Here is a 72,089-nt window from a genome sequence, read left to right on the forward strand (position 1 = left end):
TGGTTAGTATCCTTGATATATGAGGGAAGCATTTCAACCAGAGGTCTCATAAGGTTGTCGAGTAAAGCAGAGATGACTGTGGTCGGAAAATTGCATGCTGAGACAATGGGGCGTCCAGGGGTGTCCGGTTTGTGGATTGGGGGAAGGAGATAGAATTGGAATACCTGGGGATGTTCGACGATGAGACGAATCACATCCTGGGGGAGCTCCTGGTTGCTGATAAGAAGAGAAATAGTAGATACCACTTCCTTCTGGTAGTCAGTAGTAGGATCCTGTTGGAGAGGACAGTAGGCAGAAGTATCGGTTAATTGTCTGGAGGCTTCCTTAATGTACAGGTCTTTTGAAGTAGTAGCAATGAAGTAGTCTAGTCTGGAGGAGTTTAAATAAATGTATTTCTCAGCATCAGTAAGATAAAAAAATTGCTTTAAATGAGATATGTAAATGGAATTAATGGAAGTTCATAAATGGAAGAAGTGTGTGCTACAGATGTGGATATGTGATTTTAATGATAGGGACATTTCTGTATCATCAATAGGGAGTTTTTTTACAGACTAATTTTGAGACTTGATGGGGTGATCCAATTAAAGTTAAAATTGAAAATAGTTTTTGATCCTGAAGAAAGATATAATATAATGAGATAATACTACTACTACTACTAATAATAATAATAATAATAATACCCCAGCTTGCTCAGGGGCCCAATAGAGTAGGATTCCTCTGCCGGATTTGAACCAGCAACCTTCCAGTCACAGGCAAAGATCCTTAGCCACAGAGACACCACTCCGCCCCCCTATGTGAAGAAAGGGTTAACCGATTCCTTTCTGCACAAGGACAGGATGTCTTAGGACACAAGACATTCCAGGATTTAGAGCTATGGCATGAAAGGGGGATAACTAATAAGGATTCCAGATGCCAGCTAGAGACCCCCCCCCCAACGAAGGAAACCTAAAACCGACCATTAAGAGTGGTCAAAGTCCGGGAACTGTCTGAACACCATGACCTCTCCCCATTACCATGGAAACGAACTACATCAGAAACAGCCAAAAAGTGCTATATAAACTGGATGTTTTGTACTTGTATTTCAAACAGTACTTCGGTCTTACTGTTCCTTGCATGCAATAAAACTCAGCTGTTTAAACTTAATCTTGAGACCCAGAACGTATTTGTCTGTTACAACAATCCTAACTACACTCACTTTCCAATGATTGAAGTCTTTTTTGTAAGACTACAGGAAGGTGGCACTCCTCCAGCTGCATTCTGGGAGCCTAATCTGTACTTTGCTGCAGCTGTGTTTTTTCCATTTCCCCACCTTTTCTACCTTTTAATTCTTACTCTCTCTCCTAATGTGTAATGTGTAAGAATAATTGTCCATTGAGATGTATCCAGTTATTTAATGCATTTATTTTATACTTCTAGACATTTCCTGTACAGTATATCCAGTAAGTTACAGTATATATGTAAAATTCTAGACTAATAATTGTACAAAATGCCTATAATCATTCTAAACTGAGTTCACAGTCGTTGCACAACACCTGGGAAAACAGATGATTTCACAGCTGATTTCCTACTGGTGGGGAAAGCATATGTCTTAAAGAATCATATGTCTTTGAAAATTAATAGGCTAAGCAATCTAAAAGGTCATTCTCACCTTAATACATTCGGAGCTCCCATCTGTGAAAAGCTATTAGATGTCTGAGTACCCTGAGTCAGAGATCTCTGGGCTTGAGACCCAGCATGCAGACCTTTGCAATTTAGTCAAGTTTGAAATTGTGAAAATCTTAGAGGGAGGTTTTTGTGTATGACAAGAGTGAGGGGGCAGAAATCTCCAGATCAAAAAACTAGATAACTGGGTGCATGTAGGGTTTGCACAAAGCACAATAGAAGCATCCCAGGAACTTGCTGTTCAGCTGATTCTAGGCCTTATTGGAGATGTATCTGGACACTGGCAGCCTTAAGATAAATGGAGAAGTGTCAGGTGACGAAAGGTAAAAGAAAAGGAGGAAGTGAAAAAGATCAAGCTCAATAACTAGAGTTATAGACAGCCTAGAGTGCACAAACTATAGGGAGTTTCATATGCTGTGATATCTGCCAGGTTGCAGATTCCCTGAGAGGGTAACAAATCTACTGACAAAGTCTGAGTTCCGACAAGTCTTTTAAGACTCAGGGGGTAGTGACTTATGTGACACTGACCATGAGCTATTAAATCTCCTCTGTCCATGGGGAGAACATACACTGCTATCTTGTCTTCCCCACTCTGCGAGATGCTAACAGCTCCTGTTAGTCCTGGTCCAGGAAGATATCCTTGTTCCTTAGCAGTGCATTTCTTCCTCATTGGGCCTGGCAAATGGGCTTTCCGTGTAACCCACTAGGGTTGTCTAGGACCTGTGACACTTCCCAGTACAATTTTTACTGTTTCCTCTTCAAGCCTTCCTAGCTAGCTGAGTCCCACAGGTCTGTTAGTTAGCCCAATAGCTCTATCAAGAAACCATATCTGAGGACCCTTCACTCTCCCTGTTTCCAGGCACTTAGACACAGACTGAATCTGTTTCTTTTCAACTGATCTTATTAATTTCCTGAATTGCCTTAAGAGGAGTTCCAAATACATCCAAGAGCCTATCCTGAAAGATGACTTACTTTACTGTGAATTTTACTCACTCCAAGTGCTAAGGCCTCAATCAAGCTGTGTTGAGTTCTGCTGCACCTCTCTATTATAAAGCCACAATCTTGCTGAAGGCCATACCATTGGTCCTGGGGTTTTAGCTAGGATGGTGGCTTCTTCACAGAGCAATCTCACATAACATCACAGAGTCTAATAAAAAAATAATTCTCAAATTGATGCCATAAGGTGAATCATGCTGATGAATTGGGGACTGGTTAAGAAAGAAGAAATAGAATACATAAGTAACTGCGCAGATATACAAAATGGGTTACTGTAGGGATAGGGATAGTAATTTCAGCCCTATTGCTCTTCCCTATCAATGTCAATGAGTTTGTTTCTGGTATACTTAGAAACCTACCTCAATTTGCATGTTTAAAAAATATTAGAAGAAAAATTATAAATAGCAGCAAGATAGCTGAGAAATGATTTTCAGATTTAAATTTAAAGTTAATGGCATAAAGATCCACACAGGAAGTAAAGGAGTACTAAACTCAGAATGGTTGATTACAAAGACAGTGTGGGGAATAAATAAAAAACAGAAGTAGAAAATATGTTGCATTTCAATTAAGGGAAATGCTTGAGCTTTTCAGTTTGCTAGTATGACCTTATTTTGAATGTTATGTTCAGTTTCGGTCAGCATACTACAGAAATCATGTTATAGCCTTAGAAGGAGCTCAAAGAAGAGCAATAAGAATAATTCCTTGTCCCAAGAGACAGCCATACAGCCAGATTAAGGGAGCTAAATGTCTTCAGTCTAGAATAAATTAGAGAGGAGATTTGATCCAGTCATATAAAATCATAAGGTGTTCAAATATGGTATCTGTCACACCCCACACTCTACCTCGGAAACGCCGTTCTGTCCCTGTCACACCCCACAGTCTCCCTCGCAAACGACGTTACATTCCCGGAACTTCTGCTTCACAATCTCATCCCTGATTGAACCCATCACATTCTCACATGCATCAGATTCCTCAAATTCTCACTCCCTAACCAATCATCCAATCACACCCCTTTCCTTTCAGTATTTAAACTCCCCTCACACACCTTCCCATGCTTGCTATTGAGAAGCCTCTTGCAGTATTCTCCAGTGTGTGTTTCCTAGCCTTTTGACTGATCTCCCGTTACGAATCTTCTGCTTCCACCTCTTGACCTCAGCTTCTGGATTTTGACTGTTGGATTGTTTTGGATATCTCTTATCGCCGGACCCTTAGCCTCCCTTATCGACCTTGCCTCCTGGATTTCATCTTTCGGATCATCCCTTTGCTACTCTGTGTTCTGTGGGATTCCGGTCACGCATAAGGATCCTCCTATTCTACCTATAGGTTCCCTGACAGTATCGAAACAAAGGAAATATATTTAGCAATGGAGAATACAGTAGGAAAGAATTCTTTGCAAAGTACATTGTGGGTATCTGTAACAGGTTTTCCAGCCAGGCTTATAAAATCCAGAATCTTGGCTCTTTCATGTAGTCAATGATAAAATATTCATATTAAAATACCAAATGAGGGAAATGTATATCTTCCATCAGTCTTTTTGTATTTTAACAGTGGATTTAGCAAACAAAAACATATTTTCAACATTGAAATGTGCCCTTTGTGTGATAGTAACATTTAATTCCAACTGAGTAGAAAGTAAGAGGTAAGGGATTATAGGAACAGTAGCAGCTCAGTTTTATATTACCACACAGTCAAAAATAAAAGATTTTATCATAATGGAGACATATCTAGAATAAAACATGACTTTTGGAACAACTTGAATTATCAGATCAAATATTTCATTCTTGAGCTTAAAGACAATACAGGTCATCCTGTTGAAGCTGAATTCTCATATTTTGCAAAATGATCAAAGGATGTAAGAGATTAAACATGTATTAAATATCTACCTTAAAATCACTCTTCCCACAGGGATAATGAAAATCAAAACCTGTGTACTGCATTGTAAAAGCTGAGTGTTTAAGCTCGAAGCTGATATACAGTATTATGGTGTCTCCATCATCCCCATCAAGGTAGTTCAGGGGTAGCTTAAACAAGATCTGCCCAAAGGGTATGCCCAAAGATTTGTTTATGGTGGGACAAAACCTCTTCTGGCAAGCAACAGCAGGCAAGTAGAAGAGAGAGGAGAGAGTGTGAACATATTAGGGTGCTATTTTCTGATTTTGCCTGAAAATCAAAACCTCTTCTTCTAAAACTTACAACAAACAAATCTGTAAGACAAAAAAAAGTATATTTGTTGGGTTTTGTGCCCTGTGATGGACTTGCATCCTGTCCAGGCTGTATCACAAATTGCACCCAATACTTTCTAGGACAGGCTCCAGGCTAACCTGACCCTGAATTGGAAAAGCACTAATTTAAAGTGAATAAGTGAGTCTAACTTATTAAGACTACAGGAAAGTGGCACTCTTCCTTGTTTGTTGCGTTAGTGTTTGTTACTATTGTACATTGACAGGCTTCTTTTGCGATCCCTTTAGGTGTGTAAAAAGCTTTATGTCAGTGTTACTCTGTCATAAATGATGGCATTTTCTATTGTTTTTTAATGTGATGTGTTTGTGATATTTTGTACAACACAAGGCCAAGGCAACAATTGTGAAGTATCCTTCACATGAGTCTGGAATGTAGCACAAGGTTTACTGTGATGAAAATATTTGCCATCAGCCCAGAAACTGAAACAGACAAACCTGACTGAATTCCTAAAAGAAAATGTTGAAAAAAAAAAGACATGGAATAAACACATTATCGAGAAAGTAGAAAAACAGTAGAATATTACATATCTGGTTACAAATCAGCATCTATTCTACATCAGGTGGGTAGCTGAAAAAACCTGACACCACTGGACGCCCCGCCCCTGCATGTCTCATCGTCTCAGCATGCAACAGTCCGAGTACTCACGTCGGCCTTTCTCGACAGCCTGATGAGACCACTGGTTTAAAGGCTTCCTTTATACTGCATATCAAGGACACTAACCATGCCCTCCAACTTTTTAACAATTTCCAGTTTCAGGGTCCAGAATGCTACATTTTTACAATGTACATTTTTACACCGTAATTCCCGACAATGACGGTCTTACAGCCCTCTAGCACATGCTGGACAAACGCACAGGGCTCCATCCACCCACGCACACGCCTGTACGTCTTGCAGAATTGGTACTCACACTCAATGCCTTCTCATTCAATAACGTTTTTTACCAGCAGGTTAGTGGAGTTGCCATGGGCACCAGAATGGGACCCAGCTATGCCAATATTTTTGTTGGCTGGGTAAAAGAACGCTTCTTCACTTCCTACACTGGCTTTGTCCCTGACCTCTATAAGCAATACATCGATGACTGCGTCAGTGCTCTAACGACCATTTAGAGCACTTCCTGCATCACTTCACCAACTTTTACCCGTCCCTCAAATATACAGTTAAAAAATCTTCCACTACTCTTCCATTTATAGACTTCAACTTCTCCCTTAATTACCTCCGACTCTCTGCTTCGGTCTATTAACAAATCCACTGATTCACAAAGCTTTCTCCTGTATAGCTCATTTAATCCCAAACACATTAAAAACTCTCTCCTTTTTTCACAGTTCCTTGGCTAAGACGACTCTGCAGCGACAACACCGATTTCAAGAACCAAGCCCTCAAAATGTATTCTCTTTTTTCAGAGGATACCCTAGCAGTATTATTGACAGGTCCCTTACTCGAGCCAAAAACACCCCTCGGACCATCAACTCCATAAGGAATTCCCGCCGTAAGAACCGCGTTCCTTTGGTGCTTCCCTACCACCCCAACACACTTTCTATCCCCAGGACTATTAACGACAACTTTTCCATCCTACAGGATGATCCCTCCATTGAGGCCCTCTTTTCTGACCACCCCATCATCTCATATCACCGACCACCTAATCTGCGTAACATTCTTGTTCATAGCTCCCTTGACCGCCCTCAACAACCATCCATGCCAGGCACTTTCCCTTGCAACAGAGCTTGCTGTATCACCTGCAAGTACATATCTAACATCACTCATCAAAGACCCTTCAGAACAACTCTGGATCACTCAGATGACATCTTGTATCTCCAGAAACCTTCTTTACCATATCTCTTGCAGTAAATGCCCAGACATCTACATAGGGGAAACAGGAAAGAGACTCGGAGACCGCTTCAGAGTAGATGTTAGGGCTTTGAAGATTAAAGATTTCTCCAAGCCTATTGTTTCTCATTTCACCTCTGACAGCCATGATCATACTAATCTCTTCATCTGTGATCTCAAAGATGCTTTTCCTAACTCCTACATCAGAAAGACTACAGAAACTAAAATTATCCTGCAGCTAGGATCACACCTTCCCTCTTCTCTCAGTGACAGACTAATGTTCTTCTAAATTCTCTGTATTCATTGTAGGTTTCATTTCACACCTCTCTTCACCTATCCTGACTGCACACTGCCTGATTGGCCACTCTGTCTGTCCCCTGCTCCCGCCTCCCGCTCCTCCTCTCTCCCAGCTTTTGTTCTCCTGCTACATTACTTTTTGCTTACTCCCTGTCTTTCTCACACCTGAAGAAGGCTCCATGGCTTTTTGTTCTCTTTTCAGCATGGAATAAACCTATTACTTATTAAATATACTAACATGTAATAAACCTGTACCTGTTACTTTGCCATTACCCACCCTGACCTACAGTACAAAAAGACTCAGAAAAAGTGTTAGAAAAACACAAAAGATAGTATTTTTTTAAAAAACAAAACAATCTTAAAAGTGAATGTTTTTTTTATTTCCTATAGGATATTTTAAATAAGTTGATACTTAATCAATGGGAAGACAAATGACAAAATCATAACCCTCAATATGTAAGTGATTTCTGCCAGAATATACCTGAGTGCTTGGTATAGTTAGAAGCAGCTTTTGTGAAAAGTGTAATAATCCAGGCACACTTGATTAAACAAATATTTATTGACAATGACAGTGACACTTACTTCGCTACACACAACATACACATGCAACACACAAGTTACTGTATTTACAAGTTTGCAGGTAACGTATTCCAGATGCCTACATTTTAATCATCCAGAAAACCTCAGGCTCCTTCCAACTATTTGAGACAGTATGCTGACTCTTTTTGTAGAGTCTTACTCAGATCCTACAACAAATTCCTAAATTCTTTAAGAATTTTATTTTGAATGTAGAAGGCATGCCTTCCGATGAGTCTAAGGTGCTTCTTTTGCAATTCATACTAAGTATGTCTTTATGTTACTAATTAGACTTGCATAGTGTAGCGGCGAGGCTTATTAATAAGGCAGAATTAAGTGTTTCTGAGCTTTCCCAAATTAGGCCCCATTTCTCTGTTCATCTCTGTGGTGCAGCCAATCAGGGACTGGTAGGGCCGAGTAACCCACGTGGGACTCTGATGCCCATGGAACTTTCAGCCAATCAACGAGCTGAAGTTCCTCCAGGTAAAAAAAGGCAACACAGAGAGCCTGTGAGATTCAGGGAGATTCAGTAAGATTCTGGAGAGGATTCTGTGGACTGTTCTAAAGGGAATTCAAAGGAGAATTCCAGGGCAGGACGGCCCAGGAGCAGAAGGCTCCCAAGGGCAGGACATTCTCGCAGCGCCTCCTGACCATCCTGAGACTCAGCCCGGACAACCACGGAACGGCCAGTGTGTCCGAGTGCCAGAACTTTCCTTTGTTCTAAGAGTCTAGAGCGGAGGTTGCCAGAGAATAACCAGAGGATCCACCCGAGGTTAGCACCAGCAGCAGGCCTCGTGAACAGGTCGGAACTGTGGACAGCTGAATCACTATTCAGAACTAGCTCTTCATCAGGTACGAACCGGTCCTCTTCCTGACTTGCTGGGACCCACAGTCATCTTTTCTCCTGTGCACAAACTTTGCTAGTTAAAGCCAACAGTGAACATCAGCAGCGCACCGTCGCAAGCCGCACAGCACAGCCTGGCACCGAGCCAGAGAGCGCGGATTGGACAGCAACAGCCTGCAACTGTTTCTTTGTGCCCGCAGGAGATCTGAATCCCCAGAAATTGGATGAGTATTCAACTTCACTGCATTACAGCTCGAGAATTCAATTGTTATCCCAACCAGTTGATATCAATTTAATTCCTAAGAGTTATGTACTTGTTTTGAGTATCTGATGTAGAAGTTATAACCAAGTGCATTTACGAAACGGTCTAAATGAATGATATACTGAACGTATGTCCTCTTGATATGTGTAACACTTTGTAACTGATTGAATATATACCTTTTGTATTCTGATAACCCTCTCGATAAGATCTGTTAGGTTTATATGCATATTCTATGCATTAATAAATGTATCCTTGTGTATTAGTACCTGTGTGTGCGCGTTGTTTGAGTTATGTCGCATGGTTGGATTCTAAAGCCATCAAAAGAATCAACTTTGTGATTTACTGCTACAATTAATAATTGTCTCAGTAAATGCCCAAACCCTACAGAACTGGTGCCTTCAGAGAGCCACTATGATTACATATTTGGCGTCCCTGAGCCGGTTTTCTTACGTATTTGGCGTCCCTGAACGGCTATGAATCACTACAATAGTTTATTTTACATTATAGTAAACCATTATTCCAAGCAAATTTAGTCAATATATGGGTCTAATGGCTGTGGTAATAAATACACTCCGTAAGGAGAAATGGTCAATGGAAGAAACACTGGCAACAGAACAGCAGGAATTTGCTCTCCTTTTTGTGTATTGGTCCTTAATTTGTCCACTGCAGACAAGCTACCTACTGTATCATAAATTAATTGTACACACAATTTTGTGCATCTCACAGCAAGATGCTCCTTCATTTCAATATTCTTTATATCACATACCAAAGATAGGACAATACATCAACTGGGTAATAATTATTTACACAACACAACTTCAAGTACTTTAAAGTTGTGTTCAGAAAAATAAAAAATAAAGTGGAATTTTAAACTACACATACATGAAAATAATATTGCTCTTGTACAATAAAATGAGCTAAAATAAAAAAAAACATTTCTTTGATCAACTTTGTAATGTTCAGTTTAAGAAAACAAGGTAAAACAAGTCTTTTTATTTATGTCCTTATTTTGAACTAAACACAATATTTTTTATATTTATTGCTTGCTTAACATAAACATCTACATTCTAAATCTAAATTAATCAAATTTCAAAACAATAACATTTTAAGTAATAAACAGGTGGTGAAAACTACCTGTTTTCACGACGTGGCTATGTAGCTCATTCCACTTATTCCACCATTGCTCATAGTATAAGCTATGCCCAACTGCACACTTGTGACTGAAGTATAAGAAACTAGTTTGTAGATTTATTTAGTTAAAAGGTGTATTTAAGTAATCATCCAGATCCTTGTGTTATATACAGCTTTAAAATTCCAATACATGGTTTTATTATATGGAAGTTATTAACTGGGTGGGAAAACAATGACAAGTCAATTTCACACAGCTCACTTACCATCATCACCAAACTAGCTAAATTAACCAATTAACCAAGAAAAATTAACCAAGCCTCTTTGTATTTATAGCCAGCAGCTACTGTATATCACCCTGCAACTCACAACTGAAACAATCCACTGAAGATAAGCAGGTGTGAGCCTGGTCAGTACCTGGATGGGAGAGCTTCTGGGAAAGCTAAGGTTGCCGCTTAAAGAGGTGTTAGTGGGACCAGTAGGTAGTGCTCACCCCACAGTCTGTGTTGGTCCTAATGCCCCAGTATAGTGACAGAGACACTATACAGTAAAAAGGTGCTGTCCGTTGGATGAGATGTAAAAGCGTTGTCTTGACTCTCTGTGATCATTAAAAATCGCAGGGTGTTTCTCGAAAAGAGTAGGGGTTTTACCCCAGCATCCTGGCAACATTTGCCATTGGCCTTAACCAATCATGGCCTCTTAATAATCCCTATCTATGAATTGGCTTCACTCTGTTTTCCTCCCCATTGATAGCTGATGGGTAGTAAGTGTACTGTGTGTACTATGGCTGCTGTTGCATCACCCAGGTGGGTGCTGCACATTGGTGGAGGTGGATGGAAGTCCCTATTACCTGTAAAGCACTTTGAGTGAAACAGCAGTCCTAATAACATTATCAACACATAACTCTAGGTCCTTAGTAAAGAAGAGAAGTATAGAAAACAGTAGTGATGATACAGTGCCTTGCGAAAGTATTCGGCCCCCTTGAACTTTTCAACCTTTTGCCACATTTCAGGCTTCAAACATAAAGATATAAATTTTTTATTTTATGTGAAGAATCACCAACAAGTGGGACACAATTGTGAAGTGGAACGAAATCTATTGGATTTTTGAAACTTTTTTAACTAATAAAAAAATGAAAAGTGGGGCGTGCAAAATTATTCGGCCCCTTTACTTTCAGTGCAGCAAACTCACTCCAGAAGTTCAGCGAGGATCTCTGAATGATCCAATGTTGTCCTAAATGACTGATGGTGATAAATAGAATCCACCTGTGTGTAATCAAGTCTCTGTATAAATGCACCTGCTCTGTGATAGTCTCAAGGTTCTGTTGAAAGCGCAGAGAGCATCATGAAGACCAAGGAACACACCAGGCAGGTCCGTAATACTGTTGTGGAGAAGTTTAAAGCCGGATTTGGATACAAAAAGATTTCCCAAGCTTCAAACATCCCAAGGAGCACTGTGCAAGCGATCATCTTGAAATGGAAGGAGTATCAGACCACTGCAAATCTACCAAGACCTGGCCGTCCCTCTAAACTTTCAGCTCAGACAAGGAGAAGACTGATCAGAGATGCAGCCAAGAGGCCCATGATCACTCTGGATGAACTGCAGAGAACTACAGCTGAGGTGGGAGAGTCTGTCCATAGGACAACAATCAGTCTTACACTGCACAAATCTGGCCTTTATGGAAGAGTGGCAAGAAGAAAGCCATTTCTCAAAGATATCCATAAAAAGTCTCATCTAAAGTTTGCCACAAGCCACCTGGGAGACACCCCAAACATGTGGAAGAAGGTGCTCTGGTCAGATGAAACCAAAATCGAACTTTTTGGCCACAATGCAAAACGATATGTTTGGCGTAAAAGCAACACAGCTCATCACCCTCAACACACCATCCCCACTGTCAAACATGGTGGTGGCAGCATCATGGTTTGGGCCTGCTTTTCTTCAGCAGGGACAGGGAAGATGGTTAAAATTGAGGGGAAGATGGATGCAGCCAAATACAGGACCATTCTGGATGAAAACCTGTTGGAGTCTGCAAAAGACCTGAAACTGGGACGGAGATTTATCTTCCAACAAGACAATGATCCCAAACATACAGCAAAATCTACAAAGGAATGGTTCACAAATAAACGTATCCAGGTGTTTGAATGGCCAAGTCAAAGCCCAGACCTGAATCCAATCGAGAATCTGTGGAAAGAGCTGAAAACTGCTGTTCACAAACGCTCTCCATCCAACCTCACTGAGCTCGAGCTGTTTTGCAAGGAAGAATGGGCAAGAATTTCAGTCTCTCAATGTGCAAAACTGATAGAGACATACCCAAGCGACTTGCAGCTGTAATCGCAGCAAAAGGTGGCTCTACAAAGTATTAACGCAAGGGGGCCGAATAATTTTGCACGCCCCACTTTTCATTTTTTTATTAGTTAAAAAAGTTTCAAAAATCCAATAGATTTCGTTCCACTTCACAATTGTGTCCCACTTGTTGGTGATTCTTCACATAAAATAAAAAAATTATATCTTTATGTTTGAAGCCTGAAATGTGGCAAAAGGTTGAAAAGTTCAAGGGGGCCGAATACTTTCGCAAGGCACTGTACATTTTTCTAAAGATGAATGGAAGAAAAAAATTAGAACCCAATCCCTTTGCCAATGTGAGTTGTCATGGTGTAGTGCAAATTTTCTAGCTGCTGCATATACAGATTGAGCATAGAATTTTCTGCAAAGATTTTTTTTTTCACAGATGTTTTAAATCACTAATCATAGTACCCGCTCACAAGGCAGCAGTTGTCATTACCCATACTTTCGAACAAAAATACCAGCAATAAATACGATGCATTCTTGTAAGTCACATGTCCATTCGTACATTGACAGGTACTGTGATTTTGTAAATAAAAAGGTTGTACATGTAAAAGTAAATGTAAATACTTACCTCCAATCTGGTCTTTCTTGATGATCTGGACAAGGAAATCTTGTCTCTCAGTGTATCTCTTGTCGTATCTTCCTGTCTCTTTCTGTTTTATACTACTAAACTGTTGATGACAAGGTAAATTTTAGAATTGCTTTGTTCACTTAATCTTGCACTTCTTACATCTCAGCAAACATTTCCTTGCTTCGAATCTCCCAAGAAATGGAAATATTGGTGTTACCCATTATATCTAGATTCTTAAACACACTTTAGTAGTCACAATAGCTGTAACAATACTGTATGTTTTACGCTATTGGAATCAATTCTGAACTTAAAATATAGAGCTAGTTCTGTGGATTTTCAATAACTAGCAAAGTGAATTTTAGTTCCATAAATATAAATACTTCCTGTTTTCCTCTGCATTAGTCTAAACACTGTAAGCGCATGACTAATATGGATGGTCAGCATTGGCATAGAATATCATAATCCATCAATGGATGTGAGCACCTGGAGCCTAGTTCGGCCAGCAATAGGTGCAAAGCAGGAGAAACCTTGGATGGGATGCCAGTTCATTGCAGGGCGCACACAAGCACAAACACGCATACAATCAGCTCACACATGAGCTTATTTTACAGAAGCCAATTAACTTACCAGCATGTGTTTGAACTAGTGGAGGAAACCCACATGAACACAGGGATTACATACAAATTCCAAGCAGGTAGCACACAAGGAACTGAACCCAGGGCCCCAGTGCAGGGAGATAGCAAAGTTAAAAATACAACAATATCAGTCCAGGGGCTGCCTGTAAAAGTCCATGTTTATAGAAAACACAGGGATTCATGTATAAATGAGGCTACCATCCAAGGGGGACAAGTCGCATCCCTATTAAAAGTAGAACAACACAAACAATGCAAAACAGAGATAACATAAAATGCCTTTTGAAGACACTTTATGAGATCCTTTGAAGATGTTTTAGCATTATTATCTTGCAAGTGATCCAAGTGGAGTAAATATGATTAATCTTCTTGACAGGTTTTATGAGTGACCAAAATGCAATCTATTTTGTTCCATCTGTAAACTGTACCTTTGCCGTTAATGATTATTTTTTTTAATGGAATGTGATTCACTTGTCTCCTGTAAATCTACCATGTCACCATACTACTTAAAAAGTATAAGTATTTAAATGATTATAACTACTATTTTGATTTTGGTATTTTGAGTGCCTAAAATCTATTTTAAATTTACCTGAAAGGTAATCATATAAGGTCATCCGACAGTACTGAATAACAAATGGCTTCAGCTATGACAGACAATGACCGGATAATCACTAGAACTGAGACTGCCACTTGCTCCTTGCCTTGTGGGCTTCCCCTATCGCCATCCAGGAGTTTACAAAATGCACTGCCTAGTCTCCTGTACTGGGAATATGCGTCTCATTGTGTGTAGCAGGCACCCAGACAAAGATGCCACTTTATATAATATGTTCACCCTGCGTCAGGAGATGTCCTGCCTGATAAGACAATCTGATGTTGCTTTCTGAGGCTTGTGGTTTGAGTTTTGTCATTGTCCCAAGGTAGCAATTCCTTAGAGGATAGTAATCTGTCCCGTCCTGCCTACAATCTCAGGGGGAGTAGATTTCAGAAGACAAATGTGTTCCTGGGGTACTCCCAAATGGTGAACATAATTAAAAATAGTGAATAGAAATGAGCCCATCACATTTCTGTCAAACCAACTCAGCAACTTTACCATTTGTTTTCAAGTCCAATTAAAATACTCTATGAGACCATCACTATAAGGTTGGTACAATTAGGTCCTCAGAAAAGTGATTCTAAGCAGGGTGGCAATATGTTGAACTAAAAGGAATAAAACGACTCCCAAATATGGTAGAGATGATTAAACTCCTTAGCAATAATTTGTGGAGAGGAATAGTTTCTGAATATAATGGTGGTATAATCTAGAATCACAAGGAAGTGCTTGTGTCCAAGTGGAGTTTTTAGTAGGAAACTGATGAGGTTAATTGCTTTCCTGAGATCTTTTTTATGGTGTAAGGGTGGGAAGGACCTGCAAATTGGTCTTCAGGTAGCATTTTACTACTATTGTATATTCTTATACCTTCCTATTCATTCTCAAGGTCTAGAAAGTCACATAATTTTGCTTATTTTTACCATAATGGAGCACAGAATCACCAATACAAGAACAAACAATCTTTATTGCTTGTACTAGTTCAGGTGGGAAGCTGCATCAGCATGTGTAGTCTGCAAAGGAACAAGTAAAGCCCTCACACCTGAAGAAAGCTTCACAGCTGAAACGTTGTGTTTTCTCTCTTTTCGTTTCAGCATGGAATAAACCTATTACTTGTTCCTTTATTGCTGGTATACTAATTACCCTTTTTTGCATAGTATGGTAGTTAAGTTAAATAGTAAGAAATAGGATATGTAAAGATTCAAAAACTGAAGAACAGCCTTGTGGGATGTCATACTAAGAGCATGGTGCCTTCTATTCGTCTATAAAGCATAAGCCTTTATAGTAGTATTGGAAATCATAGTGTATATCTTTTTGAAATTCAGCAACAATTCCTAAAACAGGTGTTTGAAAATTAAATGATGTGTTCATTCTCATTATCAACATTACTATATTATTATTTAAAAAGTGCAGTTCTTTGTGACTTCCAGGATGAACAACCAGTCCTATGAAGCATTACCGTGGTCTTGAATATTTTTGGAGCGCCAAATGTTTACAAATGGTTTTGCAATCCTCTCTAGACTCATAAGCATCAACCTTTTTTTTTCTGAGATCCACTGAAATCTGTTTTGATGTGTTTCCAATAACCTGTATGGGGAGGGCCAAACTGATCATGATTAGGCCGCCCAAATCAGTTTTATTTACTTGTTATCCAATTATTTAACCACTTAATTGAAATTACCATCTTAATAGTGTGATGATTAAACCTGGCTTTCATTTATTTCATGGACAGCACTATATGCTAATTCGGTTGATTATGCAGCACAATAGTGCTAATTCAGAAGTGTAGTGAGGAAGATGGCAAGAACCAAGCTATCCAACAGCCATATCATCCTCCAACTCACAACTGACAACCCACTGAAAGTAAGCAGGTATGAGCCTGGTCAGTACCTGGCTCACCCTGCAGTCTGTGTGAGTCCTAATGCTGTGGTATAGTGACGGGAATACTATACTGTAAAAATGCTCCATCCTTCGGGTGAAACATAAAGCCAAGGTCCTGAGCCTTTATGGTCTTTAAAAATCCTAGGGCACTTCTCAAAAAGAGAAGGGGTGTTACCCCAGCATCCTGGCCAAACTTCCCATTGACCTAATAATCCTCATCTATGAATTGGCTTTATCACTCCGTTCTCCTCCCCACTGATAGCTGATGTGTGGTGAGTGTACTGTGAGCGCACTATGGCTGCTGTCATATTATCCAGGTGAGGGCTACACATTGGTGGTGATGGAGGGCTGCCTCCATTACTTGTAAAACGGTTTGAATGGTAGTGTCTAGAAAAGCATTATGTACTATAGGTGTAAGCAATTATTATTATTATTCACACAACTTCATACAATATTGAATTGTCAATTATATATATATATCATTATATATAAAACTATATGTATATATATAATAATACATTTATATATATAAACCTTTTGGGTTATTTAAGGAAAGACTGATTTTGATTAAATAAGGGTATCATGGTAAAATAATTTAATCCCTGTAATTATATATATATAATTGGGGTTCTCAAACCTTTTGTCAGCATTATGTACTATGTAAATTGCATTATATAGAAAGTTTGTGTTCACTTGAATTCTTATTATACATTTCAAAATCACTAGAAAATTCATTAACAGTTCATGGGTATTTCAGGACAATTGTAGATATTCAATTAGCAGTTTATTTAAAGCTATTTAATTAACTGATTAAATTATAAATAATTTAATCATTCATTTTTTCATGAAAGCTATTTCAGAAATCACACTGCAATACATTAGCATCCTGTCCAGGATGTATCCTGCCTTGTGCCCGTTGCTTGCTGTTATAGGCTTTAGGTCCCCACAACCCTGTACAGGATAAAGAGAATAGAAAATGTATACAGCATATTTACTACACGTGAAATAAACATTATTGCCAGCAGCCAAATCACCCTGCAACTCACAACTGACAACCCACTGATGCTAAGCAGTTGTGAGCCTGATCAGTACCTGGATGGGAGACCTCCTAGGAAAAACTAAGGTTGTTGCTGGAAAAGGTGTTAGTGGGGCCAGCAGGGGCACTCACCCTTCAGTCTATGTGGGTCCTAATGCCCCAGAATAGTGATAGGGACACTATATGGTAAAAAGGCACCATCCTTCGGATGAGATGTAAAACAGAAGTCCTGACTCTCTGTGGTCATTAAAAATCCCAGGGCGTTTCTTGAAAAGAGTAGGGGTCTTACCATGGACACCCCTTCCCCCTATTAGTACATAAATCATTAAATATTCTCACAATGCATTGGTTATATACTATTTACTTCAATTTAGCAGAGTAGTAATTTATTTCTAAGACTCTTTAGATCTATATTATTTCTCTAATTTTGTAAAAAAAAAGATTTCAAGAAATAAATTAAGAACACATAATATTTTCCCTACACTACAGTATTGTAAAACCCTTCTACCTACTTTATGATTTTGTCTTCAGTTAGACACATCTTGAAAACAGCAGTGTACTTTAATTTCTCTAGAGACTTCAGGATGAGATCACCCTCAAGGAAACAAATAATGTGAGAGAAAAAGGTTTGTAGAAGACCTGTGAAGGGTAGGAAGTACAATGACAACGCAATAGATCAAAGCAAAGCAGAACAGCACGGCAGAAAGGAATGGATTGACTGTAGTTGGGTATGGAACCCGTAGGGTAGCTTTGAAGACAAAGTGACTCCATACATACTGCCTTTCAAACTCCTTTCCTGAATAATTACCCTGGAGCCAGGCTAAAAACAGCATGCAGCAGCATAGTACAAAATTGATTGCTAGCCTCCAAAACTGGCTATAATAAGCATCAACCTCATTTACAGCAGACTGTTAGATACATAAAGATCTATTGATGTTAGAGGTGTGCATAACAATCTTTTATATACTTCAGAAAGATAGATGCAGGTTATATTTTATCATGTTTAGTGGCATCCTGGCATGGTGCATAACTTAAATTACCACTTTCTTTTTGATACATCAAAAGCTATCTTATACTTGTAGAGGTTAGGTGCTGATTTTCATAATGAGGTTTATCTTCACATTATTAAATATTTCAATTCCATTATTATTTTTGTGGAACTTAAATTTCATTTTTTTAGATGTAAACTCCCTCTGTACTTTTTTTAGAATGGGGATCCCAAAACCTGGAAACAGAATATGACTGGGTCACTGATTGTGTATTTGGAATTTCTTTAAAACGAAAGATAATAATTTATCAGAAATGGAGGTTGGTGAGCTCTACAACAGGATACATTTAAGTCAGGCTTGTAGACTATGGTCAGGAGTAATTAAAGACCTTTTGTGTTAATAATGTATAGAGAGTACAGACCTCAATGGACCTGTCAATGCCCAGGAAGAATCAGTAAGGGACCTGCATACATTTCCATACCTACAGTATCTAGCTCGTGCAATTGCTTTAATGTAGTGTATATCCTTTGAAAGCAATGGTTTCCAAGAACAGGATTGTGTGTTTGTATACTGACATCTTTGGACTCTTTTTATTATACTGTATACCAATATTTTTGTTTGGTTTAAAAAAAATATTTTTTTTTCACTTTTCTGAAAACAAATGATCCACTAGTCCACAAGTTAAAACTGGTTCAAAAGAATTGTAATAAGACCTTCAATGAATTTTGTAAATTAATACGTCAGAAGCATATGCAAAGTTATAGAAATACATTTTTTGGTATATTTTTATATTTTTGATTAAATGTAACATTTACATTTAAACCACTGTTTGTGCTAAATAACCTCCCCTCTCATAAAAGCCCAGTGGATACACTGGTCAAAGAGTATCCACTGAGCTCTTTATATAGACATTGAGACTTTATATAGACATTAACTGTTGGTCTGTGCTCATACAATTAAGTAACCTTGAGCTAAACCATTCATTGGCTTATAAAAGAGCAGAGAAGTTTAAGGTCCACACTTATTTCACTGGGAGTCTGTATAATTTACATACAGTAGGATGGGAGCTGAATACTTACGTAGAGAAATCTTAGTACCGATGCTGCAGACTTAAGGGTATACTGAAATGTATTTAATACCTAGTAGTAGGCATCTGGGTATGTAAGTTATTAGAGTAGTCTAACCCTGATTAAATAATCTTAAGTAATATGATGTTGGGGAGCCTATGAGACTAACCTAAATCTCAATTTAACCAGGTGTATACTGACAAAGGTATATACAAGCAATTTCAAAAGCTGCACTTATGTCCAGAAGGAGAAGAATATTAAGAGAACCAGAGTCGGAAACCATTAGCAAATCATTATCTACCTTATTATAAGCTGTACTGTGTTTTCCTTTAAACCCCAGCTGGAAAGGTTCAAAGACCTCATTAGCTGCAAGATGAGACTGTTGTTAAACTGCCATGGAATTCTTGTGACAAAAGGTAAATTGCAAATATATTGGACATTTTTAGGTATCTGGGGGTCCAGGATAATTTTTAATACCAGTGTGATAGTGGCAGAAATTAGGCCTATAGGTTCAAGACCAGATTTAAAAGTCTTATTGATCCTCTTAAAAATGTGGATAAGGAGAAGGGAAACTAAATCTGACTAGAGGAATAAAAAGAGTCCAAGGTATAGAAAATAAACAAGCTAATAGGACTATATGGCCTACTCTCATTTGTAGCCATTCTTGTCTTCTTAAGTAAAGGTTTCAAAGCTATAAAATATGAGAAGCTAAAACCTGTGAAAGCAGGAAAGGGCATAGTTTTCATAACTGCATCTTATTTACACTATGTGTTTTGTTGTGAAAATACTTAAGAAAAACAACTAGGTGTTTATGTTCACACTTTATTTGCATCTTCTACACAATGTGGTGAAACAATAAAAAGGTTATATAGTCAAAATTGTAAAATTCAAATTAGCCTTTATTGCTTATGCTAGAGGCGCTCTTCATCTCTCTCCAAGTGCTATAAAATCTTAACTCTCAGGGATTCAGTTCCACCTCAGGCCCCAGTCTATTGACTGTCCTGCCCTGTTTTCTATTCCAGCAATCCACCTCACGCTTCGTGGAATCCAAAAGACAGCACCTCCAATCTTCTCTTCCAGGAAACCTATCTCCTCTGACATCCTCTTCATTTTATCTTCCATCCTGAGGCAAGGTTGTTTTACCCCATATGAGGATGCATTTATGAATGTGATGTGTCTGACTGCCCTTTTGGTTTCTTAAGAACCGCAGAGTTCACCAGTTCCTCTGTCCCGTTTCGGGTCTTTGTGTTTGCGAACTCTCTTGTGTACTAGATTCCCACTTCACTCTCTTTCTATGCTCTTCTAAAACCGACCTCCTTCGTCACAGAGATTTCATCCAGCTATCCAAAATTCCGACACTATTATGCTCTTATTCTGCCCTTTTAGTCTACCTGGCTCTTCGAGCCTTTACTAACACCTCCACTCCTTTGTTTCTCTCACCGTTTTTATCAGTTGTGACCATGTACTGGTCTTCTCAATTTCTGTCATTTGTGGTGGTGGAAGGGTGTCCCTGTTGTCTGTAAACTGCTTTGAGTGGAGTGTGCAGGAAAGCAAAATATAAGTGTAAGGATTATTGTTAACATGTATATAGAGAAATTACAAAGAAGTATAATACTTCCCTTAGTTGAACAAAGCAGTATTTGTGGCAGTGTTAGTAGTGTTAGCAGTGTCTAAAACATTTGTTAAAAACAGTTTTAACTTATAATATCTACATTATTTTGCATTCAAAACAGAGCATTCGAGATGTAATATTCTACACAGCAGTTATATTTACGCCAGCATTTAACTAATGAATCACTAATGAAAGCTCATGTTGCAGTTTTTGGAAGACATTGCAATCCAATGTGCTCAATACCACAGCCCTCAGGTAAATACTAATAATGATTTAACCATATAGTATTAATATTGTACTGAAAAGTATTATTAGAATTCACAGTGTGACCATTTCTCATGTACACAAATATCTAGAATTATCCAGCTGTAATTATACAACTTACTAAATTTAACAACAATGTAATCAATGTCTAACAACAGAAAAAAAGGGAATATTTATTATTTAATAATAATTACCACAATTGCTTACACTTATATAGCGCTTTTCTGGACACTCCACTCACAGTGCTTTACAGTTAATGGGGACTCCCCTCCACTAACACCAACGTGCAGCTTCAACCTGGATGATGTGACAGCAGCCATAATGCGCCAGAACACTCACAAGACATAAGCTATTAGTGGGGAGGAGAACAGAGTAATGAAGCCAGTTTTAGATGGGGATTATAAGGAGGCCATGATTTGAAAGAGCCAATAGGAAATTTGACCAGGACGCTGGGGTTGCAACCCTATTCTTTTCGAAAAACGCCCTTGGATTTTCAATGACCATAGAGAGTTAGGACCTTGGTTTTATGTCTTATGTTTTATGTTATGGCACCTTTTTACAGTATAATGTCCCCATCAATATACTGGGTCATTATGACCCACATTTGGCCCCACTAACACCTCTTCCAGCAGCAACCTTAGTTTTTCCCAGGAGGTCTCCCATCCAGGTACTGACCAGGCTCACACCTGGTTAGCTTCAGTGGGTTGCCAGTTGTGAGTTGCAGGGTGATATGGCTGTTGTCATATTAAATAATAACATAGCCTGCAAAAATATACCACTTGTTATCCCAAAGGTGTCTTAATTGTCAAAGACTATTCCAGCAGAATGAAAAGATAATAATTGATTTCTATCAGTTAGAATTTCCAAGCACCCAGACTTGTATAGAGGAGAATCTTGAAGTTTAGCATATGGAATTTTCCAGATCCATCAGAGAACTACCGTAACTGTTAATCTGTAACTGTCAATAAGGATAAGGAGAGACCATCAAGAAAGCATCATTTTCGGACTTTCTGATTCCACAGGCAAGCTAAAATATGGATATATATATATATCATATGGATGTGATGCCACAGCCGGCTGCTGTGCACTACTATGATTGGATTGACAGATCTACATGTAGGACTCAGGTTTCTTCATGAAAAAACTAGTGAATAAAGGCTGACTGGAAAACTTGGTGGAAAAAAGACCACAGAGCCTGGTGAAAAAAAGCAGACTGTAACCCTGGTGAAAAAAGGGCTGAAAGGCTGGGGCACGCCATTGGATTGGTGCTGTGGATGCAGATCAAGAAGCTGATGTTGAACAGCATTTCTGAGGGTCTGCATTGTGCAAAGACAGAATTCCAAAGCAGATGGGATATTGCACAACCTTAGGTATCTCAATGTCAGAACACTGATCTAGTGGTGTTTCAGCCGTATGAACAGACAGGTGGCCCAACCTGGTCCTCATGGGTTCTGATGGAATGGGCTCTCATGAACCACTACAAGCCCTGGGGTGACAGTAGATATATGGATTGTATAGATATATCAAGGAGAAAAATCTGCCTTTTCTCTATTCCCACCTTCTTGTTGCATTTTAGCAAGATCATTTGACTTTGTCCTTCAATGTATTATGAAACAGATCTGTTAAGGCTGATAATGATTACTTCCACAACTCATGTTTACCTTACTGTGCAGTTAATGTATTATAAGATTGCACTTTTATCTAAATATTAGGCATTATATTTTGCATTCTGTTAAAACTTGAGTTTTATAATATTGGCTTGTTATGTATGATATCTAATCTGTCCAATTTGAAATGTAAATGTCATTTTATACAAATGATACAAACCTGTTTTGATTATTTTTTTGACTGTTGCATTATCTCCAAATTCGTGATTTAAAGACAAGATACAGTATGATTACAAGTCAACTTCTGGAAGTTTATCCGTCCAAAATAAAATAATGCTTCTTTGCCTTTAACTGGTCCAAAAAGCAGTACTTTTTCAAAATCACTCATGATCTTCATTTCTGCTCCTCAACAGCCATAAGATCTTCTCATTTTTATTCCACCTGAGCTCCTGATTACTTTATAATGGGATGTTTATATGCCTTTATCCAAACTGTCTTATTTTCCATCACTGCTTCTGATTTTAGACTCCACAAATCTTTTTTGTTTAATTTCCATATCCTATTTCAGACAAGACAGTAGTTATCCACCTTTACCTTTCATGTCCAGTAAAGTAATGTACTTTATATTACTTTATATTATAGCATATACTTGCTTTCATACTATGTATCTTGATGCAAAAAAACATAAATGATCTACAGTTTTACATTGTGGATCTTTAAAGCCTAGTAATATTATACAAGAACCTAGCACACATGTTTAGAATCTAGACTGTATATTCATTGACATATACAGATGCAGCCATTCAAAGTGCGCGGTACAGACACGTACCGCAGTTAAATGGCTGCAGTCTCGCGTATCATGACGCAAGATGACGCGGTACGTGATTGGTTGACCGACAGGGGCACTCGTGGTCCGTTGGTCTGTCGTAGAAAGACTTACTGTAAACGTCTTTACTGTCCCCGTTGTAGATATTGAATTTTACCACTGAAGGGAAATCTTAGTAGCTGAGCATAAAAAGAATAGGAGCATACTGTAACGCGTGTGAAGGCCATAAACGATATTAATTTTGGAACATAAACATACAGTATATAGCTGGTCTTGGTACTTTAAAGAAAAAAATACACACCAGTATTCCATTTCTCCCTAAACATTTTAAGCTTCGAAGTCTTTAACTAACGTGATACCGGAGTCAACAAGCATACTTTTAGAATTTGATTAATAGGGAATATAATATGGAATCGCGTATCTAAAGAATTTAATAACGGTATGATTATATTCGTATACTGCGACAGGGCTGTGTAGGGCTGTTTCGCCTCCCTGTTCATGCGAGTTGTCTTGTAGCCTACTGGTCTACGTGCGTGACTAACACGCACAGGTTGTGTGTTCGAATCCAGCTGGTGCTGGACTTTTCTTTTAACAAACATTTCATCGAAAAAATAGAATAGCGATATTATGGACAATCAATTGACTTTTATATTTCAAAATATCGCAACATGATCGATTCTAAGTCATTTTTGATAACAATGAATAGTCACCTTCTTCCCTTCTGACAGCGGTTCCTGCTTCTATTGTGTGTGTGTGTTCAACAGAGTAAATTTTTATAGAGAAATGGAGGCTGGACAGTATGCGTTACAATATAAACATTTATATTGATTTAAATCGCAAACGCGTGTTTAATTATGTGTTTTTTAATCATAATCAGGCTAATGCATTTCTACATTTTCTGTATGAACCAGCTTAGAGGTTCATACAGAAAGACAGCTTGTGTTTAAATTGAGTGTAAGGTAATTTATGCTTCTAAAGTCATGGTCAGCATTTATTATTGTACTGTGCTGTAAACTTTTTCTGTGCCTAGTCACATTATATTATAGCGTTTTTATTGTGTTATTAAATCCGGTGGCGCTGTGTGTTAGTTTCCTGACACCCATGTCACATGGTCTGTGATTGAATCCCATGGAACAATGACTTTATTTTTTAACAAACATTTCTTTGAAAAAATGAAACGTTTCCCTTGGTCAGAGATTAAATAAAACCTCACTCGCACCAAACAAATTTATATTTCTAAATATCACAACATGATCGAATTTAAGTCTTTTTAATAACAATGAATAGTCACCTATGCGTTACAAAATATACATTTATATTGATTTGAATCGCGTTTTGATTTAAATCGTAAACGCGTGTTTAAATATATGTGTTTAAAGGCGATATACTGTATAAAAACGCTGATTCCTATGGAGTGTGTTCCGCCGGGGATTCAAAAAAATTATTTTAAATAGGCTGATAAAGCTTAGACTACTGTAACTGTATTCTAGCCTGTATTACAACAGAACATTGGACAATGCAACGTTAATTGCAAAAATGCACTTGGAATCTGTCCAAGCCCTCCTACAAAAATTATTTAAACTGCGACACTGATCATTCATCTCTAAATAAACTTTATTTTATATAGCGTTTTAAGCGAATAGGTAATTAGATTGCTCATAAACCTAATCGCTTTTTCTACATAAACACAGCGTGATTGCTCTCTGAAAATGCTTTTCCTTTATATTTAGGCTCAGATTTCAACTATAGATCGTATTATTATAAACTTTCTTGGAAAAATGTATTTTATGTAAACCATGTTTGCTATTAATTCATTTAGGGCTAAAATACGTTCATTGTCTTCCAATCGAGTCGAGTTGACATTGGAAGCTTGCCACACCCGGACTGTTAAACCAAGGCATTAGCACGTCAAGGCCCATTGAGGGTATTGAGCCAGTATTGGCTTTAGTATTCCCCCCCTCTCCCCTCAATTCAATTCAATTCAAGGTGTTTTATTTGCATGACAGATGGGTACAAGCAGTGTTGGGTATGTATATTGTAACGCTTACGGCCGACAGGCACTGTGTAAGAGCCGGCGTACCAGAGCAGCGCACCGAGGGAGCGTCTGCATTTATAACTTAGTTTTTAAAATTAGTCAAGCAATATGAAGCATCTCCTTTTACTTTTAAGTCCCTTAAATACATTGAGCACAGCTTTCTCACCACTTAAGATTGCTTTTGATACCATCCTTACACAAAGCAGAAGGGAAATCTTAGTGCCTGAGCATAAAAAGAATAGGAGCATACTGCAAAGCGTGTGAAGTCCATAAACGATATTAATTTTGGAACTTAAACATACAGTATATGGCTGGTCTCGGTACTTTAAAGAAAACATACACACCAGTATTCCATTTCTCCCTAAACATTTTAAGCATCGAAGTCTTTAACTAACGTGATACCGGAGTCAACAAGCATACTTTTAGAATTTGATTAAAAGGGAATATAATATGGAATCGCGTATCTCAAGAAAGTAATAACGATATAATTATATTCATGTTGCAAAAGAACTGCAACGGACATAAAAACTCCCTTGCTTTTAACAGAGCGTTCCATAATTTCTAACTACGAAAATGATTTAAACTGCGACACTTATCATTCAACCAGAGCTCGAAATATCACAAGGATCCTCTAGAGCACAGCAAAGACTGTATTAAAAGAATCGGTATCTCAAGAAATTAATAAGATATAATTATATTCGTGTAATTCGTATAATTATATAATGCCAGCGAACTCTTGTTTTTATGTCCACTATAACAGACAATCTCCTTTGCTTTTAACCGAGCGTTTAATAATTTCCTAAAATGAAAATGATTTACTTTATTTCCCTCACAGGATCAATAAAAGTATCTATCATCTGTCTAAACTATGGGACAGAATTCTGGGGTCTCCCCATACCAGAGATTATGGTAGGGCTTCAGAATGGTGATTGGCCAACCAACAAAAACAACCATATAAACATAATACCAACCAAAAACATAGATAACGACCACAATACAAAATCAAATATATCAAATCATTATACTCTCGCAAATTCCTCCAATTATCATAATCCCGCCCCTTATGCAAAACCAAACCCTCCTCCCATCCCAGTTTATCCTCTTTATCATCCTCAAAATCTACCTCGATTTTCAACTTAAAGCATTACTGCTTACTGGGTTTTTGAGGGGGGGGGGGGGGGAGGTGTCTCTCGCTGGAAATCTCGCCTGCTTCCACTACTCAACCCCCTCTCTGCCGGAGTGCTGGCTGTGACGAATTAAACCGGTTTCACAGGTATTCAAGTAGGAAGTACAGTGTTAAGTGGTAGCTGGGCTACTCCCTCAATAGAATCGCTGTAACATGCTAATGTGTTGGTTTAACAGTCCGGGAGTGGCAAGCTTCCAATGTCAACTCGACTCGATTGGAAGACAATGAACGTATTTTAGCCCTAAATGAATTAATAGCAAACATGGTTTACATAAAATACATTTTTCCAAGAAAGTTTATAATAATACAATCTATAGTTGAACTCTGAGCCTAAATATAAAGGAAAAGCATTTTCAGAGAGCAATCACGCTGTGTTTATGTAGAAAAAGCGATTAGGTTTATGAGCAATCTAATTACCTATTCGCTTAAAACGCTATATAAAATAAAGTTTATTTAGAGATGAATGATCAGTGTCGCAGTTTAAATAATTTTCGTAGGAGGGCTTGGACAGATTCCAAGTGCATTTTTGCAATTTACGTTGCAATTCAGAGCATTCTGGCAAGAGGAGACACCCAAATTATAATGTAACATGCCACTGTTTGTGCATGAACAAAGTTATACTGCAATTTTCCTTAGATACGCGATTAAAAAAAATTTTTTTGGAATCCCCCACGGAACACACTCCAGAAGAATCAGCGCTTTTATACAGTATATCGCTTTTAAACACATATATTTAAACACACGTTTACGATTTAAATCAAAACGCAATTCAAATCAATATAAATGTTTATTTTGTAACACATAGGTGACTATTCATTGTTATTAAAAAGACTTAAATTCGATCATGTTGTGATATTAAGAAATATAAATTTGTTTGGTGCAAGTGAGGTTTTATTTAATCTCTGACCAAGGGAAACGTTTAATTTTTTCAAAGAAATGTTTGTTAAAAAATAAAGTCATAGTTCCATGGGATTCAATCACATTTATACATTTTAGAAACGTTTCATCCATACAAACACCACAAAACTATTCTCGATTGTATTTCTGAATGGCATGTTACACTTAGTTCACTGTTTTAAATACATCTAATTAAGAAAGTTAGGTGTTAGCATAAACTATTAGCAATAATATTAAATTTAGCACTGTAATAAGTTGTTGCACTTTCCCCCGCATCTTGTAAAAATATATTTTCATTGTTCAAATATACATTAAATCTGACTCATATCATATAATAAGTTAAATACAAAACTAAAGAAAAAATAGGGTTAAATATAATTCAAAATATTTTGCTAACAATGTTAACTGTTTATAAATAATAAATTGTATTAACTAAAGAGTAGGATGGCACAGTTGTTAGTATGCTTTTTGTTTTGTTTTGTTTTGTTTTTCATAAATACAACAGTAGTACCTGATGTCTCAGTGGCTTTCAAAATTAAATTATGCATGCAAACCTGTGAACTAGAAAGATAACTAAGATATCCATCCATTTATAATGGTGGCAAAGTGGTTAGCATTGCTATCTTGGAGCACTGGGGTCCTAGGTTCAATTCCTGCCATCCTGTGTGTGGGGGGTTTGCATGTTCTCTCTGGGTTACATGGTTTTTCTCCATATGTGTGATATGACTCCCTCTCGCACTCCAAAACATACTGGTAAGTTAATTGGTTTATGGGAAAACTGGCCCTGGTGTGTGTGTGTTTGTGTCTGTCTGTCCTGTGATGGACTGGCGCTATGTCCAGGGTGTATTCTGCCTTGTGTCCGTTGCTTACTGGGATAGGCTCCAAATCCTCTGTACTGGATAAAGAGATTAGAAATGGATGGAAGTAAAGGCACTGTGTGGATGGAACTATACACAGTGTTAGAAACCCACTATGAAATGGCAGCATCTCACTGAGAATAAAATATTTTATAGTGCTGGCTTAAGGAAACAGCCTTTCCACCTCTCTTGCACATCAGTATCCATACCTAGTTATTTAAACAAATTACCTCTAATTATAAACATCTTAATATGCTGGCTCTGTGGATCCGCATCAGCTATGTTTGCCCATTCCTTCAATTCATGTGCATCCAACACACAGTTCAACGCTAGCAACTACACAAAATCTAAAATACAATCCTCATTTCAGTATCTATGTAGTAAACATACAGTCTGTTAACTTCATCATCTTCATCAAAAGTATGCCTAACCCCATTAGGAAGTGTTCTTGTTATCAGTGAATTCCTCAGCTATCCCAAAATTATCTTCTTCTTACCAACATCTCTAGTCTTTTATCCTGCAATAACTCAGCCAACACTTAAATCTCCAAAAGCTGCTTGTGTTAATTTCTTGAAATCACAAATATCATGTGTAAATACTGGCCATGTAATACTCTGCATTGTGGAATAATAGTTTATTTTAAAAGGAACTAGAGAAACTAAGAACTAGAGAAATCAAGAAAGGCTTTTTTTTTCTAGAATTAATAAATGCACATCCTTTTCACTGGGGAAATTAAATCCACACTGAGCAATCTTCATGTTCAGAATATGACAGCGAGAATCCTATCAGGGATGCATTACACTTGTTTTCAAGTCCTTGCATTGGTTATCTATCAGGTTTCGAGTCAACTTCAAAATCCTCATCCTCATTCAGTACCTACAGTATATGGCTTATTATCTGTCTACTCCCCACCTTTGTCCGTCTGACTCTGGTCTTCTAGTTGTCCTCAAGAACATCTACATTCTGTGGGTGACAGGGTCTTCTCTAGCTGCACCCCACAGCTCTCAATTTGTATTCCCAGTGATATCAGTCACGTACCCTGAGTGCATTTAAATCTTACCTCAGAACCTTTCTTTTCAGAAGACTTAGTGTCTGTATATGCTTCATTTTCTAATTTTGGTAGCACCTCTAACTGCTTGTCTTTCTTATATGTATTTACTTTGTAATCTGTGGTCCTTTTATCTGTTTTTATATCTACTGTATTGCTTTGAGATGCCACTTTTAAAGGTGATATATAAAATAAAGTTTTTTATTATTGTTATAGAGAAACATGATCAGTTTTCCCTGGTTCAGATAAAAAGATCTAAAGCATACTAGTTTGTCACTCTTCTCATTCCCTTTGCTAAATAACTTTTCATACTAATCTGATCAATCTAACTGCCTGTTTTCTGTGCTTTCTCTATCCTGCTAGATTTTCAATTATTCTGAAAATTTTTTTCTTGAAATACCTCATTTCTAAATACCTTTTTTCACTGTTAACATCTTGCAGCAACTCTGCAACAAAATATACACTTAGCACAGTTCATCCTGCTACCAACATTGAATAAAAAAAATCTTGATTTCTATATTTATGTCTTTATTTAGTGGTTTCATTAGTGACAAAGGCTAAACTTTCTTGGAAAAATGTATTTTATGTGTTGGGGAAAAAACGGACTTGCTTTAACAAAGTATGTTTACAAATCCTTTCACCTGGCAATCTACCTGAATGCCCAACTATCTGAGAAGCCCTCCATGAAACCAAGGTTGCTATTAATTCATTTAGAGCTCATTGACAGAATTGCTGTTTTTTATGCATGCTAATTTTCTGATTCCTCACTGTTTCATGTTTATAGATAAGACTTTATTGATCGTGAAGGGAAATTGATGTACATGTTCATGTACATGATGAACATGTTTGCATGTTCTTTTGTAACATACACCTTTTTGTGATTTTTTTGTATATCTAAGCAAGTGTTCCTGCATCCCTCTTCTGCACTATAGGCATGGCTTTTTTTCTGTTTGCTCCATTTCTAAAACTTTTTGCTCATGTGCATTTTTGTATTTTTTTACACCTCTAGCACTTTAACGTCCTGAATTTTCATTTGCCTTAATTTGTAGAATGAATTTGAGTTTTAGCCTTAAAAATCTTAAGTTTTCACTATCTTTTGTTTCTTGTCCTACAACTGTTATTATTGATCACCGAATTATTGTACTTGACATGACTTCATTCAGCCTTTCCTGAACGTCTATGACAGGCAGAGAGAGTGTTGTTTCTGGTGCGATCTTTTGCAGCTGACATTTCACTGTTTTAAACGAACAAGAAATTAGATTGCTCATAAATCACTTTTCCTATATAAATACAGCGTAATTGCCCTCCGAAAATCCTCTTTTTCTTGTTCGTTTTAGAGACCTTGTTCGAAACTGATTTTAGATGACAGAAAGGATTTCTTTTCTCTGTATTTCCTACATTGCTTTGTCGAGATTTTAACTTTATATTTAGGCTCAGATTTCAACTATAAATCGTACACTAATTAATAGCAGTAAATACTGATTTTTTGCTCCCTCTTACCACAAAAATATATATGTTTTGTAGCTGGGATGAACTTTATTTCGTACGCGTAGCTACTACCATTCGGACACGAAGCGGTTAAAGATGGCGGCAAATCAGACACCCAGAGAGGGGGGGGGGGCGTCTTCTCGCCTCCATAACTAAAATGCCAAATAGGAGTGGCTTAAGCGACATACACAGTCGTGTAACTGACAGTTTGAGGTAGCCTATCGTGTAAATTTCGCTTTGTTGCTGATAGGTTAAGCTTTCGAAACTCTGCCCCAAAGTCATGTGACTGATTTTTCACCCTGTTTCGTTGGTTAAACGCAATGATCACAAACACCACCATGGTAACTGGGATGTGTAGTTTTTAATTCCGTTTGAATTATAACTGTACGTACTGTCTTCATATTTGGCCAGGTGCTTTAAAGAGAAGGCGCGCCAAAAAATTTCGGTGCCGTCGTCTCCGCTTTAAAGGTACCCCCGTGCTGGAAGAATTTGACCTCGGAACGCTTGCCCAGCGTACTCCTAGGTACTATAACTGTCGTGTGGATAGTTTCACAAGAATCAGACAAAGGTTTAAGCATCGCTTGTTCTAGATAAAACTGCAAAAAAAACAAAACAACAACCCATAATGTACTTCTTTGCGGCTCTGTTTGCCCAAATCATATATTCACAACGTGAAATCTAGAAAATAATATTACGTAACCAAAATCCGCAATATGGAAACAGAACCTGTGTAATTGTTGATAGATGATGTACTCGTAACATTTTTACAAGACGAACTACAACGTTTAAAAAATGACTTGCATGTACTTGATATCTCTAATCAATCCACGGGGACATCAATCAATCCACGGGGCCAGCAGCCATATCACCCTGCAACTCACAACTGAAGCTAAGCAGGTGTGAGCCTGGTCAGTACCTGGATGGGAGACCTCCTGGGAAAAACTAAGGTTGCTGCTGGAAGAGGTGTTAGTGGGGCCAGCGGGGGGCGCTCACCCTGCGGTCCATGTGGGTCCTAATGCCCCAGTATAGTGATGGGGACACTATACTGTAAACAGGCGCCGTCCTTCGGATGAGACGTAAAACCGAGGTCCTGACTCTCTGTGGTCATTAAAAATCCCAGGGCGCTTCTCGAAAAGAGTAGGGGTGTAACCCCGGTGTCCTGGCTAAATTTCCAATTGGCCCTTACTAATCATGGCCTCCTAATAATCCCCCTCTATGAATTGGCTACATTACTCTGCTCTCCTCCCCACTGATAGCTGATGTGTGGTGAGCGTTCTGGCGCACTATGGCTGCCGTCGCATCATCCAGGTGGATGCTGCACATTGGTGGTGGTGGAGGGGAGTCCCCATTACCTGTAAAGCGCTTTGAGTGGAGTGTCCAGAAAAGCGCTATATAAGTGTAAGCAATTATTATTATTATTATTATTGTTAAAAGCACAAAACGAAACTAAAACGCATACCGTTTCGCGCTTCTTATTAGTTGCTCAAAAGTAATTTTACCGTATGAAATGCATAATATAAACCTAGAAACATATACGTGAGCAGTATTAACGCACTGTAGTATCGGTGTTAAGACATACCTCTCAAATACTATAAATCAAGTTAAAAATATCTCAAGACCGATTCTGGTCATAATGAAACCATGTTTTGTGTATGTTTTCTTTAAAGTACCGAGACCAGCCATATACTGTATGTTTATGTTCCAAAATTAATATCGTTTATGGCCTTCACACGCGTTGCAGTATGCTCCTATTCTTTTTATGCTCAGCTACTAAGATTTCCCTTCAGTGGTAAAATTAGATATGAATATTCAATACTTAAACGGGCACAGTTAAGACATTAAATATACGTATACATACTGTATACAGTTCAGTTTGCATACGGTAATATGTTTATGTTCCTAAATCAATCTCTTTTATGAGCATGTGAAAGGCATGGTGAATCACTGTACTTTGCATGATTGGAAACAAATGCGTGATTGCGAAATGCTGTGGTGTTACTTTTACAAAGACGGTCAATGAAAAAAAGAATGTTGACCAGGGCAATACTTTGAGTTTACACTTACAGCTTGTCCAAGGTCATTCATTATTAATACTATTAGTAATATCTTCGTTAAAGACTGATGGCCACAGCTCAAACATGAGAGGTTGAGCTTTATTAGCTCCACCTTGCGGAAATTCCGGATACTATTATTTTGCTTGTCATATTATAGGAGAATTTACGGTAACTAGCGGTATTTACCGGTAACTCGCGGTATTTACCGGTAGCTTGCGGTAGACTGCGTACAGCGTACCGGAAAATAATGCGGTATCGCCCGTGCATTTTGAATGGCTGCATCTGTAGCATGCTCATATTTACTGCACTTTGTATCATGTCTACGTTATGTAAAATAAAAAAGAATTGTGATAAATGACGTATTATGGAACTGTACATGGCTGATTGATTAGCCTCTGGATTTGAGAAATGTAGTTTGGTTAGTAAATAACTTGCCTCGGAAAATATTGGATTAAAAAATGACAAGGAGTACTACTAATAATAATAATTGCTTACACTTATATAGCGCTTTTTCTGGACACTCCACTCAAAGCGCTTTACAGGTAATGGGGACTCCCCTCCACCACCACCAATGTGCAGCATCCACCTGGATGATGCGACGGCAGCCATAGTGCGCCAGAACGCTCACCACACATCAGCTAATTAAATAAAGTTAGCATCAGTACTATTTTTGTGGATATGCACACAGATTTTCAAGTATTGCACTAATTATTTCTAGATGTCTCTAATTGCCTTATTTTAAAATTAATGTATTAAATGTCTAAGAAAATAAGTAAAAAATTCATGTTGAAATGTGTGTCTGTGTAAAAATATGGGTTACCCACTGCTGGCAAAGTATGGTATTTAGATTCTGAAGATTCTGGTACACCATAAGGCTGTTTTCTAACAAAGAAACAACACATTGCATTGCTGGTTGCAAATATAACATTGCATTACGTACAATGAATACAACATAGAAATTCATGTTTTATTGCTTTGTTTATTTGTTTGTGATTAAATAATTTATAATGTTAATGTGACATTATTGTTAATCATTTCAAGGAACATTACAAGATTTCGAAGAGTTTCATATGTGAAGAGAAATTGACTTGCTAGGAAACGTTATTTTAAAGCATTCAGTTAAATATGAATAATAAAAGTATATACAGTACAAGAAGCAAGCTAACACGAATACGTGCATAAACCTAACATAAAATAAAGCTTTATTTTCATGCATTCTTTCCTAAGTGTAAAAAATAAATGGTCATACTGCATATCTTAAAATATACAAATAGTGTAAATTCCATAAACAGATCACAGCAACCCATGAGCAATGACACCTTTCTTTCAATCTAATATATGTTACTATGACAACAGATCAAATCTGTACCCTTCAAAACAATTGAAATTCATATACTGTTGCTACTGCAAATACTAAATACATCATGTCAGGACATATTGGGATGAATGCAGCTGGATGAAGGTATAAATCTATTTATGTTTCTCTGATGTTTGAATAAAAAGTTCTGTAATGTGGCAATAGCAGGTGAAACATACTTATACTGTGACTTTATAAGGGGTGTGATTGTTAAGGAGGCAGACCCTCTCAGTAGAGAAGCGTGGGTTGCTAAATGACCATAGCCTTGGTCTTGATTCAGACCAGAGTTGGACCAAGACCATACAGTTACTCCTCTGTTTATGTGAGTTATCCACCCAGAAACAGCAGGCAAGGCAGAAGAACTGTGCAAACAGAGAAAGTGAGGTGTCAGCATGTGTGTCTGTGTCCGCCTAGCAGGTTGAAGTACGGCAGTGAGAATGGCCCAGCTAAATCTGTGGAAGAGAATGATTTGTTATTTACTATGTGCAAGCTATGTCCTGCAAGTGCACCAGCTGTGTGTGAGCACTGCAGCCTATTTACATCAGAAGGTTGGCATCTGTGGTTTATGTGTAAAAGACTGAATGCTGCGTCCTTCTCTGTGGTGTTTCGTTATTTGTGTACCCCACAAGGGGAGAGTTTAGAACAACAGTCTGGAGAAGATTGGGAGACAGTTATGTTAAATGTTTATGCTTGTGCTCCACAACGGCAGGATTAAGTGACAGGAGGAATTGAGAGTTAGTTAATGTTTGTGTTTACCCCAGAAGGGTTTTGAGTAAGAGCTACAGTTTTGCAGGAGACTGCAGATTTAGAAATCCATTCTTATTTGAAGAGTATGTTTTAGAGAAAGAGAGAACAATGTGTAGTGCGCTCTCATGAGGCACCAGTTCTGTTGGGGTTTGGGCATTTACTGGGACAATTATTAATTGTAGCAGTAAATCACAAAATGATTCTTTTAATGGCCTTAGAATCCAACCATGCGATATAACTCAAACAACGCACCCACAGGTACTAATACACGAGGATACATTTATTAATACATAGAATATGCATGTAAACCTAACAGATCTTATTGTGAGGGTTATCAGAATACAAGAGGTATATATTCAATCAGTTACAAGAGTTACATACGTTCGGTATATCATTCATATAGACCGTTTCGTAATTGAATTTGGTTACAACTTCTACATTAGATACTCAAAACAAGTACATAACTCTTAGGAATTAAATTGATATCAACTGGTTGGGATAACAATTGAATTCTCGAGCAGTAATGCAGTGAAGTTGAATACTCATCCAATCTCTGGGGATTCAGATCTCCTGCAGGCACAGAGAAACAGTTGCAGGCTTGTTGCTGTCCAATCCGTGCTCTCTGGCTCAGTGCCAAGCAGTGGCCGTGCTGTTGCGGCTTGCAACATGGTGGAGATCCTGTGATGCTCTGCGCTGCTCTCTGAAGACCGGCTAGTTAGTGTTGGCTTTAACTAGCGAAGTTTGTACACAGGAGAAAAGTTACTGTGGGTCCCAGCAGGTCAGGAAGAGGACCGGTTTGTTCCTGATGAAGCGCTATTTCTGAATAGTGATTCAGCTGTCCTCAGTTCCGACCTGTTCACGAGGCTTGCTGCTGATGCTAACCTCAGGTGGATCCTTTGGTTACTCGTGGCAACCTCCGCTCTCGACTCTTAGAACAAAGGAAAGTTCTGGCACTCGGACACACTGAGTCTCAGGATGGTCAGGAGGTGCGCTGCGAGAATGTCCTGCCCTCGGGAGCCTTTCTGCTCCTGGGCCGTCCTGCCCTGGAATTCCTTAGAATAATCTCGCACCCCTGGAATTCTCCTTAGAATAGTTTGTGTTGCCTGTTTTTAGCTGGAGGAACTTCAGCTTGTGGTGACCTCCGCTCTCGACTCTTAGAACAAAGGAAAGTTCTTGCACTTGGACACACTGGCCGTTACATGGTTGTCCGGGCTGAGTCTCAGGATGGTCAGGAGGCGCGCTGCGAGAATGTCCTGCCCTTGGGAGCCTTTCTGCTCCTGGGCCGTCCTGCCCTGGAATTCTTTAGAATAGTCTCGCACCCCTGGAATTCTCCTTAGAATAGTTTGTGCCTGTTTTTACCTGGAGGAACTTCAGCTCGTTCATTGGCTGAAAGTTTTGTGGGCATCAGAGACCCACGTGGGTTACTCGGGCCTACCAGTCCCTGATTGGTTGATTAAGATGAGATATGAGTCACTTACTCCTGACACTTAGGAATGCAGTCCAGATGTCCATCTGGCACTCCCTAGACAGATAGGCGCCAGTGGATGACCATTGATCATGATAGCCAGTCTTAGCTAAGTGCATCCCCATTTAGGAGCTGTACCTTATCAAAAGAAAACATCTTTAAATCAGCCTGCATGAATAGCTTCTCTGTGGCTGGACCACAGAGATGACGAGAGAGATGGGGCCTCATTTGGGACAGCACAGCAACACTTAATTCTATCTTATTAACAAACATTGCCGCTACAAATGCAATCTGAGATGTCCAATATGTGCATTATGTGAATCATTTCAGTAATGTATGAGAACCAAAGAGTAGGACTGTAGGAGAGGGGCCCTCATCCTACATGTGAAGTAAAGGCTGGCGGATGGGTACTATCTCGTTACCACCTCCAGCTGTAGGCATGCACTGGAAACGGGATTGTCAGGGTCAACACTGATGCTAATGTGCTGAATCAGAACCCCCTCCAGATTCTGTTTGTTTGAACAACTGCATAATCCTTATTACTGTACTAAGAACTAGATCAGCTGGTCTTCAGCTTTGTTCCAAAGGCTTTTTTCATTGCCTTTTTCAAAAGCGTGCATTTGGGGGTTGATCCTGAGATAGTAGCATACTAGCTGGTACTCAACTTCATACGCAGCTCCTTACTAAATCAGTAAATTGCAATTGCCCCACTGTAACTATCAACATTTTTAAAACTCCCTTATAAACATCTACTTTCACTATAGATTTGATTTATAATTTTTTTAACCTTTTGATTTTCTTGATCAATTTGCTGTGCTAGGGTATACCATGTATAGTTTATAGAGTGTTTATAATTAACAAAGTAGTAATATTGTTATACAGGGAGCATGGTGGCATAGCAGTCTCCTGAGGGTCTAGTTTCCCCCCTATAGTCCAAAAACATACTGGTAGGTTAATTGACTTCTAGGAAAATTAGCCTTTGGGTGAATGTGTGCATGGTTGTGTCTCTCTACCCTGTAATGTGTCTCTCTGTCTTGCTCCTTTTGCTTACTGGGTTAGAGCAGTTCTAAATTCTTATTATAAATCATATGTTCATGGTTTTGGCAACTGTAGTTGTCTTCTATTGCCAAACAGTTTCTTAAATCTGAGGTAGAGTCAACACCTACAATACTTCATAGGTGGTTTAAATGAGATTTTAAACAAACATGTAAACAAAAATGTACGTTTTAATTTCAAAACTGAATGCTTTACCACACTCTAGTCTTTGACAAATTGCATTTACATCATGGTATTTGATTCTGAAAAAAAGTCTAAAAAAATGCCTTTATCTGTATCTGTATCTGTTGTCTAGGCATCTGTAAATATAGTTTGTTCAGTTCAAACTACCTGAATGGATAAGTTACTGTAAGTAAAATAGTAAAACTGTAAGAAATCTGTCCTGATAATTTAATACGATATTGTGTACAAAAAAACACCGCTGTGTTCATATTAGTCAACATTTCTTACCTTTGAGGTAATAAACCTTTACATTAAATGCTAGAAATGCTATTCTTTAAACATCTGATACTCTTAAGAAATATATGATTTAAATGTTGGAAAATGTTACATTGAAACCTTAAGCTGCCTGCAAACATTTCACATATAATAATGGAGATTTCTTGATTTTTTGTTTAGTTCGTGCCAGTTTTTCAGGAAGACTCCTGTTTATAACCACTGTCTTTATCATCACAGCTACACATCAAAACAGATTCTGTGTAAAGCAGATGGAATCATTGAGCTGCCTATATCTGCAGTGAGGTTCTTCATAGGCATTCTGTACCATTCTCTTTTAAAAGATATCAACTCTTTTAAGAAAAAAAATGGCAATTAGCAGTTAACAGTTTTGTATTTTGTAGTTAATTGATTCAAAGATCTCCTCCAGCTATTTCTTAAAAATAGTCAGGGTGCTGACCTCAATAACTGGCTGGATAGCTTGTTCCACACTCCCATAATCCTCTATGTATAAGATTATTTTCTCACTTTTCAAAAGTTCTCACTTTTAAAAGCACGTACACATAGTTTTCACTTGTACTTGTGTTCCTCTGGTTCATGTTTTATCATTCATTCTGAAGAAGTCCATTGTGTTGACTATTTCATTGCATTTGAGGATTGTAAATACTTTAAACAGGTCTCCCCACAGTCTTCTCTGTTCAAGGCTAAAGAGGTTAAGTTCTTTTTACCTATTGATGTAATATACTATTATACTGAATAAGCTTCTCTTTATAACCTGCCTTTTCCCCAATGTTTAGTTTTACACACATTATTTTATCTAGTGCAGTCATGTGCAAATCATCTATGTAGATTTATTTTTCTGTAATCCTTTTACCCAGGGCTAAATCTTAGACTTTTGACAACCATGCTTTTTCTGTCACTGCTCCATTGATATGGAATGCCCTTTCTCTGAATCTTAGGGAGACACATGTTTCAACTCTCTTCTGATATAAACTCAAAACACACCTTTTTACTAAGGCCTATGTCAAATCACTCTACTGTTTATCCTTTGTTACTTTTTTCTTTTGCCTTATATTGAATTTATTTGTTTTTTTTCTGTCGTTCTAGTGTATGTACAGCATCCTTGGGTTTGGAAAGGGTGCTTTATAAATATGTTATTATAAATTTTATGTATATCTGTAATTAATTAATCAACTCTGCAATCGACACATAAACAAAGATTATTTAAGAGATCAGCTTCTAAATCAAATGTTAACAAAACTGGCAATGAATTATTTCGTTGCCTTAACCTACTTAAATCCCTTGGTTAATTAAACCTTCACTTTGTTACCCACTATAGCATAACCAAATAAACCCCTACATCCAATATGATCTCATTTTTACCCTTTTTCTTGGAGTCTCTTTTCATGGCCTAATAATGGTGATTTATATATTTTTATTCTTAACTGTCTGAAACACAAATAAACAATTTGTGTTAATTAACTATATTCACAGTCTTTATTTTTAATCTTGAAACAAAAAATCTAAAGTGATAGGCTAATGTTACCTCTCCTGACAAATTCCTCCGGAAGGAATCTTCATGCATGCATAAAGACTACTATTCACAATAACAAGTACAATAAGCTGGGAGCTGTACTCCTCAGCAGCCCCACAACCCCTCCTTTGTTAATTTAACCCCTTATAGGGCCAGGCATCAGTGTTATTCACCCTAGATCTTAACCCTAAAGAGGAACAACCATCTGTCACCTATTCTTTTGAGAAAGGGGCACAGATTAGATTGCCAAGAGGGTTTCCAAGGCCTCTTAAATATACAACATCTAAAGCTTTGAGGAAAATAATTAAATGTCCTCAATTAAGGCTTAATGGTCTCCTAATGAAATGAAAATCTGTCTGAAATAGCTACACAGGGACTAAAATAAATAATAGAACACAAAGGAAAACAACAAAACAAAACATCAAATGTTCACGTAATTAAAAGCTTATACCTTAATGGCAGCCAGAGATGTGGTGACATACAACATTATTTGAATACACATCATTTTGAAAAATCTATTGGAAGAGAGGGAGGAGTAGTACCATATATCTAAAAGAGCATTAATAGACAGGAACTTAATTTACATACTGTAAATAAGGGATCCCAGAAGCAATAAGGGTCAAGCTAACAAAAAACATTCAAAAGTTATACTGTTATGGGTTTGCTGAGGGACATTCAATTCCGATATGCCGTGTATATAATGTGACACCACAAGGGGCCCTGTCCTCGTGGAGCATTACTTTTCCAGTGGACACTTAGAATTTTTAGTACTTTCCCCGTACCATAGCTGGTGGCCCAGACATGCAGTTTACATAAGACAGTATATTGGCAATCACAGGATCAGGGATCAGCTGTGCACCCTGCTCCAGTGCACATACTGTAAATAAACGCCAAACCAGGAAGGATCAGTAATTGGGAGAAGAAATCAGACCATGAGTAACACAACCCCTCAACATCACCCTCTGTCCCTGCACAGGCTGGAACACTACTTAAGCAGCCTCTGGGCTGAAAAGCGCCTGTTACCATAACAGCTACTTTCACTCAGTGCAATCTGTCTATTTTTTCCAATACAGCTCCAGAGCCACAGACATCAGTGTTACAGGTACTTTCCAAGCCTTCCAGGCTAAATAATTGCTGTGCTACAACTGCACTACAACTCTCTTTTAAGGTGCAGGCTGTTTATTCTTTTCCATGTACATCAACGGAGCTACAACTCAGTCACTGAGTTACTCGGCTGCTTCACAAACCCTAGGGGCTGAAGATCAGCTGTGCTGCCATTGACGCACTTTTCCAATGTACAGTAGCATCGGTTGCTGACCTACTGTAACAATACAGCTACCTGACTGAAAGCTGTAACTTCTTGGCTGTTTCACTTTCCTTTGGAGTCCAGACTGTCTGTGCTTTTACTGCATCAGTTGCATATTTGCAACGCAGTCTGCTGGCTCACCAACACAGCCACAGGGATAATGCGAGCATGGCCACCTATACATGCCTCTGATACTCTCTTGTCTGCCTTGGCCAGAACATCGACCACCCTTTTGCTATGTTGGACATGAGCTGGAATTAAACAATGTTCCAGTAAATAAATAACAGTTTGACTTTAAGACTTGTGCGTAGCCCCACTTTGATCAGGGCCCCATTTAGAAACTGTGCCCCTATTGTGAGGCTCCTCATGCAACATCACACAATTTATAATACATATATTAAAATGTAGTCTTATATAGCAAAATCAGAAATGTACGCTATTAGTAATGGAAGAAATTGTTCTAATGTTCCTTGCAAAGACAGGGAAATCCAATATGAATGTCTGCAGCTGAAATTAAATAGTAGACCGTTTTTTTAATCACATAGTCAGAACACCAAGAAGGAATGCTTGCCTTGGTCTAGTGTCTTCAAACAATTAGAAGGACTGCAACTGAAGTGAAAGAATTAATACAAACTAATAGGAAACTATAATCATAATATTTTCAAAGAATATTTTGACATAGTACTGGTACAGTCTACAACAAAGTTTTTAGGAAGAAGAATGATTTATGAAATAATGATTTAAAAAGAAGTAGAATGGGAGAGTATAATATTTAATCAATATAAAATGGATGGCAACAGGTTAAAGATATTTTGCTTGAAACAAACAAAAAGCTGTAGCCCAAATGGTTAGAAAGCAGAAGAAAATCACTTCAGAAAATATACAAAGCACAGAATAGAGTAAAAGAAAAGAAAATCAAAGAACTAGAAACACAAGATATTAAATGGACTAGAGCAGTAGAAAGCTCTCAGTCCATTTCCTCTCAGTGTTGGGAATATGAATGGAGGCTAAAGCAAATAACATTTTCAGTATTGCAGCTGTTAGAAGAACAGTAAAGGATGAGGTCTATTGAGTCTGAGATAAAAAAAAGAAACTTGTAAATAATGAAAAGAAAATAGCTGATGTATTAAAAGAATATTCCACACAGATGTTTATCAAAGAAGAAAATACTGCATGCCTCAGGCTGAGAACACACAATGTTCCATTTTAATTAATAGCAAAGTTAAAGAGGCAGACGTACTAGAGGCTTAAAATAAACAAATCACCACGGCCAGATGTCCAGGGCCTACCAATTGTCCTGAAGAAAACAAGATATCTTATTCATAGCCCTATTCAGAAAACTTATCCTGAAATCTTTCTTAACAGGAATAAAATCAATTGACTTGAAAATTGTTAATGTCATACTAATCTAGGCCAATATAGGCCAATAATTCTTTTTATTCGTTTTATGGAAACAGTAATTAGAACTAAAGGACATGATCATCTGTACGATAATACATTTCTAAGAGATGGTCAACATGTAATTACAAAATGATCTTGCTTTGTTTGGTTGTTAAGAGAGATTTTTTAAGAGACATTTGAACAAGCAGTAGTAATTGATACAGAGTACATGATGTTGTATATCAGGATTTTCAGAAGTCTTTTATTAAAAGTTCCTCATGAGAGATTAATTCTGAACTGGTAGGCATTTGTGAAAAGAAAGTGAGTTCAGACAGAATGGATGCTCTTGTCTGAACTACATTACCCATAATGTTGGGGGGGGGGGGGGGGGGGGATTGAGCGGCTGTCCTCAGCCACCTGACCTGTTGCTGTAAGACAATTGTTCCGGTGGCAATGTAAAAAAAAAAAGGAAACCACCAGCATCTTCTTTTCAATGACAGTGGGTAGACTATATGATATGGCGCTATAAGGAAAGAGGCAATTGACTTCCTACAAGTGAATGCTACTGAGGACTAGTGAGTTCAGAATGTTGGGAGGCAGTAAGTTGCTGTCACATTAAAAATAATAATAATGATGATAATAATTGCTTATACTTACATAGTGCTTTTCTGGACACTCCACTCAAAGTGCTTTACAGGTAATGGGCACTCTGCTCCACCACCACCAATGTGCAGCATCCTCCTGCAGCATCCACCCACAATTCAAAGATAGGGATTATTAGGAGGCCATGATTGGTAAAGGCCAAAGGGAATTTTCACCAGGACGCCGGGGTTAAACCCCTTAGATTAGCTTCAGTGGGTTACCAGTTGTGAGTTGTAGGGTGATATGGCTGCTGGCTGGTTACTGATATTGTGGTTGAAGATGACCTTAGGCTTTTGTTTTAGCAATGGTTGTTTTGCTTTATTTTCCCAAACTGTAAATAAACTGTAAATACAAGAGTTTAATTTAACCATAAAACTCTTATCTTTTACCTAGACTTGCCTATTGAATGTTTCTATTCTTGACACCCTGCTCAAGGTTGTATCACAGCATTCAAGGAACTGCATGTACTATAATTAAGTATTATATCATAGGAAATTGAAAGTACAGATAAGGGGTAATTATCAATTTGGAGTAAGGTAAGTAGTGGCACACCGCAGGGATATTAAGACCACTGCTCTTCCTGATTTGGATTCTTGTGTAGCTGGACACTTGTCAGGTCCACAGATGTTGTCAAAATAAGAGGATTAACAAGCATTGCAGTAATGGCAAAAATAATTAAAATAAACAAAATTCAGGGCTAGGTCAAGACCTGGAAGATGGAATTGAATTAGATTCTAGGTAAGTTGGCCCTCTGTGTGTCTTTGTGTGCCCTGTGATGATCTGGTGTCCCAAATGTTTGCCAGGATAGGCTCCAGTTTTTCTGTGACCCTGAATTGGGTGAAGTGGTTAGAAAATGGATGGATTTAACTGTATTATTCTCATACCTGAAAAGGACTCCATAGTCAAAACATTAAATATTTTCGTTTACTTTTTGGTAGTATAATGAATCTCTAACTGATGGATGGATGTAATATACAATGTATTGAAACATACTGGTGTACTTTTAATAGATGCATTGTTACTCTGACTAGTAAAACTGTTACTTTGGAGTTTTTTATGACTGAAAAAATCCTGGGATCAATCAGCTACTAAAACACAAATGAGCTAGATGTGTAAAATAGCCTCCTCTTATTATATAAATATTCCTAGTTTTCATGACTTTGATCTCTGCACGCAGCTTATTTAGCAGGAACTGATCTCTTTAATATTGATATTACATACTATGTCATAACTAAGAAACTATATGTCTTATTATTTTAAAGACTACATAAAATATATAGCGGACTCTGCTTTAATGATATTGATGATGAAAGTCTTTGAAATTATTAAAGGTCTTGAAAAAGTTTTTCCTTGGCAGAATTGATACATTTATTAAAGATCTGGTTTCAATACGAATATTTCCATTACTCAGATTCTATGTTACAGTCATAATTCAGAAAATGATTACAGTTTAATCAAAGCTGCCTTTGTAAACCTTTTATATATAAATGGCTCCTCCTCAGTTGATTACATTTTCAATATTTCATTTTTTTGCTTTGTGGTGGAACCGTGAGCATATCTGTTGCCAGCAGCTTCAATGATAATTTGTAGTAGAAGACAGAAAGTTGGCATTTTACAATGATGGAAAAATAATGTGGTTTGATTATTTACCATCTGCTTATTCACAGCAGATTTTATTCTATGCATATAATATTCAGTTTAATTCTGTGTATTGCTTTATAATTAGTTGTGCTCTAAGATTCACACTGTATGTCATACGTTTACCAATTCATGTGCAGTGTTGGGAAACAGACTTTTAAAAACAAATCCAGTGACCTAGTGTGCACCTGTCAGCCCTGCAAGCAGGCATTAGATCTCAGATATCCACAACAACTCACGGTCAAATGAATGACATTTCTTATTTAAATCCATAAATGGGTCCAAAAACGAGTGATAAATGACTGAGCACATTCTCTTGTGCCATTGTATACTCTTGGATCTCTAGAACATGCAAATTGTCCTTCACCACTCTTTTAAGATTAGGTATTGCATGGTCTCCAGGAAAAAAAATCTTCACTACATCTTCCAAATCCTTTATACCCCTTCTGTCTGTGAGCAGTCTCACAGAGAAAAGTGTCTGTCACAGCTCTCTTACATTCTATGGGTCTATATTCAATAAACAGATATATTGTAAAATTTACATTGTAACCATAAGCTTTATATACTGTATAGATCACACTCATTTACACAGTGTAATATGTGTTGTACTGTATGCATAATGAATCTTATTTTTAATTGGGATATTGGGAGAGGTGACTGTGAAAAAATGGCTTACATAATAATAATAATAATACATAAACAAGGACCACAACAGAATGTATTGCCTGAAAGAGAATAAAACATAATATATAATAATATTTATATTATTCTGGACATAGATAAATTACGGTGATTGAAATTAATTTGGTAAAAGATCACTTTTGTGAAAAAATACAGCTTTCGTTTTACAACATTTCTTAGAAATACACAATGCTAATAGCCTTTCACTAATGTAACATTTTGCCATTTGTTATTATGGAAATGGGAAACATTAAAATATCAAAATAAGAAATGGTTTATATGGAAAATTTTGTAACTTTCAAGTGTCAAAAAGCTGAGAGCAATATTCTAATAGACCGTACAGAACTAAATGGAGCATAGTAAAATTGCTTTCTGCCTGCATTAATTTATTAAACAATTTAATAATGGAAAAAATACATGAGCTTCATTTTTTGTATTCTCTGAGCATACATCTAACAAAATGACAGGTTCTTGATTATCCCACCCCCTGTTAAGCATCACATATGCAAATTGGATAATGTTTTTTATGGTAATCTAAAGCACAATCAGATCTAAAATATCTACAGAGAGACCAAATATTTCAAGCCTTATATCCATCATTATACATTTACAGTAGATGATGGCACAATCAACACTACAATAATGAGATTACAGCTAGCAATCTGAATTATTGATTTTGCAGACATTTTAAATGTCAATCATACTTTGCATGCCTATGACTACATTGCAGATTTCCCTTAGGCTGTATTGGTACACGCAACCATTTTTCTTGACTTCTTAAAACAAATGTACCTCTGCTCTCTAATATCGAAACAGCAGAGAACATGTACAGGAAATCATAATTTTCAGAATTGAAATTCTGCTCACTCAACCTACTCACTTCCTATTAAGGAAGTAGGGATAATAGGAAGTACACATGAAAAAATTAAAGGGTCTGGTTTTCCTTTTTTTAAGTTATGCATATGATGTTTCTACACATTGAACAGGTCATGATTTATGAAGCAAGAAAGCATTATAACATTTTAACTAACTTAAGTAGTTAATTGTGTTTTACAATTTAACTTAGATCAAACTGAATTTTATGGTGGTAACACTGATATATTGTCCTATTAGATAAAAAAAATATTTTACAATTTAAAACCAACCTTTTTGTTTCTTCCCCCCAGTTAGCTTCTTTGGCCACCTTGAAGCCTGATCTTATCATATATCAGAAGATATATAGGGTTGGGCCTTGAAATAGTGGGATAGGAGACCTCAAAGAAAAGGAACTGTTGTTGAAATTGGTGCTGGTGGATCAGTCGGTGCCACTTTTCTCTCTGGACCAGAATTGCCATTATGCTGAAGGGGTACTTGTTCTTCAAATAAGAACTTAATCAGAGAACCTGATTACTTGGTCAGTAAATATCTTATTTATACAATGACACCTGAAGAAGGCTCCACGGCCGAAACGTTGTGCTCTCTTTCTTCTTTTTTTCAGCATGGAATAAACCTATTACTTGTTCCTTTGCGGCCTACGCATGCTGACGCAGCTACCCACCTGAAATATCCTATTATACTTACTTCAGTGATGGGTGAAAATGAGGTTGAAAAGCCCTTTATTACACAAATTACAATTTGTCAATTATTTTTAATAATAATATTGGAATTATTTTGAGAATATTGGAATTTAAAGATGCCCTTAAACAAAAATCACAATTACGTTTTTTATGTGTTTATTTGTTTTAAAATACAAAAAATGAAAAGGCATTCTGTATAATAGTTCAGGTGGGTAGCTGTGTCAGCATGTGTAGGCTGCAAAGGAACAAGTAAAAGGTATATTCCATACTGAAAAGAGAAGAAAGAAAACACAAAGTTTCGGCAGTGGAGCCTTCTTCAGGTGTGAGAAAGACAGGGCAGTAAGCAAAGGTAATGTAGCGGGAGAACTGAAGCTAGGAGAGAGGAGGAGCGAGGGGTGGGAGCAGGGGACAGAAAGAAAGGCCAATCAGGAGGTGTGAAATCAGGATAGGTGAAGCGAGGTGTGAAATGAAACCTACAATGAATAGAGAGAATTTAAAGAAAGAAAAGTAGTCTGTTGTTAAAAGAAGGGGGAAGGTGTGATTCTAGCTGCAGGATAATTTTGGTTTCTGTAGTCTTTAGTTCGGAAAACCGTCTTTGAGAACATAGACGGAGAGATTAGAGTGGTCATGGCCGTGAGAGATGAAATGAGAAACAATGGGCTTGGAGAGATCTTTAATCTTCACAGCCCTAACATGTTCTCTGAAGTGGTCTCTGAGTCTCCTTCCTGTTTCTCTAATGTAGATGGCTGGGCATTTACTGCAAGAGATACAGTAAATAAGGTTGCTGGCGGTACAAGATGCCATCTGGGTGATCCGGACTTGTCCTGAGGGGCCTTGAATGAGTGCAGTGTTAGATGTGTACTTGCAGGTGATACAGCAAGCTCTGTTGCAAGGGAAATTGCCTGGTGTGGATGGTTGCTGAGGGTGGTCAAGGGAGCTATGAACAAGGTTATGCAGATTAGGTGGTCGGCAATATGGGATGATGGGGCGGACAGAAAAGAGGGCCTCAATGGAGGGATCATCCTGTAGGATGGAAAAGTTTTCGTTTATAGTCCTGGGGATAGGAAGTGTGTTGGGGTGGTAGGGAAACTCCAAAGGAACGTGGTTGTTATGGCGGGAGTTCCCGATTGAGTTGATGGTCCAAGGGGTGTTTTTGGGTTGGGCAAGGGCCCTGTCAATAACACTGCTAGGGTATCCTCTATTGATGAAAAAGGAGTACATATTGAGGGCTTGGTTCTGGAAATCGATGTCGTCGCTGCATAATCGTCGTAGCTGAAGGAACTGTGAAAAAGGGAGAGAGTTTTTAGTGTGTTTGGGGTGAAATGAGCTATACAGGAGATAGCTTTGTGATTCCGTGGGTATGTAATAGACCGAAGTAGAGAGTCAGTGTTGCAGAAAGTGCTCAAGCTGGTTGTTAGAGCATGTGGTGGCACCGACGCAGTCATCAATGTATCACTTGTAGAGGTCAGGGACATAGCTAGTGTAGGAAGCAAAGAAGCGTTCTTCTACCCAGCCAACAAAAATATTGGCATAGCTGGGTCCCATTCTGGTGCCCATGGCAACTCCACTAACCTGTTGGTAAAAAAGGTTATTGAATGAGAATACATTCAGTGTGAGAACCAATTCTGCAAGGCGTACCAGGATGTGGGTGGGTGGATCACGCACTGTGTGTTTGTCCAGCATGTGCTTGAGGGCTGTAAGGCTGTCATTATGAGGAATGACGGTGTAAAGAGATGTGATGCCCATAGTGAAAATGTAGCATTTGGGGCCCTGAAATTGGAAAGAAAGGCCAATCAGGAGGTGTGAAATCTTCTCATAGAAACCCCAGAAAAACTCAATGACCAACATGTTCCCACACACTAACATACACATATAATAAACATTACAATAATAAACTTTATTTGATATAGCACCTTTAAAGGTGGCTACTCAAAGCGATTTACAGCAAAAAAAACAGGAACAACAACAATTAAAAATAAACAATAAAAAGAACCATTTCAGTGAGAGGGGTGAGCCTGTTTAGTCGAGCAAAGCAGATGTGAATTCATTGGTTGAGCCTTGATACAATTCACAACAGAGTCTAACAGATTTTAAATCGTCAGGTATTTTCTTGACGGCAAAGACCTTCCCGTGGATTTTGCAATGTGTCCACTTCATTTTCTGGAGCAACCTCTCTAATTTGTGCAACTAAATCGCTGTGTCGGCTTGTCATCGCTCTAGCACTGTCTGAATACACTCCAACGCATTTTATCCTGTCAATGCCAATTACTTTGATACATTCATTTAGAAGCTGAAATATGTGCTCTCCTGTAGTTCCTGTTGGTAGTGGCTTACAGAACAGAAAGTCTTCATGGGACATACCCTCAACCTCGTATCTAACGTAAACGAGGAAATTGGCCAAATCAACGACATCTACAGACTCATCTAATTGCAGTGAAAATCACCTGCTCATCTTAACGCGCTCTATCAGCGTACTTTTGATTTATTCCGCCATATCAATAATTCTATGAGTGACTGTGTCTTTCGGAGGGGGCAGCAGGTCGAGCTGTTTAGCAGCCTTTTCTTCACACATAATACATGTCAGCTCTTTTGCCAATGGTAAACAAAGCTCTTCACCAATAGTGTGGGGCTTACCTGGTTAAGCAATCCGCAAGCTTGCATTTTTCCCCGTTTCCGATTCACTAGTCCGTCTCAGAAGTTAAAAGAAGTTTTTATTTCATGCGCATGGGAGCGAAACACAGAGACGCTTGGTGTATTTTTCTCAAATTAACCTAGAACAGTTCTTAAATATTTTTCTGTTATCTATCACACTTTCCTGTGCTCACAAGATTGCCAGCGTCTGTAGCACACTTTTCTATGCTTTCCTGTGCTTACAACATTGGCATTGTTCCAAAATCGAGCACATTCTCCTACCTCCCTATTTGCTGGAGATAACTTTTTTAAAATACGATTGGTCACTTATGTTCGTAGTACGCATTCCTATACAGTGGTGTAGAATTACATAGTAGCTCTTTTGTCCACTCAAGTGTTAGCGTGCGCTGTATTGTAGTACGTAGGCTGCATATTTGACACAAACTAATTTTATTAAAATAGAAAATATGAAAATCCGTCCCAATTTTTCAGTGCACACAACAAAGTTTCAGGGTCATATGGGGTACCACCTAGTGGAGTTTGAGAACCACTGCTTTAACTCAATAACTTCCCTTACTCACGTTAAGATTACTTTGCTGAAGTAATAATTAATTTACCAGCAGATCTTGCTGTTTTAATTTTAATTTTATTTTTTTACAATTAGTAGTTGATGCTACTTCAAGTTTAAAATGTGCAAAATCTGCAAAAAATATTTTAAGAATATTTTTAAGAACATGATGGTCAGGTAAAGTATAACTCTCTATATATATGCTATATATATTTACTACAGCATGTCCTTTCTCACTGGATTTCTCTTGATATTAAACCCCTCTTTTTTCACTTTTTATCTGCCGCACCCCTCACAGTTCTGTAGGGGATCCCAACCTTGTTGTCCACAAATGGAAGACATTTCATAAGGTCACTAATCTTAAATGTTTGTAGTTTATTGTCTTTGTATAACATTTTGTTTTTCTATATTAGAATTATACAATAAATATGCTTAGTGGCTTTAATAATTATTATTTAAAAGCCAATATACATGTAAAAAACCTCAATTGGAACTCAGTTTAAGGGTATATTTAAATTCCCATGCTCTTCCTGAATGCTCTCTTACATTAAGACGTATGTAAATCCGTAGAACTCTTTTTTCTCCCCACCATTGATAGTATTTATGTTTTTCTAACTTATTCGTGTTAATTCATGTTATTCATTTATGATTAATATTCTTTAAATATGTATATATAATAAAAATGTCAGTTTAGTCATACATATTATTTATTATATTTTTATCATTGGGGCAAAGTGTCACTAGTTTGGAAAACTTAAATTTAAAAACCACAAAAGTTACTTTACCACTATCTACAACAGTTTCAATGAAACTACAAGTGTTTCATTTTCCATTACAATAATGACAATGAAATATAGTTAAAATGAGCATGTCATACTTTTCCAAATAACCACAAGTGACCTAGTTAAAGTTTATGAAGAAAGTGGAAAACACTACCACTACCAGCTAAATAAATATACATATTCATACATTAATATTGTTAATGATGTTCAAAAACCTATTTTTATTTTCAGCTACCAAAATTTCCCTTTAGTTACATGATTCCATATTAATATTCCATATTAAGTGGATTTAAAGAAGTAGGACAACAGATTAAATGAAGTTAATGTTTTCACTAACATCTAATGCACCACAAGTGCAACCTTTCTTCAACCATTGAAGATTGTTTGTGCAGTGTACCGCAGCAGAGCAAAGTCATTTTGCCATGGCAATGGTTTTGGATGTGCAATCTAAGTGGTTGCTTTAGCATATTATAAAGATAGATACATAATGCATTCTGTACGAATAATTAGAAAATTAACAATTCAGTGACCCAAATCAGAGTTTTGATATCATTTTTAGGCCTAATTTTGAAAATCTGTCTGTAAATGTACAAAATGCAACCCTAATACTAAAGTTGGGTTACACTCTACTGTATGTATATAACCATAAATATCATAATCTTGTAAGAAGCAAAGTTCATTGCAATAAGTTTAAGAAGGTTAATTTCATCATGCTCTCTTGGGTTTCTCCTAGTTTGAATGAATTCTTAAATCAAAAGTGTCTGTAAGCTCAGATCCTTGAAAATGTTTCTGAAGTGTGATGTAAAACCAGTTCACTGTGATAGTATAATTAACTGCTGTCAGATTGAAGGTAATTAAGAAATTTGATTGTGTCTAACAGCTTCTTTCATGGCTGTTCCCAGGACAATCAGGAAAACAAGATTACTTTTTTAAGTGATGTGTTCACTAGAAACATCTTAATGTCAGAGTTTTGGCTTTCTTAAAACCATAGTTGTAGGTTTTCTCTTTCAGACACTCTCTAGCTTTATAGGCAGCTGCAATCACATATACAGTACCATTGAAACCCATGAAAGCCTTTGACAATGTGTTATAACTACACCATTTGTCAGTCATTTCTGCCTCTTGACAACTGAAAAGGTCAATAACATCTGATGTAAAATTTAACAGTGCAGACAAATCCCACAAGGCTGAAAACCAACAATTAATGTGCTTGATTGAATGTTTAAAAATGTTTTGTTTGTTGTGAATAAAATGTAAATCTTCCACATCTTCTACTTTACACTATGCATTGGTTTCAAATGAGTTATCTCTTCTGAAAGATTTAATCAATAAAAGGTTATCACTTAACCAGAAGCGCCTAGTTTAACATGCAGTTAAGGAAACCTGTTAAGATTCAATTTGTTAAAAAACTTAGTTTTTATAATAACAAATACATTTTGTTGTTATATGTATGTATGTTGTGAATGTAGACTTATTTAGAAAGACACACAACAGGGCATTACAATGCCTAATCAAAAGCCTTGGGACATTCATTGCATTCAATGTCAAATCAGATCTAAACTATAAATCCTAAGAGGTTAATCAAAGAAGTTTAGTTTTAAACTAAATGTCTTAAATTTCATTTTTACTTCAAGCAAAAAATTAGCTTAAGAAATGGGGACTTTGATCTTTGTATTAAAATTCAGTGTCTTAGAGCTTTAATTTTATTTTCCTATGGTACAGACTATTAATCTTTCCATTTTAAATAGTGTTAGTATTTCTGGATTTTCACACTAAGTTCTGAAGCCAATCGTACCACATCCTACTAGCCTGGCACATCAAAACTTGTAATAAAAAAGGACAAACCTTTTACTTCACTCAGATGAGCATGACAACAGGATCCTAGCCCTTGATAGTGCAGAAACTGTTTTTGATTTATTATAATGAATTTACCACAAACTCAGAGGTAACCTTTCTACCACTGCAAATTCTTGTTTTCCATGCCCACATGGTCTACGGTTGCTGTACAAACATGCCAACTGATGTATAAGTTTGTAACATGTTATGTGGTAAACTCTTGTGAAGGGGGTAAAAAATTGCAAATGATCAATATTCTCATTTGGCTCCTCTGCCAACTTAATATTTGAGTAATTAATAGATTTTTGTAATAAACCCACATATATCCATTATATTGCAATTAATGGTATCACATAAGAAAAAAAATCAAATCTCAATGCAAATAAATACCTTCTTATTCCACATCTTCTCAGTTTTATGTATGCAGCTATTCTGGATCTCAGTGCTGACCCGAAAACACAGATCTGAGTTAAACTTTTGAGATGTAAGAGTATACCTTATGATTTTAGTGTGCTATCATGTGTACTCACATTACTCACAATACTCACATAGAATATATCTTAAACACAACAGATTTAATTACATAATTCATTGTAAATAAAAAATGCAGTGAAATTGAAAATGTTGAAAATATTTCATGCTGTACAGTTTAAAAATCTCTAATTTTTAATTGAAAATCCCTTTACAGTGAAATATTGTACTTGGATTAATATTTGCTTTTAAAAAATAATTATTTGAAGTTACAATTTTTAAGACATTTGGAGTAGTTCTCAAACATTTTGGTCCATGTTCCACCCCTGATCAAATCAAAGCATCCAAGTACCACCTACAAGTCATCTTCTCATAGGAAACACAGAAAACATGAGACCAACATGAGCACGCATGCACACACACATATAATAAAAATAGCACTGAGCACTTTCCATTTAATCTCTTTACTGTGCACATTTTAATCCTCTTAGTATTGGATATTCATATGTAATTTTACAACTAAAGGGAATTTTTAGTAGCTGAGCATAAAAAAAGAGGAGCATAACGCATCTGAAGGTCATAAACGATATTAATCTAGGAACATAAACATATTATGTAAACTGTATATTGCTGGTATTGGTAGTTTAAAGAAAAATACACACCAGTATTCCATTTCTCCCTAAATATTTTTAGTATCAAAGTCTTACATGTGGTAATTTTGGAAATGTTTTTGCGTACTCCTTCTGACCATATTACTGTACGTTTATATACTTTGTGAAAATTGATCATTTTAACCTTTTCTGTGAATACGCTTGTTATCGGAGTAAACAAAAGCATACTTTTAGAATTTGATTAATAGGGAATATAATATGGAATTGCGTATCTAAAGAAATTAATAACAATATAATTATATTCAGGTACTGTAGCACAAACAGTAGTATAAAACTTTCCATTGATACTGTACGTGTATTGCTGTTTCAGTGCTTGTCAGAGAGATACCTCTCTAATTCGTGCAACTACACCACTGTGTCTGCCTGTCATCGCTGTAGCACCGTCTGCACAAGCTCCAATGCATTTTTTCCAGTCAATGCCATTCTCTTCGAAAAATTCATTCAGAAGCTGAAACGTGCCCTCCTGTAGTTCTTGTTGGTAGTGGCTTGCAGAAAAGAAAGTCCTCAAGGGACATGCCCTCAATCTAATATTTAATATATTATCTATCTTATCTCGTATCTAATGTAAATGAGCAAATTGGCCAAATCAACAACATCTAGACTCATCTAATTGCAGTGAAAATCATCTGCCCATCTCAATGCGCTCTGTCTGTGTACTTTTGACATCATCTGCCATATCAGTTATTCTATGAGTGACTGTGTCATTCGACAGGGCCACCAGGTCAAACTGTTTAGCAGCTTTTTCTCCACACAAAGTGCATGTCAGCTCTTTAGCCAATGGTAAATAAAGTTCTTCACCAATAGTGTGGGGCTTACCTGCTTTAGCAATCCGCAAGCTTGCGTGGTAAGATGGATCTTGGGCTTTGGAAACTGGAGCGACACTGTTTATTTTTATGGTGGACTTGCACTGCTTCAGATCTTTAAGTAAAGTGCCTCCTCAGATGTGCTGGCTTCATGCTTTCATTGCCGGGAATCTCACAACCAATGACACACTGTCACTGTCATTACTTACACCAGGACTGAGATCTTTCTCAGTCCTGGTGTAAGTAAATCCCAAATTTAGATAATTTGGATCATACCCCCTTTTCTATTTTCCAACGCTTGCTAACACTATCAGGTTCAGCAGTAAAGCTAGTGTCCGTGGCTGATGTATAATCTTCCTCGTTATCAACAGGTGTGCGTGATCTATCGGAGCTGGCTTAATTACTCTTGGCATCTATTCCTTTCAGCCTTGACATAATACTTGATTTTTTAAAGGTATTCAGTTTAGATCAATTGTTCTGTTGGTGAATGTGGCACTGTTGGAAAAAAAAATCTTTCATGGGCATGGGAGCGAAACAGAGATGCTCAGTGTATTTTACTCAAACTAACCCAGAACAGTCCTTAAATATTTTTCTGTTATCTATCAACATGTTTTCCTGTGCCTACAAGATTGGCAGTGTTCCAAAATCACGCACATTCTCCTACCTCCCTATTTTCTGTAGATAACTTGTTTTACATACAATTGGTCATTTATGTTCGTAGCTCGCATTCCTATACAATGGTATAGAATTACACAAGTGGTAATGGTACACAAGAATACTGTAAATTCACACAATTTGGAAGCACCAATGGTTTTTAAGACTTGGCTGTCCAGCAATAACTCTGGTACTATTCAGGAAAAGCTGATGAATGTATACATGCTTCTCTGTTACCACCTTTCATAATTTGGCAAGTTGCACATTCTACATTATATGATAGCAAAGTCGGTGCTGATTGGAGGAGCAGGATGTTACTGATGTTACTGCAAACCTGGTAACAAGAGCTGCAAAATCAAAAGGTGAGATAATCTCAATTCTGGATAATTGTGGATAATTGTGGATAAACCATTTAACATATTGTATTTTACTACCATTTGTTTTATCTAACAAATACTTACAACTGCATAGGATTATGGACATAGTGTTGATAGTGTTTCTTTAGTGCAATTTAGATATATATTTTTCTTTTAATTTACTGTATATATAATTTTCAAAATGATTTTATTATTTAGTATGTCTCCTTATCCTTACATTAAGCTCTTATCACAGTTGTAAAAAGCTTACTGAAATCCTTGGCAGAGTTTTAGCAATATGCATCACATAAATGGAATTACCAAAGGCATAATAGTTAACATGTCTACTACACTAAAAAAACGTAAAATTCCCTTAGAAGATCACAACATTCCCAATATAAGACCCTCTACATAATAATGCAGTCCCAGTCTTAGAATAAGCTGTTCTCAGGCTTGTTAAATGTCTGCTTTGACTCCTTGGAACACGATAGTGGCAGGCCAGATAAAAAAGGGCTTTATTACAGCTGATCTGCTGCTAAAATAGATTTTGTTTGGTACTACTGGTGGCTTGACCTTAATTTCTGAGTGCTTTTCTTTTTTGTGAAATGAAAAGGCATAAAATAAGGTCTCTTGGACTATGCAGTATATCTACTGGTCATCATGTGTTTTTGTAAATTCAGACCATAGTGGTTGTAGTTTATGATGCTAGAGTCTTTTTAAAAAGATATTTTCAGGAACATGAAAATTATGTAAAATACAGTATATAACATTTAAATAATGTGAAGGTTATGTACAGTATATTTTATCAATATTAAGATGTTAAATTAATTACATTTATTTAGCTGTCTAGAAAAGACACAGAACATTAAAAACAGTCATGACATTTTTCAAACTAAAAACACACATCCAGCCAAAATAACCCTATACTGAAGTGGAAAGGTCAACTGAAATACGTCAGATGAGTAGCATTGTCTTAATGAATAAAAAGCAAGGTTGTCGTAGATTAAATGTACCTGCATCACATTCATGTAACTCCTGTCCTGTATTCTATAACTAATGTACTATGGTCTTAAACATGAAGGAATGGTTAAAGGGGAACAGCAACGCTATTTTTATATTCTGGAGTTAGAATGAATCGGCATTGATGAGATCATTTTAAACCACAATAAAAGTAAAATGTACACCCAACTTGTAAAACCTCCAAATTTACTCCCCAAAATAGACAACATTTCCAAGAATGTACAGAATGAGGCCACTTCCAGTGCCTTATTATATTGTAAACAATGATACTACTTACTTGTAAACTCTACTCATACATTGCATTTCATTAGTCATTATAGTGACTAGTGAGCAGGAAGGGCCATCATATCGCAATTCATGGGAACTCAAATGTGAGGTTGTGACAACATGACAACTTTTGTGGTTAATTTTAAATTTGTAATTTTTTTTCTGTAAGGTCAATAAATTTATTTTTGTTCCAAGATTTAATAACCCTTAAGGCTCTAGACTAGAAAGCAGTAGAGTCAAATCTTTGGTAGAATTTTAATGTTGTACCCTTGAGCAAGATGTTTAATTTAATAACTTTAAAATAAAAGAAGGTATTTTATATGAAAATCTATCCTCAATTTGCTAAGAAATAAAGGGCGTGAACATTTAAGGATAATGTATGGGAGAAAAAAAAATCTGAATGTGGTACTTGTATGAGTATTACCCATCCAAAACTTAAAACTGACAAAAACATGTTTTAATACATTTGCTTTAAAACTAAAAGAGGAATCCAAATAAGCCGAATCTTGATAGACTATTTCAAATGCACATTCCTTACAGACCATTTATTTTGTTTTCATGCATCAAAAGGCTAAAAGGTTGTTGATATGGTAGGAATACAGAACTGGATTAAACCCCATTTATAAAAAGACAATTAAACCTGTCACATTTGATTGTATAAAAGATGTCTTATTTCTTGGTGGAGAAGCATATTCAAAACTAATTTGAATAAAGGTGACACAGAGAAGCATACATTATATAAAGGTTCTCAAGCTTTAGGGATACCCACATGATAGTCCACCATTTTGCAGTGTTAATTCACATTTGTTTAAAGAAGTATTTTTCTTAGCCCACTGAAAATATAATACAGTATAGATAATGTAGTTTATCAATTTTATTATTTACAACTTGGTATTGGTTGATACTGATTTGACCATTGTTAGAAATAGGATGCTAAAAACACAATATCGCTGGCAATAGAGATTTAGCAATAGGTTCTACAATAAGCAAACTAAACAATACAATTATCAGAAAGGAATGCACCCCAAAATGTAAATTTGCTAGAAAACTATCAGACACAAGACCCTTCAGAAAAATAACCAGACCTTTTTATTTTTAACTCCAAACTAAGTCTTAAGCCTTGGAGACAATTTCTATCACTATGTTTTGTAGCCTTTGCAGTTTTATTTCCCATGGGTTCAAATATAAAAAACAATATATGAGCTATCTCCTGTCTTCATGACTTCACGTGTATTTTGAATTATTTGGTTAAACTAGACTGCTTCAAAAGACAGCATGCATGTGATCTCTGCTTTTGAATGCTTGCTTTGACTAAGGGTAATGAGGATCTGTAGGATTTGATACCTGTGTTTCACAATCTCCATAGATATCGTATGCAATGACACTAGTTATTAACTTGTTCAGTGTGCAGCCCTGAGCTTCTTCCCTATCCAGTCTCCAGAAGTCTAATCAAAGTGGTTCCTTATTGCAGAATAAGGCACCATAAACTAACATCATCTTCTCTCCATTGATCAACAATACTTACTTCCAGGAATTTCCTTTTTGGTCCTACAGAAGCCACCCAAAAAATGGTAGTATCTGATACACACCTTTTACAGCACACTGTAAAATTAAGCTTGCAAAGTCAAATGGTGTCTACAAACAAGCAAATGGTGTCTACATTAACTGGATGTTAGGAAATGTACATATATATATAATGTTTCGTGTATGTTTTACTTTTAAAACCATGATAATAAATTATGACTCCCAGATTATACTGTATACAGTAAAGGAACAAGTAATAGGTTTTTTCCATGCTGAAAAGAGAAGAAAGAAAAGGTGTGAGCCTGAAGAAGGCTGAAGAAGACCTGAAGAAGGCTCTACAGCTGAAACGTGTTTTCTTTCTTCTCTTTTCAGCATCGAAAAAACCTGTTACTGTTTGCAGCCTACGCATGCTGATGCAGCTACCCACCTGAACTATATACAGTTTATACTGAAAAATAATGAATTATGGGAAAAGATTTAAAGTTGTCACTATTTTATTTTTATTTTATTAGTTTAAGAGCATGCTGTTCCCATCAATTATAGGAATAAATATGAATTATCTTTAATTGTTTCAGAATGTTTGGAGGCAGGACCTACTATACTTTCCCATAATTCAAAGCAACTGCTCCTAAAACATTGATTAGAATTCAGGGAGAGGTGATTAAATAATCAATCAATAAACTGTTGATAATAATACATTATTTGATAATGTAGAAAACCATAAAAACACACTGCAGTTTTTGTAATGTAAACAATATAATTGCATATATGAAACAGCAAAAATTATGTTTTTATTGACCATTTTTATTAAAATGCATATAAATACAACATTACACGGTTTTAACATAGATAGATAAAATGTCTACTTAACAAAATCTTTGGAATATTCTTAAAAATCCTCTATCCTTGAATATATTATCTCACAATCCATTTAATAATAACATTATGGAATGAAAGCATTTTTCTTCCACTGAATTGTGACAGTTTGATAAATGTAGAGCATATGGGTTAATAATTGTCCAACCAAAAGAAAAATGTCTCAGCCTCCTCCTTTGCCTTTTTATGACAAATCTCACCAGGTGTAGTAATTTGTTTTATCCCCACTGCAGTATAAAGGAGTGATTAATTAGGTGCAAATTAAAAACTAGGTATCTGATTATTATACAATTTATTAATTAGTGCTTGTCTTTTAAATGTAGAGTGTAATGCAGAAACATTACATAGCTTTATAATCTTCATTACGTGTGGAGAAGAACCCCTTAGCTTAGGTTTCTGACAAAAAACAGCCTTTGTAAGGGGAATCTATGACATAACTAGAGGTATGTTCACGTGTAATCTGACTTTTCCTCATCACTCTTACTATTATTTAAATAGAAAAATCATAACTAGCTTAATAATTTTAGACATTGCATTCATAACACCAAATGTAGTGATGTCTTGAGCATTTGCATTATAAGCAGAATTTGAATTCCAATTTTAAAGGGTAAATGTATGCAGGCTTCTCCAGCTTTTTTCTTTTAAAGCAAATTCTGAAGGTATTGTCTTGTTCCAGGAATGCATGGCTCACTTGTTCCTGGAATAAGCTCACTTGTTTTCATTGATGATGTAGCTAATGATGCTAGCAGCAGAATGGGACAATCTGCTTGATCAAGTCACCAGGCTGGTTTTCTTCCTCTTCAGCTCTAAGGCAGCGGCAGCAATGGTTCCCTTCCCACATTTCTTAGTGGTACAGTGACATTCTCCCCACGTTGGGTTTCTCCAGAGCCATTAGCACATGATGATGTCTCATATCGATATCGATATATTTATTGATATACTTCGACCATGCCCGTCACTGACTGCACCAAGATTTGCAAGGAAGAAGTCCAAATGTGAATGAAGAAAATGAATCTTTAGTTACATTTTGAACTTCCTGGACTTGTATTCTTGAAGCATGTTGTCAACCAGCTGGACATAGTTTGGTGTTCTGTAGTTGCCTAAAAAGTTGCCAACAACATCCTTGAATGCTTTCCATGCAACTTTCTCGGGCCCCACTAGAAGTTCTTCGAACTGCCTGTCATGGATGACCTGTTTGATTTGTGAACCAATGAAAATACCTTCCTTAATCTTGGCATCACTTGTTCTTGGAAACATCTGTCTAAAATACCAAAATCCTTCACCTTCCTTGTTCATTGCCTTCACAAAATGTTTCATGAGTCCAAGCTTGATGTGAAGAGGTGGCAAAAAAAGCTTTGTTGGATCAACAAGTGATTTATGTGCTATACTCTTTGCCCTGGGAGCAAATGCTTGCGTAGTGGTCAGTCCTTTTTAGTGTAATGAGAATCTTTAGCACGACTATCCCACTCAAAAATGAAACAACAGTACTTGGTGTATCCGAGCTGCATTTCTAGTAGCAGCGCCACTACTTTCAGATCACCACAGATGATTTCCCACTCCAGTGTTTTGTGACCTGCACTGGGTGTAATGGATACCCAGGCATACCCAGGCATGTCTGGACACAAGAAAGAAAACATTCCAGCTTACATTGGCGCCAACATCTGAACAGGCCTAAATTATTAATTGACATAACAAATATAGGCGGTTTAAAAAAAGCGCTGTGTGATATGGAAATTCCATGGTTATTTATGTGATTAGAAGCCCAAATTCTATCAGATTTACCCAAATGTATTCAAGAAACAAAAACTACGGTATGTTGTCCAGTGTTACCAGTGTAGTCTCAGTGCCCTATTTTGATCCCTGACATTCTCCTCCAGGATGCCTCTCTCACAGCTTTGGGTGACCAGGCACTAAAGGCTTAGATCTTGTTCCCCAACACACTGGATTCTTGTTTCCTTTCCTATACCTGCCTCCCTTTAGTGGCTCCTCTGCCTGACTCTCCAGGCAATCACCAGCCTACATTAATGGTTATCAAGCACCCCTCAACTAAACTTTCACACTCATATTTTTGGTTTCAGTTTGTTTACAACAGCAGAATCATCATGCAGCTCTTTCTCAGTCCATAGGCACCCTCCAGATCACTACCGCCTGCTTTTTTTCTCCCACTTTTTTAATTCCACCATGAACTCACTTCAAGATCATTCTCTAAGTATAGACACCCATGCATATTCAGGTTAAATTGTTTCTTGTTATTGATCTCTGTCAACTTCAACTCTGTTGCCGGCATTAAGACGTCTATTCCTGATTTCATCCTTTTCACTGCACTGCTCAATCATAGACCATGCTATATATACATGATCTAAACAGTAGGATGAAATGCTTAGTTCATGTCACCTGATCACTGATGCCCTGTAATTTGTGTCTATTAACCCTAAACCCTCATTTTTTTCACAGAATATTTCACAGTTCTTCTCGCTTTCAACTGCCACACTAGCTCAAAGTTAATTATAATAATTAATAATTGCTTACACTTACAGATGCAGCCATTCAAAATGCATGGTACAACTCCATTGTGCATGCAATTACCCACAGTTCACTGCATTGTACCACAGTATGTGATTTGTCTGGCCAAAATGACCAACAGGGGCACTCGTGGTGGAATGGTTAATGAAACGGTGTAATCATTTAATCTCTTTACTGTGCATGTTTTAATCCACTTAATATTGAATATTTATATGGAATTTTACAACTAAAGGGAAACTTTTAGTTGCTGAGCATAAAAAGAAGAGGAGCCTAATGCGTCTGGAGGTCATAAACAATATCAATTTAGGAACATAAACATATTATGTAAACTGTATATGGCTGGTATTGATACACCAGTATTTCACTTTCTTCCTAAACATTTTAAGCATCAAATTCTTGCATATGGTTACATACTGTGGTTATTTTGGAAAAGTTTTTACGTGCCCTTCTGACAAATTAAGTTTATATACTTTGTAAAACGTTATAATGTTTTAACCTTATCTGAGAATACGCTCATTATCGCAGTAAACAAAAGCCTACTTTTTAGAATTTGATTAATATGGAATATAATACGGAATCGCGTATCTAAAGAAATTAATAACAATATAGATATATTCATATTCATGCATATACAGATGCAGCCATTCAAAACAAGCGGGCGATACCGCATTATTTTGCGGTGCACTTTACGCAGTTTATCGAGAGTTACTTTTCGTATAGTACCACAAGTAAAATAATAGTATCCGGAATTTCCGCAAGGTGGAGCTAATAAAGATCAACTTCTCATGTTTGAGCTGTCCCATCAAAGTCTTTAACGAAGATATTACAAATAGTTTTAATAATGAATGACCTTGGACAAGCTGTAAACGCAATGTATTGCCCTGGTCCACATTCTTTTTTTCATTGACGCAAAATACCGCGGTACGTGATTGGTTGACCGAGGGGCACTTGTGGTGCGTTGGTCGGTCGTAGAAAGATTTAAATGTCTTTACTGTGCCCGTTTTAGTGTTGAATATTTATATGGAATTTTGCCACTGAAGGGAAATCTTAGTAGCTTAGCATAAAAAGAATAGGAGCATACTGTAACGCGTGTGAAGGCTATAAACTATATTAATTTTGGAACATAAACATACAGTATATGGCTGGTCTCGGTACTTTAAAAAAAACATACACACCAGTATTCCATTTCTCCCTAAACATTTTAATCATCGAAGTCTTTAACTAACGTGATACCGGAGTCAACAAGCATACTTTTAGAATTTGATTAAAAGGGAATATAATATGGAATTGTGTATCAAAGAAATTAATAATGATATAATTATATTCATGTACCGCAACACAAGAATTGTACAAGCTGTACGATGTCTGTTGATAATGTTTTGTAGGGCTTTTATAACACTCCTCATGTGACCTTGCTGGTGGCGCTGTGGGTTAGGTTCCTGATTCCCACATCACACGTTGGGTATACGAATCCAGCTGGAACCATGACTTTTTTTTTAACAAACATTTCTTTGAAAAAATAAAACGTTTCCCTGGGTCAGAGATTAAATAAAACTTCACTAGCACCAAACAAATTTATATTTCGAATAGTCACCTATGCGTTACAATATAAACATTTATATTGATTTAAATCGCATTTTGATTTAAATTGCAAACGCGTGTTTAAATATATGTGTTTTTTGATCCACAATCAGACAAATGCAACATAAATTGATATCTTCGTCGTCTAAGTATCTTAATAAACTTTCAGCATAGCTTTCTCCCCTTTTAGATTTATTTTTCTTGGGATCCTGGGATCAAACGTGGAAAGATTAGATTGTAATCATTTTTATTTTTTAAATACATTTTAGAAAAGTGTAATCTATACTAAAAAGCTGTACACCACCTGCTATAAAGATACATATTGTAATACTTTCAGGTTCGGATAGGACGGACACAAGAACTCAGACTTGCGGAGTTAAAGAAAGTTAAAGCCTTGATTTTATATATCACCTTTAAAAGTGGCATCTCAAAGCAATACAGATTACAAAGTAAATACCCAACACTGATTGTACCCATCTGTCATGCTAATAAAGCACCTTGACTTGAATTGAATTGAGAGAGAGGGGGGAGGGCGAGCGAGAGAGCACAGCCAGGCCAGACAGGCAAATAAGATACACTCCACAGACATTCACAACAGCGACATATCATAAAAAAACATTTGCACATATTGTTAAATTATTACTTGTTTTTCAGGAAGTTAAAAAAACACTTGAATTACTTATCCAGTCTCTTTAAATAAAATTATTTTTCAAGCAATGCAACTAACGTCGGGCAACGTGTTTTTTTTCCAACATTGACAGCCACATCTTAAATCTTGTCAGTTAGACTGTTACACCAAAGCATTAGCATGTTAAAGCGATTTTACTGAGAAGCCTAGCTTTCTTAACTAGTAAGTACTGTACTTACTGGGTTTTGGAGGGGCAGAGGTGTCTTTCGCTGGAAATCTCGCCCCCTTCTACTTTGAAAATACCTGTGAAACCGGTTTAATTCGTCACAGCCAGCACTCCCGCAGAGAGAGGGGTTGTACTTGCAGTGCATCAGTATAGATGGGAAAGCCAGAGCCGACCGCTACGCCGCCCCCGCGTTATGCTCTTTGTTAATGTCTAAGCCGGAACACATCATTATATCTCATTTTGTATTTCTTTAAAAAAAAATTGTTTGCCCAGCCTAACAGTATTGTTGTTATTGTTTTTTATCCTGTAAAGCGCTTTGAGGAGCCACCTTTAAAGGCGCCATATACAATAAAGTTCATTATTTTTACTATTGTTAATTTGCTGGACAGAGGTGAACATTATTATGCAGAAGACAAAGATAGGGATTTACGTTGCATTGTGCATTCTGCTGCTGTAATACAGTTTTAAATAATTAAAAGTCTAAACAGTATCAGCTTTATTTATGGGTTTTAAATAAAGGTGATTTAAACGTGATTTAAATCAATATAAATGTATATATTGTAACACATAGGTGACTATTCATTGTTATTAAAATGACTTAAATTTGATCATGTTGTGATATTTATTTGTTTGGTGCGAGTGACGTTTTATTTAATCTCTGACCCAGGGAAACGTTTTATTTTTTCAAAGAGATGTTTGTTAAAAAAAAGTCTTGGCTTCGGTTGGATTCGAACATGCAACGTTTGATGTGGGAATCAGGAATCTAACCCACAGTGCCACCGGCAAGGTCGCATGAGGAGTGTTGAAAAAGCCCTACAAACATTATCAACAGACATCGTACAGCATGTACTATTCTTGTGTTGCGGTACATGAATATAATTATATCGTTATTAATTTCTTTAGATACGCAATTCCATATTGTGTCGGTCAACCAATCACGTACTGCAGTATTTTGCGTCAACGCGCGTCACGATGAGCGAGGCCGTAGCCAATTACCTCCGGTACGTGTCTGTGCAGCGCACTTTGAATGGCTGCATCTGTACTGTAGCTCAAATCCTGCTAAACTAAGAATTAGACACATTAAGAGATGGGCGCGGGGGGTTTTGTAGCTGTGCCAAAAAATATAAGCACCGTTTTTCAGTCAATGAGTGTCTGAATCACTGTGCCCGAGTAAATCAGATTTTTTAAAATACATTGAAATGTGTTTTGCTTAATTCTGTGTATTATGTTTGGAGGCATTAGAGTAAAGAAATAAATAGGTAAAGCAGATTCTGTAATTCCCTAATTTTGTTGGTCTTAAAGATAATTACTCAAATAATGGGGTAATTAAATGTAATGTGGTGCACTGCCACATTCATTTTTTCAACATACTGTAGCCTTATTTTAAACAACAGCTCTGCCTTCCCACAACGCAGTTATTCTCATAGAGTACCAAACTGTGGGAATAACTGGCCAGGCAGGGTGAGGATTATTTTAGGATAATTCCCACATGGATGATAATTAAATAGGGTAATTCTTACTTGAGTGACAATTAACCTAGACCAAGTCTCATAAGGTTAAGGATTAGCCTGTAGAACCTAGCTTTATAACACTGGAAAGAGCTCCAGAACTTACCTGGAATCCAGCTGCAGGTCAATGTAAGAATTATATTTTCTGAATGAGGTGAATTTTTGCTTTCTTGCACCCTCACACCAGGGCCAATCTTCCAAGAAGCCAATTAACCTACCAGTATGCTTGTGGACTGTTAGGGGAAACCAAAACACCCAGATGAAAACCAAGTGAAAATTTACAAACTCCTTGCAGAGAGCACCCTACAATCTCATCCCAGTGTCCCAGGGCCCCAGCGCCCCAGTGATTGAAGCATCAATGCAAACCACTGCACCACTGTGCTGCCCACCATCTGGTTCTTGATGTACCTAAATACAAAGTGTTCAAAATAGTTCTGATCCTTTCATTTATTTGATCATATTCACATATCTGCTCTAACATGTGAAGGGTTGCCACGAATGGACCAGTAAACCGATATCAGCTGTTAGTTAAATTATCCACATTCACAATGGGTGTTAATATTGCAACATTGCAGAAAAAGAAAAAAAATACTCTTAATATGGTGTGTGCACATGATGAAAATGGTTTTCAAAATAGAGTGTGATGTTATCTACAGTATACAGTATATATAGGTGGTGTACTATACCGTACAGTTTAAGCTTTAAAAAAATCCAAGTTAAATACCACAACAAGGACAATATAAGTTTTTATTAAAAAAAAAACTAATTTCAAAATGTTTCCAAAACGTGCACTTGATAAACTTTAGCTACTTAGTTACACGATTCCATATTAATATAACTATCACGTTGTGTTAAATCACTACATTTATCTTTTTACATTAACAGCAAGTGGTGTTCTTACTACTTACTATTTTTGAAGTACAGTAAATAAACCTAAAAATGTTGAACAAGCACATTAAAACCAGAGCCCACTGTAAGTTACCAAGTTAGACTTTGATGCGTAACATATTTCTGCATAATTAAATTATTTATGAAGAAGGTTGTGCATTTTTGTCCAACTGAGCAATCTTGCTTTTATAAAAATATACAGGCTTTTTAATGTTTAATGTTTAACATGCTGTAATACACAGTTGAAAATTATTAAAAGTCTAAACAGGATACAATTTAAATTCTTAACTGGAAAAAGCAGCGATCGGGATTCAAGCTCAAATGCTGTACATGAGACTTTATTAGCTCCACCTGGCGGTTTCAAAAGGTACTTCCGGATACCATTATCTTATTTCAAATAACACCCAGTATGTTGCAGTATGTCCACAGCGTTTTAACGCAGCATACCTCACTCATTTTGAATGGCTGGATCTGTATAATGACCTTATTTTAAGGCAGATGTTACAGAAGAAAATTGATTTTGCAATTTATGTGGCATCCTTTCATATTTCCACAGAACTAGGCAAAAACCACTGAGAGACATATTTGCATGATTAAGTACAAAAAGAAAATCATTATCCCAATTAGACTGTAACACTGTAAGATGATTTAAATGTAGTTCCCTTTAATATATGTAACTCAGATATTTATAAAACTTATTTAAAATCATATACAGTATATAGTACTTATATAGTATATAGTAGTTATATATTATGTACATGCAGTTGCATTTCAGGAGTTCTTCAAATACCCACAACATCCCAAGAAAAACAAAGTATAATACTCAGTATTCCCTCACTGTTGGGGGTATAATTATTGTTAATTTTATAGTTGGCTTTCTTAACAAGTTGGTGCCGTGATCTGATTCTTCTAATAATTTGATGTGTCTTATTTTATAATTATAACCATCTATCTCAATCTAAACCATATAACATCCATTATAAGTATTCAAATGTCAAATTTGAAATACCCTAATCAAATATAGAATCCTATATACAGTTTCTTCCACACATATTCATTTCCTTCCCGTTTTGTCGAAATAGAAATAATGTATTTTAAAGCGATTGTTTAATTGAAACATAATTACACCTTTATTAGGTGAACAAATGTGAATGCGTTTTTAATTAACAACAAAGAATACTCAACAATGAAAAGATGTTGATTATTATTTACAACCCAGAATCTATATTTACTTTAAAAAGCAGCATACTTTCATTTGTCTTTGTTATGGTGGTGGTGGACACACCTTTGGCAAAAATAACAACTGCGTGTCTTTTTGGCTAGGTCTCTGGTGTGATGTAGTGAGAGGTGGCTTGTGAGAAATCCACCATCTTGGCTTGAAACTCAGAAACATTGGTGTGGCCTTGAGCCAAGTTGGCTGTGTTAATTTTGATAAACTGAACAATGATGCAAAGCTGATCTGAATGATGTGTTGGCACTCACAAGAGGAAAAAGAACTGCCAGGATAGGCTCTTTATGGACAAGAAGCTTATAGAACCATTTGAGAGGAAAAGGGTTTCAGCGTAAAAGGAGAGAGAGTGAAAGCTCTAGAGGTATATTTTTACTAGTACCAGATTGGGATGGCTTACAGGCCTGTGGGACTTAGTGAGTTATGAATGCTTGAGAAAGATACAGCTAAGATTGTATTGAGCAGCATCACAGGTTCTGGACAAGCAGGCAGGGTGGCCCAATTTGCCAGGCCCAGTGGGAATAAAGTGCACTGCCAAGTAATAAGATTGACCGGCAGAACCATGGTTGAAAGAAAGCATTAACACCTGATGGAACATCACTTGGCAAGGTAACAGCATATTTTCTCCCCACAGCTGAGAGAGGGAGGATTTTACACATATGTTTCATGTTAATTTCAATACTAATTACTAATATATTTCAGCTATAAAAGAAATCTTAAAATCAGCACTTTAATATGTGAAGTTCTAAAGCAGCATGAGATATCTAACAAGTTTTGAATAGAACTCAAACTTTTACTACCTGAATTGCAGATGCATTAAGTCACAGAAGCTGCAAAATTATTTAATGCATTAATGAGAACGGTGTCAAAAATCATGACCGTATATGCCAAAGAAGGGAAATGGAATCAGGATAGAGGAACAGTGGTCACATATTGACGCTCACTAACAGAGATAGCCAAACACTTAACAGGATAGCTGTTAAAAAAATCCAAAACAATGCCCTCACAAATAACCACAGAACTGAATCTACAGCCCTCTGTGACCCCATCTCAAGACAAACTGTATTTTGAGAGATTTATAAAGCTGATATTTATGGTAGGGCTACCAATCAGAAACTGCTTCTAACGTAGTCTAATGCGCAGCAATGTACAGTATAACCTTGTGTAATGAGCACAAACACCTGAACCTTCAAGCGGTGAAAGTAATATAGTCTAATATTTCAATATGATCTTCTCTTTTTTTCCTACATCTGGATAGGTCTATGTTTTGAGAAAGCCAAAAAAAGCCTTTAGCCAACACTGCCTGTTACCAACTAGCCAGCAGCCATATCATCCTCACAACTCACAACTAGCAGCTCACCGAAGCCAAGCAGGTGTGAGCCTGGTCAGTACTCAGATGGGAGACCTCCTGGGAAAAACTAACGTGTTAATGGGGCCAGCAGGGGCATTCACCCTGCCTTCTATGTGGGTCCTAATGTCCCAATGTAGTGATGGGAACACTATACCTTAAAAAGGCACCGTCCTTCAGATGAGATTTTAAAGTTATCTGTGGTCATTAAAAATCCCAGGACATTTCTCGAAAAGAGCAGAGGTGTAACCCGGGCATCTTGGCCAAATTTCCCATTGGCCTTTATCAATCATGGCCTCCTAATAATCCCCATCTATGAATTAGCTTCATCACTCTGTTCTCCTTCCCACTGATAGCTGATGTGTGGTGAGTGTACTGGTGCACTATGGCTGCTGTCACATCATCCAGGTGGATGCTGCACATTGGTAGTGGTGTAGGGGAGTCCCCATTACCTGTAAGGTGCTTTGAGTGGAGTGTCCAGAAAGGCACCAATATACACTGGTTTTATGAACACCAGGATAAAGTCAAACACCTATAATGGAACGTTAGAGGTGTTTATGGGAAGTTTTAGAATATATATTGTAGAATAGATTTCCAGCATCTACAAATCTCTCAATATCCCACTAGAAACAGTTCAAACTTACAATTTCTGAAGCTGTTCTAAAAACAAAGAGCAACCTAACTCCTTATTAGATACTTAGTTTCTCCATTATCATATCCACCCCCTTTAGCTTCATGTGATCAAGTGAAAGAGTGTTCTGAAGTTTGGTGTGAAAACAGATAAGAGAGGTAAGAGGATGGAAGGTCCATATATTTTTTCCAAAATAGGTAAAAACTTTTTATATTTAATTGTGGAAGTAAAGTTTCATTTTTATGTAGACATAAAACTATGTGAGAACAGATTCATACTTGTATTACTGTTACTCAGAACCACTGTACCCTCCAGTACAGAATTTTCTTTATTTTGAAAACAAAATTTAACCCAAATATAGGCAACATGCCAGAAACTTCAATAAGGATAAAAGCATTACCTAATCAAATTCAGACAAAAAGGCTGTTTATTATAGAAACTGGTGTAAAGACGTTAAAATCATTTCACTTTGACTCACACAAGTATATTATACAGATGTTTCTTTTTGTTCTTCAAAATGAAAACAGAAGAAAGGAAATAAGAAAGGAAATACTGGAACCATGTTAAACATCTAAGCATGCTGTGAGAAAAAAAGATGGTAAATAGGAAATAAATCAGCTATAAATTCAGATAATGAGTGAATATTCCATTCCATAGGTTATTATATTCCATTTTATTTCCTAGCCCAAAGACATGAACATTTAGTTGACCTTTTCTAATCTACATAACTCAATGTAAGTATACAGATATGCAAAATTAAGCAAAATATTATCCAAATGACAGGGACTTGGTAGATGTAAAATATCAGGTTTTATTTTAAAAGACTCATACAACTCTGTCCCCACAGTGAGACTTGGCAAACATTCTACCATTTTCCATATATATATAAAAAGTGTCTTCCTGTATCAGTAAAAAATGTAATTTTTCAAAATGGTTTTCACATGCTGTATGCCATTGAGTTTTGTTCATCCAACTTAAATTAACTGCTAGGATCAACCTTATTTGTTGCCTTTAAAAAAAAACAAAACAAAACAAAACAAAACACAATAAAATTTCCACTTCACTGTATAAGAGTAACTAGAAAAATGCTTTCCTTCAATCTTTCTTCATAACCCATTCCCTAGAGCCCTGGAATATGTCATAGCCCTGCTTTAGTTCTTTTTTAAGGCTTCAATATCACCTTATATAATGTGGAGGACAACAATATACAGTACTCCAGACATTATCTAACAAAGACAAAGTGCAGTTTCTGTATAACATGCTTTTGTTGTTAAAAAAATTTGGAATCAAAAATGTATTTATTGTATTTTTTACATAGACCACAATGTTCTTTTGTGGAGAATTAAATGTCAAATTGCTGGTTGAGAATCCAATCAGTCTTAGTTTTTCAACCCTATTCTAAGCAAGACCTTTCTTATTAACAGGAAGGAGCTGCAAACTAGAGAGAGCTTAACCAATATTTAAATAGCTTGGTACAGTATATGACGTGCAATGATATAATATTAATAGGTAATAGAAGTCCATTGGGGAATGGACTTTTGTTTCCAAATGAGATCTCCAAGAAATGCTGTGATAATGACTTGGTATAGTTCAAAATGGGAAATAGTGGTAGTAGGATGTCAGTTAGATTCAGGGCCAAAGAGCTAGCATCAGGAGAAGTGGACGATAAGATGGTGTAACCCAACATGAAAATCACCAAAGTGTTGGGCCATGTTGGATGCTGGGAATAGGGACAGAAGGAAAAGTGTACATTATGTTATGAGAGAAGACAGACTTTAAAAACAGTAGGGCATCTGCTCTTTTGTTTTCCTTGTCTTTTTGGTTCTTTAGTTTAATTTTTTTTTGTTTTATTCAGTCTTAAAATCCATGGTCCACATGTTAAATTAGTTCAGACAAAAGTTGAGACAGGTAGAATTTAAATACTGTACATAGAATTCTTTTTTTTGGTAGCTAGGGGTACAGTCCATGTGTAAATGAAAAATGCCTGAAATCAGTGCAAGGCATTGAACATTTCTCTTTTGGGTTTTCTTTCTCTTTCTCTTTCAAATAATGAAATAATTTCAAATAATGTGAAAATAATGTGGTTGCAAGATGAGCCTCTTAATGTACCTGGCTGGTCTTGTGTAGGTGGATTACATACAGTAGCAGCAATGTGCAGTATATTCTGAAATCAGTAACCAAAGTGGTGCACACTATTCTAAAAGACACCTCTAGTACATTACACAATTTAATATAACATCCCTTGATTCAGTATAAATTCTAGACATGTCAACATACAGTGTAAACAACTATTATTTTTCATAAAGTATATAGCCCTCTTACAGCTCAGAATTTCCCACTATTCAATTGTCATTTAGAGGTGTGGCTATTTGCATGCAGGGTACTGCTGTTTGCTAATTCTCCTAGTTTGGTATTGTCTGTATACCTGGCTAGTTTACTAACTAATCCAGCACATTGACC

The 72,089-nt window shown here is 36.9% G+C and overlaps 1 pseudogene; it reads right to left on the reverse strand.

Moving 5' to 3' along the window:
* Positions 1 to 47,102: 47,102 nt before the first annotated feature.
* LOC148678722 (uncharacterized) lies at positions 47,103 to 48,355 on the reverse strand (annotated as a pseudogene).
* Positions 48,356 to 72,089: the final 23,734 nt, after the last annotated feature.

This window comes from Lepisosteus platostomus, chromosome 1 (assembly GCF_059453375.1).
Source record: "Lepisosteus platostomus isolate fLepPlt1 chromosome 1, fLepPlt1.hap1, whole genome shotgun sequence".
NCBI lineage: Eukaryota > Metazoa > Chordata > Actinopteri > Semionotiformes > Lepisosteidae > Lepisosteus > Lepisosteus platostomus.